This window comes from Poecilia reticulata, chromosome 13 (assembly GCF_904066995.2).
Source record: "Poecilia reticulata chromosome 13, P_reticulata-male-v2, whole genome shotgun sequence".
Taxonomy (NCBI): Eukaryota; Metazoa; Chordata; class Actinopteri; order Cyprinodontiformes; family Poeciliidae; genus Poecilia; species Poecilia reticulata.
In genome coordinates, this window is record NC_088842.1 from 416,797 (window position 1) to 488,885 (window position 72,089).

Below are 72,089 nucleotides of genomic sequence, written 5' to 3' on the forward strand. Positions count from 1 at the left end.
TTCATAAAATATGGATATTGAGTTTGAGCAATAAAAATAAATCAGAATTTGTGTTTTCGATATCTTCCATAACTGTAAATAAGCAATCATAAAATGTAGTAAAAGCTGGACAGATATATCCACACACTGCTCACCTGACCATCACGGAGCTGCGTTAGCATGCATCTGAGCACCAGGACTCACCGAGGCTTTCCATTCTCTCCGCTATGGATAAAAACAATTCACTCCTCCATCAAGCTGCTGCTGAATATCGAAGTCTGATGCACAGAAAAGTCAGGATCTCATTGTTCGCCACTTGCAGCTTCAGAGGACTCCATCAGTTCTGAGCTGTTGTGAGTTTGAAATATGTTTTTTTCTGTCTTTGCTCCTATGTCTGACCACGCCCACTCCCAATTAGTGAATGGTAGTATGTTTATGTCACATCGCAGTACCTGGTCGGCACTGACCTACCCTACCTACTCCACTGCAGGCACTGAAAAAGCAGATACCAGGATGGAAAAAATGCTAGTGGAAAAGCTCGCAAAGATGGGAGCTTGGTCCATTGGAACCAGTGGAAAAGGGACAATAGTGCATTTAATGTCTGTGTAATTACCTTAATGCCATAAAACTTTGGATTGTTTTGATATGCAATGAGAGCCTAACTGTGTCCAGACACCATTTAACGTCACCGTGTCACATATCAGCTGTCACTCTGTGTAAAAGCTGATGATGTTCCATGTTTCGTTTACTTGTTTTCCCATTTTAATCTCCTGTGTATTAGAACTCATTGAGTTCCCAGATATGCCTGTAGAAGTAGTTTTTCTGTTTTCACAGTTTTTACGTCTGCATGCGCCAACAGCCACTTCTCCTCAGACATATGCAGAATCTTTCCTGTCCCCCGTCACCAGCCCTCCTCTCTCCCCTTTGATAGGATCTCTAATGTTTTCAGATGTTAGGTTTGACAAACCTGTTGCGCTTCATCTCACCCATTCAGTTTCCCCTGGGGCAACCTGAAGAAAGGGAGGCCTTCACTGCCAAGAGAAAGTGGATAGACAGATAAACCGAGAGGCAGTTATGTTCCCTACACTTGTCAGTAATATATTGGGAAATAAAAGTTGACTTTTATTTCCCAAGTCTATTTTTACAACCATGTGTGGTGTGTTGATCCAGCAAAACATAAAATGAAACATTATGTTAGCATCAAATTATCTGTGACCTCAGATGACAGACTGTATTTGTAAATTAAAAGGTCAAAGTTGTAACTTGAGAAAAAGAAACAAACAGCACTGAGATTATCTTAATCTAGTCCCTTCACTATTAAATCTACGTTTCATCTCTTGCCTGGGTCCATGGCCTCTTTCCTCAACGCACCTCAACACCACATCATGACAATTATGACTTTCAAACTGAAGTCTAATGATTTTTTTCTGTCTCCACACAAGCAGTTTAAATCATCTGTTTACAAGTTACTGTATTCCATCCCGGTGGCATTTAAACTAGTCTGTGAAATGACGACAGCAAAAGTTGGGAGAAAATTATAATTATTTATTGTTCAAGGATAATAGAAAACACTTTTTGAAAGTGGTTTCTTCTGTTGAGTATTATTATCCATTCAATGTGTGCTCAATCACAATACAATACTTTGATCTTTTTGAATACTGCACCTAAAAATGAACCAAAATATGAACAAAACTAATTCAACCTAGAAAAATTCACATAGAGAGAATGAAAGTCTTTGGCGCGCTCAGAGCCCAGGAGGAAAACGTGGTGCTGGTAAACGCTGTCAGAATGTGTATGAAGATTAGGGACGTCTGGGGTCGGACACTGGTGGTGGAGAGGATGCCAGACTGAATGGATATGGAAGAAGTCACGAGCTGAAGGTGAAGGAGGGTTGAAGTTCGGCCAAGGAGCGAGAGAGACAGACAGCTGGACCTTATTGAGGGAGCGACGCTTCCTCCACACCAAACAAGATAGAATATTCAGAGCTTCTTGTTCCACATTCTCCAAGCTCACAAAGCATGTATGCATTTTATTTTTATAGATGACTGGGACCAAGCTGAAACCTAAGAAACAAAGAAAACTAGAGACGCAGAAGAGGGAGACTGAGCATGCCTGCTAAGGGGATGAATAAACTGCATGGTTAAAATGGAAGAGGAGAAATGGACTGCAAGAGTCTGTGAAGGCAAGTAAAAATTGCAAGATTGCAAGAAGAGAAGAAATGCCAGGATTAGAGAATGCCACAGAGCTGCTGAGGTAGGAAGGAGAATGCTTTCAAAGTTGTCGAGAGAGAGACTTGAGCCTGTCTGTCAAGGCTTTGGTAAAAACTGAGAATGCTTGCATGATGTAGCCATTATGTTGTGAAGGCCTGTGAGATTAAAATCTAAATTCTGAGATCAAAGTCAGAATTTTATGATTTTTTGTGGCCCAGTTCTCTTCTGTAAAACTATAACAAACCCAAAACTAGTTTAACTTTGGTTTGAGGTACATTTATAATATTTTCATAATGTTCTTGTGAGTAGATAATTTAGAATGTTATATCTAGTCATTCTCAGGCAACATAATTTAAAATAAAGCACCTTAAAAACAGCCATTAACTGCATCAAAGTGCTATACAAGGGAGGTCCAGTGTCAGGTCTTTTTAATAAACCATTAATTGCACACCTGGGGGGTTTTGTCTTTAAATTGCTTGGAAATGTATTGTTACATCCCCACCTGTATCCCTGGACTACCTTGGGAATGTAACAGCCTTTTACAGCTTCATAAAACAATAAAGGAGTTTCAAAACCAATCAGAGAAGAAACTGGCAGCCAATGCAGAGAAGCCAATACTGGGGTTATGTGCTCTGGTTTCCAGGTTCCAGTTAAGAGTCCAGCTGCAGCTTTACGAGTCATTTGGAGACGCTGTAAAAAAGATTGGTCCATAATGCGTTGTAGAAGTCGAAGCATGTAGTAATGAAGACATGGATAAGTTTCTCTAAGTCTGTGATAAGGAAGCTAGATTTTAACCTTTGCTAGAAAGCGCAGATGAAAAAAAACTGGTTTCACTACAGAGCTCACCTGCTTGTCCAATTTGAAGCAACTGTCAGAAATGACACAAAGATTCCCAACAGAAGATTAATAAAAAGAAGCAAGGGAATCAAGGGGATACAGGCAATCAACACCAAGAAAAATGAATTGGCTGCTTGTCAAGTAGCATTGCTGGAAGGTACCGTCATGCTGGGTTTTAATTTCTGAGCCCACATGCAGAAACACACAGAGAGGCAGGAAAAAGTTTAGATGTTTTATTGACAACGATCTAAAAATGGTCAAAACGTCCGCAGTCGGGAGGCTGCAGCAGGAAGACTGGCACGGCTGCACACAAAAGGAGAGTGGAGGTGAGTTAAATGTTCGTAGGAAACAGGCTGCTAGTATGGGTTCGGAGCTTACTTGTTGTAATGAGTTCTGGTGGGGGAAGGGTTTCGGTACCAGGTTGCAGTTGGGAACGGAGGCTGACTCGGAGAGGGATGAGGGACGGACAGGCTCGTGAGAGAGAGAGACCCCAAAAGTGAGTATAGATCCCAGCGTCGTGAATGTAATCCCCTCTGAGCTTGAAAACGGGAAGTCTCCGGGGAAACTTGAAGATGTCCTGGAAGGAGTCACAAAACAACAGGTAAGGTCTTGAAGGCAACTAGAAACGATCTCAATGAGACGAATAGTAGAGAGGCTGGAGGTACCACAATAGGTAAAACACTCTGGCGGTGAAGTGCAGGAGCCTGCCGCTTAAATACTCCTCTAGATGACGATTTGAGCCAGGTGCGTCCAGCAGGAACCTACTGACACACCCACCAAGGAAAAGCGGCCCCTGGCGCCCTCTGATGGTCAGCTGAAAAGGAAGAAAACCCAACCTGGTACCCAACAGTACCACCCCCTCAATGACCGCCACCAGGCGGTCCCAAAGAACTAGAGGACGAGGAATGAAAATCTGAGATAAGAGAGGGATCCAGAATGAACGATCTGGGAACCCACATACGGTCCTCAGGGCCGTAACCCTCCCAGTCTACCAAATACTGCCAGCCCCGTCCACGCCGGCGGGATCCACAATCCGACGGACGGTGTAGGCAGGGTGACCATCAATGTCACGGGGGGGCGGGGGGTTAACAGGGGGAAACAATGGGCTGGAGTGGACCGACTTGACCTGGGAGACATGGAAGGTAGGGTGAATGCGGAGGGAAGCAGGCAGACGTAGACGGACTGCAGACGGGCCCACCATCCTTTCCACCACATAAGGGCCAATGAAACGAGGGGCCAATTTTCTGGAAACAGACTTCAGTGGGATATCCTTCGTGGAGAGCCAGACCTCCTGGCCTGGCTTCTAAGTGGGTGCAACTCTCCTCTTGCGGTCTGCCCAGCGACGGTTCTGTTCAGCAGTGCGGTTAAGGACAGCAACCGTTTTACTCCAGATGGCTTTGCACTGACGGATGTGATGCTGGACCGAGGTCACTGCGATGTCCTTCTCATCCGCCAGAAAAAGAGGGGGTTGGTAGCCTAAGGAAACCTCAAAAGGGTACAACCCAGTGGCAGCAGAGATGTGAGCATTGGGAGTGTACTCCACCCAAGTACACTCACAAGGTAGGTAAGAGCTCCAGTCAGTCGGGTTGGATGAGGTGAGACATCTTAAAGTGGCCTCCAACTCCTGGTTCATGCGCTCCACTTGGCTGTTTGACTGTGGATGATAACCAGAGGTTAGAGACACCTTGGCCCCCAGGGCCGAACAAAAATGCTTCCAAACCTGGGCTGAAAACTGGGGACCCCGGTCAGAAGGAATATCTTGGGGAATCTCATGCAACCTGAACACATGTTTAACCAACAGTTGGGCAGTTTGGAAAGCGGAAGGCAATTTTCTTAACGGGATCAAATGGCAGGCTTTGGAAAACCGATCAATAACAGTGAAAATGGTGTTCATTCCTTTGGAAGTGGGGAGTCCAGTAACAAAGTCTATGGCTATGTGCGACCAGGGGCGTTTTGGTGTGGGAAATGGGTGTAGCAGACCAGATGGAGACTGATGGGAAGGCTTATTTCAGGCACAAATAGTACAGGCCAATACAAACTGGCCTGTTTGTATTGGCCTGTTTAAGGACGGCCACGGCTTTAAGGTGGCCGTCCTTAAAGATGGACGGCCACCAAAAATGACGGTTGACTAAGGCGGTCGTACGGGTGATGCCAGGATGGGCTGAAAACTTAGAGGAATGTAACCAGTCAATCACTCGAGCCCGCATGGTGGAGGGAACAAAAATCTTGTTGGGAGGTCGCGTGCCAGGATCTGGCTCATATTGTTGAGCCTGCCTCACCAAGTCCTCAATCTCCCAAGTAACCATGGCCACAGAACAGGTCGGAGGGAGGATGGGTGCAGGGATCTTCTCCGAGTCATCAGGGGAGAACAGCCGGGACAACGCATCTGGTACGCCAAGTCCTTATGATCCGTCCACACGATGACGGGTTGTTCAGCACCCTCAAGCCAGTGTCTCCACTCCTCCAAAGCTAATTTAATAGCTAGCAGTTCACGGTCTCCTACATCGTAATTTCTCTCCACCGGGGACAATCTGCAGAAAAAGAAAGCGCAGGGATGGGTCTTATGATCCTGGACGGAGTGTTGGGAGAGCACCACTCCAACTCCGGAGTCCGATGCGTCCACCTCTAAAATGAACTGTTTTGTAGGGCCTGGCTGGATAAAAACGGGAGCGTTGGCAAAAAGGGTCTTTAACCGATTGAAGGCAGCGTCAGCCTCAGGGGACCAAGTGTAAGGGATCTTAGTGGAGGTTAAGGCTGTTAGAATAGCGGTTTTCAACGTGGGCGGTACAGCCCCCCAGAGGGTGTTCAGAGGACGGCAGGGGGCACTGGCGGACATTTTTACAACAGGGGGGCGCTGGGATGCCTTTGGGGGGCATTTAGTCGAAGGTAAACTTTACACCTTAAATGAACAACAATGCCAGTTTAGACTTTGAGCAACTTGGTAAAACTGTATTGTGTAACATTAAACCATGCTTGGCTGCAACTGTATCGATGGCAGTTCTTCTTCTATTCAGTGTTTGTTAGCTTCTGTTAGCTTCTTGGCGCAGCTCCGTTCTCCTGCTACTGGTAGCTAAAATCATGATACCCTCACTGTGTATCCCTCTGAAAAATTAACCTATTTAAATAAAGAAATCATGAAATCCCTCCATGGGTGATACCACGATAGAGAACGTTCATTTTATAGTGTTAACACGGTGCTGTAAGTGGTCCGGTATGAAACGGGGGTGATGGAACAGCACAGCACTTTTAAATTTCAATAATCAGAATGCAGAAATTGTTTCCGTAGTTTTAAAAGGTTTATGTCAGTTTGCCTTTTCCCCATCGATACGCTTCCCGACCGCCCTGCAACTTAGGGGGTAAAAAAAAGACATTCACATTGCACAAAACTCTGAAACAGGAGAAGCGGGACATAAAACGGAGCGACGAACTAGATGTGAATTATGGCATAAAAACAGAGAATCCGACGCTGAGCAGTGAAAAAACTGTTGATTAGGCGGCGCAGCAGGTGATGAGTGAAGATTACTGATGGTCAATAAATGATAAAATAACTGTAGCAACAGGAAAGAAACTAAAGTGGACATAGCAATAAACCAAGAGAGGATAATACTAATCAAAGGAAATTAAATGGAAATGAATGAAGAACAAAATGCAAGAATAAGCTAAGAAACTAAAGTAAATACAGAGGAATAAACTGGTATGGCAAGACCTTTCAAGTAATAATTAATACAGAAACTGTATGGCAAGAATAAAAAGACACTATTTCCACATAAAAGGTAAATAATATTGTTGAAATGTCATGGGTTTTGTTGACACCACATCTAGTACTGAGAATAAATATATCTTACAGACCATAACAGTAAAGAACTGATCACTTATTTATGTTTTTAATTAGATTTGATATATTTATTTCTTCAATATTATTTTTCATGTCAGTGTTAATGTCATGAGGCTGATGACTCCATGACACTTTCAATTTGACTCATTAGGATTTGATTAAGAACCAGATTTGTAATTTCTGTCCAGTAAAACTATTAATCTATAATCAATAGACAGGTCTATATAAAGATATAATCCATGTTTCTGTCTCATATTTGTATGGCATTAAAAGGACCTGGAACTTTAGTTTTTCCACTGAAAGCTCTGGTTTGCACAATAAATGCCATGTGGGTGAAGTTTTATGGATGATGCTCTGATGTCCCATTCTCCTGAAGGCAGCACAGAGCTGCACTATCAGAAACTGATGAACACTGAAAAGAAGAAGAGCTATGATTAATGTAGTTACAGTTCTATCCATGTTTTAATGTTGCAGAGCTCAGTCGTTTTGCAAATAGTTCAAAGTTCAAACTGGCATGTTGAACATCTTTTATCTGGTCACTGTGTGCAAGATTTAACAACTAGAAAATGGCACAAAATAAGAATATTTTTTTCCACTCTGATTGGCTGCTGTTACCAAGTTTAACTTGAATGTTCATTGAATTTTTGGTAGACGCCTGTGAAAATAATTTCTATTCCCATGACTTTTTTGTTCTTTGGGAAATTATTTTTGATGATAAATACAGAAACAAGCATAAAAATCAAAACATCTACAATAGTGATAGTAATATCAATGATAAAATAATGGTCAGTGCAAAGTAGCCTGCAAATTCTTTGGTGGGGGGCGGTGAGGGACCTGGATAAAGGCTGGGGGGGAACTGGGCCGAAAAAGGTTGAGAAACACTGTGTTAGAGGCTAAGCGGTCTGGCTGTAATTACGGATAAACCTCCGGTAGAAGTTGGCAAAGCCCAGGAACCTCTGAAGCTGTCTTCTGGTTTCTGGGGTGGGCCACCCTAGGACTGCCTTAATCTTTTCTTCTGTAGGTCTAATCTGTCCGCCCTCGAGAATGTAGCCCAAGAATGAGACGGATGGTTGGTGAAACTCACACTTCTCGGCTTTCACGAACAGTTTGTTCTCTAGGAGACACTGGAGGACCTGACTGACATGTTTCTTATGCTCAGGTAGATTCTTGGAATAAATCAAAATGTCATCAAGGTAAACAAAGACCAATACATTTAGAAAATCCCTCAAAACGTCATTTACAAGGGCCTGAAAAAATGCTGGGGTGTTAGTCAAACCAAATTGACCCAATGGCGTCTTGAACGCCGTCTTCCATTCATCACCCTCTCTGATACGGAGCAGGTGGTAGGCGTTTCTCAAGTCGAGTTTAGTAAAGACTGTGGGCCCATGTACTGGTTCGAACGCAGAGGATAACAGAGGATACTTATTTTTGACTGTTATTTGGTTCAAACCTCTGTAATCGATACATGGTCTTAATGTGCCATCTTTCTTCCCGACAAAAAAAAACCCCGCACCCAAAGGGAAAGAAGAGGGTCTGATTATGCCAGCGGCCACAGATTCCTGCAAGTACTTTTCCATAGTCTCCCTCTGGGGTCTAGAGATGTTGTAAAGGCGACTATTTGGCAGGGGAGCGCCTGGTAACAGATCAATGGCGCAGTCGTATGGCCTGTGAGGAGGCCGGGTCAATGCCTTAGTCTTGCTAAAAACTTGAGCTAGATCATGGTAATCGCTGGGTACTTTGGAAAGGTCAGGGGGGGTCTGCCTCAGTGCAGCCTGCTGTCTGGGGAGATGGAAGGACGGCAGAGCGGAGGCAGGATGAATGGCAACTTTGGGACCAGGAGTCAATATGCCTGTCGGTCCAGTTAATTCTAGGGTTGTGGGATTGAAGCCATTCAAACCCGAGAAACAAAGAAGAATTAGCCAAGGGAAAAACATAAAATGAAATTGACTCAGTGTGGTTGCCAAAGACTGTCAGTTGCAATTCCTTGGCTCTGTGTGTTATCTGGGGCAGCGCCTTACCATCGAGAGCGGAGACACGAAGGGTTGAGAGTAGAGGTAAGGTCTCAATGCTCATTTGTTGACAAAATTCGGCATCCAACAAATTACGCTCGCAGCCAGAATCGACCAAGGCTGACAAGGTTAAACACCGATTCTTTATCAAAAGGGAGGCGGGAATTAACAGGCGAGGTGACTCAGTAACAAGTTGATGGTCCGCTAGCTCCCTCGCTCTCTCTAGCGGACCTTGGCTTTTAACAGCGTGGGGCATTGTGCGATTAGATGTCCTGCTTCGCCACAATAGAGACACAGCCTGGCTCACATCCTACGTTGTCTCTCTTCTGGGGTTAGCCTAGTTAGTCCAATCTGCATGGGTTATGGTTCAGACAGATTTGGCGGAGTTTCAACTGAAGTAACTGCTATGGACTTACAAAGTTCTGACTGACGGGTTCCTGCTGCCCCTCTCCTTAGCTCGGGCTCGAATTCTATTATCTAGCCGGATGGACAGTCTAATTAAGTCCTTCAAAGTCTTAGGCTTGTCTAAGGTTGCCAATTCATCTTTGATTTGGTCACTTAGCGCATTTCTGTATACACTCTTCAGGGCTGAACTATTCCAACCTGAAGCCACTGCCTGGATATGGAAATCGATGGTGAAATCTGCAACAGATCTTTGCCCTTGTCTCATCTTTAACATATCTTGGGAGCTCAGACTTCTGTCAATGTCTTGGTTAAATGCTAGTCTGAACTCTGATAAGAACTCTTCATATGTGCAGTTGAAGTCAGTGGAAGAAGAAAACCTCACTTCAGCTCAATCTAGGGCACGGTCAGACAAATGTGCAATTATATAAGAGATCTTGGTTCAATCAAGAGAAAATCTATGGGGTGAGTGGTTAAATTGGATGTTACACTGCATTAGAAATCCCCTAAATCTTTGGGGATCCCCATCAAACCTGGGAGGACTTTGCAGATGACAGTCGGAAAAAGTGGACTGGACCGGAGCCTCTGAAACGGATTTAGGAGCTGAAAGATTCTCCAGGGCTGGATCTGGAGTTGAAGTGGCTGCTGAGGTCTGTGGAAAACGAGATCGGAGGAAACTGGTTAGTTCGGCTAGCTGGCGGTTGGTCTCTGCCTGATGGTTACCCAGTTCTTGGAGAGCCGCTTCATGGTTCTGAATAGAGTCCTGCTGTTGTTGAAGAGCTCTGCGAAAGGTTTCTGCTGGGCTCTCAATCTGGCCAGAGTGTTCTGTCATGCTGGGTTTTAATTTCTGAGCCCACATGCAGAAACACACAGAGAGGCAGGAAAAAGTTTAGATGTTTTATTGACAACGATCTAAAAATGGTCAAAACGTCCGCAGTCGGGAGGCTGCAGCAGGAAGACTGGCACGGCTGCACACAAAAGGAGAGTGGAGGTGAGTTAAATGTTCGTAGGAAACAGGCTGCTAGTATGGGTTCGGAGCTTACTTGTTGTAATGAGTTCTGGTGGGGGAAGGGTTTCGGTACCAGGTTGCAGTTGGGAACGGAGGCTGACTCGGAGAGGGATGAGGGACGGACAGGCTCGTGAGAGAGAGAGACCCCAAGAGCATCGGGGTGGGCTCCAGTTGGAGACGCGTTGCGGGTTCTTAAACAGAGGGATGTGGGCGGACTCCGGTTACCGGTGAGTATAGATCCCAGCGTCGTGAATGTAATCCCCTCTGAGCTTGAAAACGGGAAGTCTCTGGGGAAACTTGAAGATGTCCTGGAAGGAGTCACAAAACAACAGGTAAGGTCTTGAAGGCAACTAGAAACGATCTCAATGAGACGAATAGTAGAGAGGCTGGAGGTACCACAATAGGTAAAACACTCTGGCGGTGAAGTGCAGGAGCCTGCCGCTTAAATACTCCTCTAGATGACGATTTGAGCCAGGTGCGTCCAGCAGGAACCTACTGACACACCCACCAAGGAAAAGCGGCCCCTGGCGCCCTCTGATGGTCAGCTGAAAAGGAAGAAAACCCAACCTGGTACCCAACAGGTACTGCAGCTTCCCAAACTACATTTAATTTCTTTAGATCTGTAAAAAAGAACAAGTTTCCACAAGTAATTTGATGATAAAAATCTGCAAATAAGTGAATCTACAAATACGTGCTCACGTCACAAATATAGCTTTTTTTTTTGCTTCTGCCTGAAGGTAATAACATGTTGGAGTGGTCCAGCTAAAGCCCTGACTTGAATCTAGTAGAAAATCTTTTGAGGAAGTTAAAAAAGGCTGTCTAACCTCAAACATGGAGGTTATCAAGAATAAATGGACAAAATACCACAGGACACAAGCAAAAGGTACCCAGCAATACTGACAATGCATTGTGTAATGCAAGGAAAAATTTATTCATTGATAACAAAGCATTGACAATTTTAAACTTTTCAAATAAAATATAAAAAACCTTTTTTATTATTGTTAAAATGATGTCGCCATTTACATTGTTTTATTGTTTTCAGCAATTGTTTCTCATTTCCTAACAGAAACTGAGTTTTTGGTCTGTTATTATAAATCTAAACCTGCAATACTCATAAACAGCTTCAACTTGCTTATGGAATGAAAAGCCACAGCCAGATTACTTGTTGACAACATTTTAATTGAATTAAGAGATGTCAACATGACATTAATTGGTATTATACTTATACATTATTGTTATAAGCAAACAAAAATATGTAAATTCATGTAAATGCTTGTTCTCTCTGTTGCCCACTAGGAAAAGGTTCAGCAGCTTCAAAAGCAGAACAACCAGATTCCGCAACAGCTTCATCCCTTATGCCATATGGATACTACATTACCATTAATTTAATCTTTTATTATATTTATTTACATTCATACTTTTTGTGATTGGAGCCTTGCAACAAAATTTCTTTCAATTTGTGCATTTTTACATGTAAAAATGTACATTTCCAGCTCTGTCTGGAGCGTGTCTGTCAAGGCATTGGTAAAAACAATGAACTAAGGCAAACTTTGCCTTAGTTCTTTGTCTATGAACTAAGGCAAGAATTGAGCTAAAGTTAATGAGTATGCCAAAAATTTCTGCAATCTTATGACCACTGAGTTACAAAAAAAAAAATCTGTTTCAATGGAATGAACTGTTGTGACTTCAGACATTAGGTAAGAATATGGAGCTGGAGTATGACTTCTTGTCTTCCTCGTCATCATGCCCCTTCTGATCTTCCAGAAGTGTATCCAGCAAATTAGGGGACACTGGCTCTTCTTCAGGATTTTCTTCCAAGGAGTGATCTTGTGGTTCTTGGTCCAGCTCATGCTCTGAGTGCTGTTGGATGTCCAGAACCTGAGGGTGAAGCTCCACCGCCTGGGTCTCTGGTTGAGGAATCATGGCGGTCAAAGACATGGGTAAAGGCATATGAACCAAAGGGGGTCCAGGCAGAGCTGCAGAACCTGAGGCAAACTGAACTCCTTGGTTGGGCATGGCAGATATGGTGGTAAGAGGCTGTGCCCAGAAGGGATAGGAGAGCCCGGAGTCAGGGCGCTCCATCTGAGCGAGGGAGCTTTGACCTGGAGCCACTGGGATGGTCTGAAAGAAGAAACACATTCCAAGTTGGAATTTCAAATGCACTGAAACAAAGTTAGGAATCTACAATCTGCTGCTGATACAGACTAAAACCAAACATTTAAAATTTTTGAAGTAATAGATGACAAACGAGACTGGCGATTTGTCCAGGGTGTACCCTGCCTCCCTCCTGACCCCACCAGGGACAAGGGTGTTAGAAAATGGATGGATGGATGACAAACACAGAGAGATTACCATTTGGTAAGAAAAGTTTACCAAATGGAAGAGTGGCTGTGGGTTGACCTGTTGATCTGTGATTTGGAGCAACCAGCTTGTGATCATATTTGAAAATCAGCACCAACTTTCAGTTTTAGCTTGTACTCTTTCTTAGTGATTCTAGTTTATTATCCATCCAACTTCTTCCACTTATCTGGAGTCGAGTTGCAGGGGTAGCAGCCTAAGTAGGGAGGCCCAGACTTCTCTCTCCACAGCCACTTGGGCCAATTCCTCAGGGGTATAATCTCAACCCCCTGAGGAAGTTGAGATTATACCCCTGATAATCTCAATTTATCAGGGGTATAAGTTGGCTGGCCTATGTTTCTCAGGCCAGCCGAGAAACATAGTTCCTCCAGTGTGTCCTGGGTCTTTATGGAGTGAAAATAGTCTAAAAATATCTGTGCGTGTGGAAAAAGATTTATGCGTGCGTGAAACTGGATTTGTAAACTTTAAAAATAAAATAAACCTCCTCCTACGCCTATACATGTTGAAAAAGTACACACAAATCACCTGGTACACACACACAAAACTGCATTTACACACAGATCTGGTTCCGAGGGCACAACTATTTTTGAGACTCATTTCACGCTTCGGGGACGCTCATAGATTTGTGTGTAGATGGTGCGTTTACATGCTAGTAAAAGCTGGGACATCTGAGTTTTGCTCTGAGTGTAGTGTTTTTATCCTCTGACATTTCGCACTGTGCCGAAGTGGCAAATACGTTAGTTCGGTGGAAAACGGTATATCTCAGCACTTCCTTATATATCCTAAAATTATTTAGGACATATTGTGCGTTTTTGAGCGGTACAGGAGACCAAGTGGTCTGAAAAAGGACCACTAGGTGGCAGAATGGTTCGCTGGCCGAAAAAATAGCCAGGCAAACCCAGAAGCAAGACGGAGCGTCCCGGTGGTCTGTCCTCTGAAGTCAGTAGGAGCTAAACCTGCAGGCTTTGCTCTCTGATTATAATGAGACATGGAATAATTATAAATGATTTCAGATTACATTTTATATGTCTGGTATTTTGATACTCTGCCCTCCTCATATGTTTCTGTTAGCGGGAGCTAATGTTTATGTCAGCTATGCTACGTTAGCTGTTGGGAGCTGAGTCCATGTATTTTTATTGTCTCACTCTGCATGTAGGAGAAGGTTTATTTTATTTTTAAGGTTTACAAATCCAGTATTACACATGCACATTTATTTTTACACATACACAAATCCTTTGACACGCGCACAGATATTTTGAGACTATTTTCACTCCATAGGTCTTTCCCTAGGCCACCTTTTGGTAGGAAGTGCCCAGAACACCTCAGCAGGGAGCCTTCCAGGAGGCATCCTAACCTGAGTCTGAGCCACCCCATCTGGCTTCTCTTGACGTAAAGGAGCAGCAGCTCTACTCTGAGTCCCTCCCGGATGACCAAGCTTCTTATCCCATCCCTACAGGACGGCGCAGAGACTCTAAGGAGAAAACTCATTTCGGCTGCTTGTATCCGCGACCTCATTCTTTCGGTCATGACCCCAAAGCTCATGAACATAGATCGTAGGAACATAGATCGACTGGTAAATCAAGAGCATCGCTGTTTGACTCAGCTTTCTCTTCACCACGACAGACCGGTACAGTGCAGACTCTACGCCAATCCGTCTGTCAATCTCCCGCTCTTTTTCCCTTATTTGTGAGGGAAAAAGAGACCCATTTCTCCAATAGACTTTACCAGGGAGGATTAAGAGTGTGACCCCTTCTGTAATTGGAGCACTCTCTGGCCCCCTTTTTGAATAAGGGGATCCATCAGCCCGGTCTCCCAATCCAGGGGAACTGTCCCCAATGTCCACGCAATATTACTGAGTTGCGTCAACCAACACAACCCTGCAACATAAAAAGCCTTAAGGAACTCTGGGCAAATCTCATTCACCTGTGGGTTCTTTAACCACCTCTTCGGCCTCATCCCCAGAGATTGGAGGTGCTTCTGGGGTCCCACAGGCCAAAAAGGCCCATTAGCACTCCTTCTTCAGACTGACAGCATCCCTCACCGATGGTGTCCACCAACGGGTTTGAGAGTTACCACCATGATGGGGACAGACAACCCTGCGGCCACATCTCTGATAAGCTTCCTTGACATTGGAGGTATGGAACATAGTTGACTCAGATTCAATGTTCCCCACCTCCCCAGGAACGTGTTCAATGTTCTCCTGGAGATGGGAGTTAAAGCTCTGTCTCTTGAGAGGCTCTGCCAGATGTTCCCAGATGGGAGCTGACAGGCCCATAACACATTTGGGCCTGCCAGCTCTGTCCGGCATCCTCACCCACCACTAGAGCCAACTCACCACCAGCTAGTGGTCAGTGGACAGTTCTGCACCTCTCTTCACCTGAGTGTCCAAAACAGGTGGTCATAGATCCAATGAAATGACAAAGTTGATCACTGAATCGTGGCCCAGGGTGTCCTGTTACCAAGAGCACATATGGACATCCTTATGCTTGAACATGGTGTTTGTCATGGACAATATGTGATAAGCACAGAAGTCCAACAGAACACCAATTGAGTTCAAATCAGGGGGGCTGTTCCTCCCAACTACACCTTTCCAGCTAATGTTATGTCGCTTTCAGATGCATCCTACAGTTCTTACATTTAGTCTAGTTTATGTCAGGGTCTGTGTTTTGGATAGGGATGTGCTGGCCCAAAAAAGGTTGTGAAACACTGTTAATGCAACTCCTGGTGCCAACATATATTCATGTCATTGTAGAACAGGAGCTGCATTTGAAAAATAAGTAATCAAGAACACTATAGCAATTGAGCCCAAGCGTTGAAATTGCTTTGCACCTTTCAGAGCAATCAATATTCACTGCTTGAACGGAACGCAACCAGACTTCCACTCAGGGCACAACTTAGATGACAAAGTCCAGGTTCTAGACAAAGGGAGCTGATAGAGCGGTGAAGGAACCAACACTGAGCCCAGAGGCAGGGTTGCTGTTTCAGCTTTCAAGCATCCACAAACCTTTGAAACTCATTCCAAAGAAATATAAGCAGTCCCATCTTGGTTCAACCAAAGACCAAAACGAATCAAGTATGGGACATTTATTTACGTCTGACTGGAAACACTCTAGAGTCGATTGGCCTTCTGCCTAAAAAAACAAACAAACAAAAAAACAGGAGCTCCCAGCTTCAAGCTGCTCAACTTTGAGACCCCAATAATTTTCACAGAAAATAAAGGATTCTGTACTTAAACTTCCCTGTATACAGTAGCTCCAGCTTACACCAGGTTTTGTTGATTGCAAAAGCTTTGAGACCTTTGGCTTCCCATATTTCTACCATTCATACTATAATTATGCATTCAAAAGGTTTTCTCAATTTTATCAGACTGTGGCCTTCAGATTTGCTTTTGTTTCTATTATTGCATAACAATGTTAAATATAGAGGTAAGTATGTATGCCTAACATTTTGTCTGATTGCATAAAGCATGCCATGTCTTTGGTTGCACCTCTGCATTAATAATGCACTGCCATTGCTTTGGTTGTCACATGACAAGTCCACCTGCAAAATAGAGCACCTTGTGTATATGAAATCAGTCCCATATTAGCAAAGCATTAACTGTTTTGCTTTGTTTTCAGAAGTAATTTTATGCATTAATAATAATAATAATAATAATGATAATCAATGTAATTTGTACCGCACTTTTCATTAGAAAAAAATCTCAAACTGCTACACAGTGCAACTAAAATCGTAGATAAAATCAACATCATTAAAATCATGTAGAGGCAGAATAGGCTTGCTTAAATAAAAAAGTCTTTAAGCCTCTTTTGAAGTCATCCAGTGGTTGTGGAGCTCTCAAATAATCCGGGAGAGAGTTCCAGAGACGGGGGGCAGCCACAGCGAATGCCCGATCTCCCATGTCCGTAATCTGGATCGAGGAAGTTGCAGTCTTGTGATTGTAGAGATCTGGTGGATGAATGTGGAATGAGAAGGTCCTTCAGATAATCTGGTAAAGTTCTGTTTAAACACTGATGGGTAACGAGAGCAATTTTGTACTGAATTCTGTAGGTGACAGGAAGCAAGTGAAGATCATGCAGAATCGGTGTAATATGGGCAGATTTCCGGACTCTCAATAGAATCCTGGCTGCGCTGTTTTGAATGTATTGAAGCTTCTGAAGGTGTTTTTTATGGATTCCAATGAACAGAGAATTGCAGTAGTCGAGCCTGGAGGAGACAAAGGCATGGACGAGAGTCTCGGCATCAGAGAAGGAGAGAGATGGACGAATTTTGGAGATATTACAAAGATGAAAGAAACAGGTTTTAAATAGATTCTTTATGTGATTTTCAAATGTAAGATGAGAATCCATTCTAACTCCAAGATTTGTAACTGTGGTGGAAAGGGGGATGTCTTGTCCAGAAAAGAAAATAGTCGTCAAAGTTGAAGATTGAACCTGTTGAGGTGTTCCGATCAACATGACCTCAGTTTTGGAGCAGTTTAACTGAAGAAAGTTCTGATTCATCCACGTCCTCATCTCTTCCAGGCAGGTGGTGAAGCCAGTGAGTGAAAATGATGATGATGCTCCAGTTCTAATGTAAAGTTGTATATCGTCGGCATAGCAGTGGAAGGAGATGTGCTGATTAATGATTTGACCCAAAGGCAGCATGTAGAGGGAAAATAGCAGGGGCCCCAGGACTGACCCTTGTGGGACACCACAGGAGACAGAGACAGCCTGGGACTTGGCCTTGCCAAGGCTAACACATTCCAGCCGATTGGAGAGGAAAGATTTAAACCAGTCCAGAACAGTGTCACATAGACCGACCTCCACATGAAGACGGTGTAGGAGGATATTATGGTCCACAGTGTCAAAGGCTGCAGTAAGATCTAGGAGGACAAGGAGAGAAGTAGAACCAGTATCAGCTGCCATGAGGACGTCGTTGGTAACTCTCAGCAAAGCGGTCTCAGTGCTGTGAGCAGAACGGAACCCAAACTGAAATTTCTCGTACAGAGAGTTTTGTTTTAGGTGGAGCTGCAGCTGAGCAGCAACAGCCTTTTCCAGCACTTTTGACAGGAAAGGGAGGTAAGAGATTGGACGGTCATTGGAAAGAACATCTGGATCCAAGGTAGATTTCTTTAGAAGAGGTTTAATGATAGCTGTTTTAAGAGGCAATGGAACATGACCAGATTTCAGGGATTTGTTTATTATTTGTGTAATTAGTGGGCTTATTGCAGCATGATTAGATTTTATGAGTGATGAGGGAAGGGATCCAGGGCACAAGATGATGGCTTCATTTTCTTGAGGATAGTCTCCACTTCACTCTGAGCAACATCGTCAAAGTAGCTCAGGGACCCATGATGTTCCAGGGTAGATACCGGTCGAAGATCAGGGAGGCTGTGGAGCTGAGATTAGTTAACTTTGTTTTGAAGAATGAGAGAAACAGGTTGCATATTTCAGTCGAATCCTCAGTTTGTTGAATGGGATTGAGGAGATGGTTTATTGTAGAGAAAAGCTGTTTAGAATTTCCCGGTCAGCTGTTGATGATGTTGGAATAATACTTAGATCGTGCTTCCTTAAGAGAAAAGGCATAAGCTTTCTGATGTTCCTTATATGCCTGCTTGTGTATAGAGAGACCTGATTTTTTTTTACACGTCTCTCGATAGCACGACCAACAGCTTTCATGTTCCACAGCTTATCAGTGTACCAAGGGGCTGAGTGGGAGAATGACACCAACCTCGACTTCAAGGGAGCATGGAGCTCCAAAAGCTCCTGGAGAGATTGATTAGTAATTCACAGTCGTTTGCAGATGAATGATTGACAGCAGTCAAGGAGTGAAGAGCAGAAGACAAAGCCTCAGGGGAAATATTTTTCAAGTCGCGGAACTAAATGAGACGTTTAGGATTTGGAGCAGACAAAGTTGAAGGCACTTCTAGAGAGATAACACTGTGGTCCGAGACACCCAGGTCATATACAGATAAGTTGTTGATAGTTACAGTGTCTGTGATCACCAGGTCCAGAGTATGGCCCCCTGTTGTGTGTAGGGGCGTCAACAAGCTGAGTGAGATTAAGCGAGTCCAGAAGAGACTTAAAATCTGCTGCCAGAGGGGAGGAAGGATGATCAATATGGATATTTAAATCTCCAAGTACGATGTTTTTTACAGAACGGGCACAGAAAGAGGTGAGGAGTTCATGCATCTCTGAGTTAAATGAAACATGAGGTTTTGGAGGCCGATAAAGCAATAAAATATTCATCTGGAGAGGGGCTTTGAGATTGAAGGCCAAACATTCAAAAGAAGAAAAGTCCTGAAGAGCCAGATGGGACAATTTTAAATTACTGCGGTAAATGACGGCCAGACCACCACCGCGGCCCGTGCGGCGAGCTCTCTGCAGATAGCTATATCCAGAGGGACAGGCCGCATTCAGGGAACTGTATACATCCGGTTGGTACCATGTTTCAGGAAGGCACATGAGGTCCAAATTCCTTTCCAGAATATGGTCATGAATAAGACAGGATTTGTTGGACAATGATTGAACATTGAAAAGTTCTATTTTAACACTGGCTGGAGCAGAAACCTTTTGAAGACGTTTCAACAGACTGAAATCCACTCCACGTTTTCCTTCCCCCTTCATGCATTGTGTTCTTCCAGCCATATCAGGGACCACAGACGCTGCATTCTGATGATGTAATCGATGCGCTGCACGTCCGGTAGACCAGAAGGAAACCATGGGGCCAGACCCAGCCTGCCGATAATAAACAGTTCTCCTCCGAGAGCCTCTATGTACATAACGAGGTCTACGCAGAAGACCCAGTCGTTTTAAGATGGAAACACAAGGTGGGATGGAGCAGTTGTTAAGTCCAATCAGCTGGGAAGCAGAATAGGTCAACATCGACGAGCCTGCCAAGCCGAGAGAAGCTAGCATAGAGCTAACCGCTAACAGCAGACCCACGGCTCCAACACAGATATTCAGGAAGCAGAGCGATGTAATCCACAGCATAACTTGAAGAATAGCACAGGAGAAAATCCAGTAAGGGATGACGGCAGATGGCCACGACAGAACGGCTTGTTTTTCGCGGATAAGCGGCGAACATTCAACGCCAGCGTCCTCTCGTCGGGAGAGGACGACCCGACATGCATTGTAGTTCAGTTGCATCAAGCCAACGTTCACTGAACCTTGTGAACTATGCTGCTGGATTCTAAAAACAACCAAACTGGCATTCTTTCCAGACTACCTCAGAGTGTTTGAGATCACAGATTTCCCAGGTAAATGTGAGTTTAATGTTAAAAAGATTGTTGGATCTTCTAGTTTTATGTGTTTTATGCAAACTAGCACTACGTCTGTCAGGCCACCAATCCAGTTGTGTTTCCATCGCCTTCATTTCTTAATACATACTCAAGAGTTCAGCACCTTGGCTAATATTCTGAAGCTGGTTTGAAGTTTGCACTGTGATTTCTTACTCACGCCAAAGTTAGTTAGCAGCGGTGTGTGTGTATAGGTCAGCATGGTGTAGCTGGGACACAGAGTCTGCATGTATACATCAGCAGTGAGGGCAGAGGCAGCTGAGTAGGCCAGAGACTGAGCTGCGGAGTCCTGCTGGTTGTAGTCAGATGAAGACCACGGCATCACAGCAGGCTGCAGCCCAGAGGTGGTGATGGGGGGAGCAGGTTTCCACCCGGCACCCTGTAGCCCTCGGTCTGCTGCCCCAAGAGACTGCTCAGCAGGGGAAGCACTGGCAACATCTGAACAAAAACCACCTAGATATCAAAGATCAGTCCAAGATTGAACACTTTCTTCGTTCTTTTTTTTTTAATATAAAGTGTTCTTTGTTTTGGTTAATGTGTAATGGAGTCTCATGCAGGTGAAGCACGTACCTTGTGCAAACGATGACTGATTGCTGTAACCCACCACATCCTGGAAAAAAAGCAGACAATATCACAAAATAATTTTTTTTATCTGGAATTGTCACAGCAGCAGAACAGCAACCATCCATGTCATGTTGATATGTAAACATAAAATCCAGGTGGGAGCTGCAGCTGGGACGAGGTATTAATTACACTGCAGGAGTTTCTGTGCAACACATGGTTAAGTGAAAGCATGCAGAAACAGTAACAGAGGGATTTACCACATCTGTTGTTTTTATTCATTTATGCACTATTAACTATATTTGAGTTTTCTAATCTATACATAAAACCCCATCTAAATTCAAAACAGGCTAACAAGTACAACACAATTCTATCCTGTTCCAAAATTGACCTTTATTATAAACTATTAGTCTTGGCTTCATCATGCAGTCCTGAAGAAAATCTTAAGAACAGAGAGAAACTACTTAGAAAATATTGCCGTAACCTTATTGCAAGGCTTCAAAATGTTAAAAGAACACAACAAGAACAGAACAAATAGAATATGCAAATGAGTTTGAACAGTGTGTTCAAACTCAAACAGGCTACTTATCAGCTGGTTAAAAGATTAAACTCACTAACCTATAAAATGTCTAAATCTTGACTTTTAATCTCATATTATGGTTCCCTTTTGGAAAGGGCTGAAAAGCTGTTTGTCTTTGAATGAACCAAGATTGCTGGTTGCATAAGCAGGGTTTCTCGCAATACACAACTGAAGCAGAGGTCGGATGCTGTGAAGGGCTGCGCATGGTCAGGTGCAAGTGCCAAAATCGATTCTCATTATTGTATGATGAAAATCGCATCATTTTGTTTCTAGCCTCTTGTCGTCTGGCCCTTCTTTTCACAGCCCCCCAATGACCTTTACTCCCCCTCTGAAAGCAAAACTATATTGTGTGATTGGTCTGAATTTCATGTGGCTTCCACTTCTCAAAGGCAGAAACTACAATCAAGGCAGACTGCAATTCAAAAACAGCAGAAATTTGACGTCATTGTTCATAACTCCTTCTGTTCACTGATTGGACAAGATGAAATTTATCCTCAGTAATTGAGCTCAATGAGAGGAATTGAGCAGATTTGCATAGAAAGGCACGGGTCAGGCTAGCAAACCGGTCATGTCAAGGAAAAAGTAACGTTCCCAGTCATTACACAGCAGAACACTAAAATCAAAGGAATGGATCCTTTTATAGGCAATGTATATAAAAGCAGAGCACATCAGTTCCACATCCTCAGTGATTTGTTGTGTTCGCATTAATACATGTGGATTTATTTGTATTTTATGCCCACATTGGCTGACAGGGAAGGAGAAATTGGTTTGGTCTCAGGAATGATTAAAAATGTATTTATGAGGCAGACTTTTCCAAAGAATTGGACATCGTAAACAGAGGATAGTCTCAGCTGATGTACCTGAAAAACTGTGTGCTTGAGCTATATAGTGGGTTACCACCTCTTGGGAACATCGCAAAAATATATTTCTGGAAATATCTGCTATTTGCAAGTGATCAACTCAGTGCTAGAGAAGGTTTGCCAACTTGGGTTGTCCGAACCAACTTAGCAAACCTAAGGCAGCAAGTTGACATCAAGCCCTGCCAAAGCACTTAGAGGCTGTGGTGCTGTTCGGACATGTGGAGAAGCCAAAGTTGATCTCCAGCTCTGGTCATGACAATTCCTAGATCCACCACAACTAATGAGTGGGCATTCTGCTGTCAAGAGAATAAAGCCAGGGATACAACAGGCGAGGATGACATATTTTGATTATGAAGAAATAATCAGCAACTGTGTATTTTATTTTCACAGTTATAGCTCTCCTGTAAAAATCAACCGTTTAATCCCACTGGCAACAATTGTTGCTAGACATTTATTCTAACTTCTGGAAGCTCTAAAATAATTGTTTTCACTGTTGGCAACTAATTTAAGTTTTAAAATAGAGTAATAGTGTGCCTACTCTAAGCAATATCAATTTCATGTCTCTAGTATGAAGGGTAACTTGAACAGACCTCTTTACCTCCAGCCTGTAACACTGGAGGTAAATGTCAGTCACAAACCTGCACAAGAGGATATTTAAAATATTTAAATAAACTCATATATATAAAATATTTTGAGCATATGTTCTTTCAAGTGTCTTCTACTGATATTGCTGGGTTTCAGACATGTGACCCGGATGACAAGTGAAATTCAGATTGAGTGCCGGAAGGGGATTTCTCCGGTTTAAAACAAAGCAAAATTGATCACTACGAGTAGCTAATGCCCTAAATAGGCTGAAACAGATAAAACATCTCTAAAAAAAAAACGCATATATTTAGGATATGATCCATATTGTCTCGGTAAAAAAAGGCTTCTGTTATAATATGAGGATTAACCCGCTGTTACAGTCACTGACTTAGCAAAGAGCTCTCTCTTCCGGAGAGAGCTCTTTGTCTCTGTCTTTGTGTTTCAGCTCCACCTGGCTGCCGCAGGTGAAATGTACTTTCACCTGCGCAGGGGCGGATCTAGAAAAATATTTATGGGGTGGCAAGAGGGTGGCAGGGACTTTTTCAGGGGTGGCAGCATATATATGTATAATATTGTTTTTAATATTTTGTATTAAGAACAATACAAAATATTGTTTTTAACTTGCATTGTTTCAAAATGAGCTTCATGTAGCACCGAGGCTTAAATACAATTTCTTAATATAGTTAGTTATTTTCACATCTTTCATACTCCTGCTAATTGATATGCATTACTGATATGCATATCAATTGACATGCATTGTGTCCAGAAAACCATTTTATCCCAATACAGGACAAGGAGAAATCTGTCACAAAAATAGAGCGCCATCATTTGTTATTCGATATATCTATTTAATACGACTTAAAATAAAGATTAGAAAACTGATGTTTGATAAATTCTCCATGATATAAATCTATAAACAGTTTAGTTTCTGTTAGTTCTGTCAAGATACAAGAAGGGGTGAATATCTACTTATATTGGTCAATCGTTGTATTTTAAATATGCTGTAGGAGCCGTAGTTTGATGACTGTTATAAATATCACCATGTTTTTAGAACACAGGGGATTAGCTCAGTTTTTGTCTCTTGTTTTATTAATTGCAGCAGCTGCAGTGGCGCCACAATAAAGGTACAATAAAGCTGATAAACAGGTGAAGAACCAAACAGAACCACTTCTGACTGTTCGCAAAGCCAAACATCCAGTAAAAGTTCCACCAAGTCACTACGAAGGCACTGGGGTCAAGATTCTAGACACACGCAAAACAAGGTTCAATGTCTAAACTTATTGATTGTTCTTGGTGATTTATTTTCCTCTTTCACCAAACAATTACAGACATCAAACTTTCATTTGTTCTCATGCTACCACTCTTAAAAACCATCGGCCCCAAACCCAAATGCCTGCTGGTCCTTCTCCAGGCCCCTGGACTGATCTATGTGGACTGACCCACATTACTTCCTGTCTGAATTTAGAAAATAAATAAGAAAATAATAAAACAAAAAAATAAAATCAACAATTATCAACCTACAAATAAACTCTGTAAATAATACAAAAAATAGAAATTTAAGAATAAAGTAACACAATTCAAATGGATAAAGAAATAAAGAAAAAATATTTATAAGCTCCAACAACTTTTATTCTGCCTTTTCTCGCTGTGTGTCGCTTTACGCGGACCCGTTGCCATGGCAACCGACAGACAACAGCTCAACGGGCACATAGAGCAGAGATTACCGATCAGGGGAATCAACACCAAAAAACAAACATTTCCCACACAAAAAAGTAGCAAAAATACTAAAACAGAACATCCAGTCTGTTACATTATGCTGTCAGGCTTAATGTCTATATTTGGATTATTAATAAGTTTTCACCTGAGCACAGCGGCGGTTGATTAGCTGATTTAAACAGCTGCTCTACTGATGACGTGGTGGGCGGGTTGTTTAGTGCTAACGGAACCAAAACACACCGAACTGCGCAGCACATGCTAAGGCTATCAAAGTCAGTAGCAGGCTAACAGTTAGGCTAACAACAGTTAGGCTAGTATAACTGACCCACTGCTCACTTGTTCATTCTTTTCTTTAAATTAAAAGTTTTCCTCACCTGTGAAATCTGAAGCCCTTATTACCATTATCTATGGTTGAATTAACTACTAAACATCGCGTCCGTTGTTCTGATTCTTTGCGTGATTGTAGTAGTTTCCTGACCACCAATATTCCTGACTCAATGGACAGCAATGACGCATCATGTGTGACTTACGATAAATCACATAATGTCCAGTCCAGTAACATATACATCATATACATCTATCAATGCTGCTGCCTCGCGCTCTGTCCTTCTCTCGCACTTCCCGCTGTTTAGCAGTGGGTAATGGTTACATTGTGTTGCATTCAATGTTGTCGGGGGAAAAAGAGTTTCATGCGCTTAATGTCCGATTTGCCATAACTAGTTATTGAATTCATTGTCGCCAGCTGGGGTGGCAACAGGGGTGGCGAGGCTCTCGTTTGGGGTGGCAACTGCCACCCCGCTAGATCCGCCCCTGCACCTGCGGCATTAGTCTTGGCTTCATGCAGCCAAGACTAATGGCTGCAGCTTAGCACCACCCCATAAAGTGGGGTGCTTAGCAGCCACCCCACTTAATGGGGTGGCTGCTAAGCACCATCCCATAAAGAGCTTCATGCTGGAAATGCCAGATCCCTTTCGACCCTGGGCCTTGATCTGATGTGATCTTGTCTGGCTGTTTGTGGGAACTTAAGTGACTATGCTGTGAGCATATTGTGAGGGATCTAGTGTTTAACTAAAGTTGTGTTTTTCTGTTCACAGTGGAAGCAGGTAGGGGTTCTCTGCTAGTGAACAGTGATGGGTAGATGAGGCGTCATGTATCGTTTCCACACATAGCAAAACTGTGTCAATTCTGTGTTGATACTGTGTCACTGAATACTGACACCTGCTGGACATTAAAAATTCCTACAGGCAATAGTCGTGATTTTATGACCTAGTCTATACAATAAGATTTAAGTCTTTGTTGTTACGAAGAACATAAGGTAGCCGTTGATGTTATAACTGTTCTTTTATTGCCGAGTGCTTTACGCGGACATGCCGGTTAAACTGTAAATAACGTAACAAAAAAAGAAAAACAAAACGTCAATACTTAATATTGCAATATTCAAAGGACACAAACTTAAACATAGCCTTACAGCATTAATATATAACTCACCACATTGGGCAACACTCATGAACATTGATAAGATTGGTAAGATGTAAATTTATGGCAGGTTCGGCTTGTTAGTGTGGTTGCTAGGCAACGTAAGTACACAACTGGTCCTCCGTTCGTTTCCTTCTTCTACACATTAATCCATGTACCAATACAAAGCAACTATAGAGCCCCCTAGTGGAATGGGAGGAGTGAATCCAACATTCCGGCCCCGATGAACTCTACAGATGTTCATCTCAGGAAAAATTGGTGAACGTAACAACCTTAGATAACTGTTTAATTCTAACCTTGTCATGAAAAACAAAAAATCGTTTCAAATGAGATCTCTACCTTTTCGTCAATTGAACTTAAAGTGGTGACTCCCAGTTTACAGTAATCGTGATAAGATTGAGTGAAAGTCATCTGTAACGTATAGAAAAACCCACACAAGCTGAAAAATAAGTAAATCTATTCATCCATATTTCCTTCTAGCAAACACAGCTTGTGTATAGGACGGGTGTATGTGCCTCTATGAGTCTTTACTTGCACTGATCGCACCAGACCATCAGCTCCGATGTTGACATCAGTGACCAAACCAAGAGGCCACTGACTGCGAGGCGTGCATTCATGCAGGATCAGTACAAGATCTCCGACCTGATAGTTTCTGGAACGGTGATTCCACTTCTGCCTCTGCTGCAGGTTGGGTAGGTACTCCTTCACCCACCGAGTCCAGAAAATTTCTGCTAAATACTGGACTTTGCTCCAACGTCGACGGTACAGGTCCTGTTTGACAAAGTGACCAGGAGGCAGAGTGCACTCTGATCTCAGCAGTAGCAAGTCATTGGGAGACAAAGGTTGACCATCCCTAGGGTCATCTGACAACTTTGTTAGTGGTCTCCCATTGATGATGTTTTCAATGATACAGAAAAGTGTCATTAATCCTTCATCATCCAAAGTCTGTTGTCCTGCAACGCTCATGAGAATTGAGCGCACAGAACGAATCTGTCTCTCCCATACACCCCCCATATGTGAGGCGGCAGGAGGATTAAACTTCCACTGCGTTTCTCGCTGGAGTAGATGATCCTCAATCCTCTGCTGGTTCCATCCTTCCAGAGCTTTCCGTAATTCATGACGGGCACCAACAAAGTTTGTCCCGTTGTCTGAGCGTATCAGTTGAGGCGTCCCACAACCAGCCATAAATCGTTGAAGAGCATTTATGAATGATTCTGTGTCCAAGCTGTGCGCCACCTCCAAGTGGATGGCCCTGGTAGTTAGGCAAGTGAATAGACAGCCATATCTCTTCACCTCACTCCGTCCTCTTTTGATGGTAATGGGCCCAAAATAATCAATTGCGACGTGAGTGAAAGGCGGCTTACATGGAGTTACACGATCAATTGGCAAGTCAGCCATGCACTGAGTACTGAGTGGAGCCTTTTTTGTCTTTTGCAAGGTACACACTGTGCTAGGACTTGCTTCACTGCTATGCGGCCTCTAACAATCCAAAAGAATTGTCTAATCTCAGCAAGTACTCTTTCAACTCCAGAATGACGTGAGTTTGTGAAAATGCCATATGATAAGTTTGCTAATCTGGTGGTTTCGAGGCAAAATTGCTGGATGTTTGGCAGCTTCGGCTATTGGAGCATTGGTGAGCCTTCCTCCAACGCGGAGTAATCCATCACTGAGTCGTACTGGAGTTAACTTCCTGACGCCTTCTCCTTTCATTGGACAAGTAAAGTGAGTGCGTTGAACGTAGTGAATGATAGCAATCTCTGCCAGTTTCATTTTGGTTAGTGTTATTGGAGCATATAGTCTGAGTTCAGACTTCTTCAGAAGGATATTCTTAGCTCGTAGAATCAACACAATAGCTCGTTTGAGTTTGTGCCAGGAGGAATACCTCTGAATGAAACAGTTGATTGCTGATTGAATGATGAGCTTAGAAGACATTGCATATGTCTGACTTGACTTCTTTACCTCTGCTTCAGGAGGTAAGCTTCCTTGTTCAGGTTGGCAAGGCCATAACTCTTCTTCCTGCCACAGGAAGGCAGGGCCTTTGAGCCATCGCTCACTGTTTGCGAGTTCTTCAGCAGATAGTCCTCTTGAAACATCATCCGCAGGGTTTAGTTCTGTGCAGACATGTTTCCATTGTGAGGCTTGCAGGGTTTAGTTCTGTGCAGACATGTTTCCATTGTGAGGCTTGTGAGACTTCTCGGATCTGTGAAACTCTATTGGCAACAAAGGTCTGGTACCTTTTCTCTTAGTTTCTGATGTAATGCAGAACAATAGTGCTGTCTGTCCAGAAGACAGAATCCAGGAGGGGTAGCTCGAAGCTTTGACGGATCTTCTGATCAAGCTGTACAGCTACTACAGCTGCTGCCAGTTCTAGTCTTGGAATAGTGCTTGGTTTGACAGGAGCTAGCCTATTCCTAGAGAGAACGATATTACAGTACATGTCATTGTTGCTTACAACCCTAAGGTAGCTAACAGCACCATAACCCAATTCAGAAGCATCACAGAAGTGATGAAGTTGCATGGTGACTGAATCTGCAGTAAAACCTTCAGGTCTGAGACACCGAGGCACCTTTAGTCTGCAGAGTTTTGGTAGGTCATTTAACCATCGACCCCATTGCTCAGCAATGTCACTTGGGATGGTTTCATCCCAACCTAGCTTCAAGCGACATAGTGCCTGAAACAGTGCCTTTCCCCTTAAAATAAATGGGCCGACTAACCCCAGGGGGTCATAAACTGAGCTGATTGTACTTAGCATGCCTCTTTCCTCTTTTAGTGTTGGATTTGTTCTTGACCTTGATGATGAAGGTGATACAGTCATTTGTTATGTCCCAGAACAACCCCAGAGCTCTTTCCAAAGATGGATCTCCATCCAAGTCCAACAATGGTACTTGATTAGCATGTTCCTCCTCTGGGATAGACTGTAGAACCTCAGTTGAATTGCTTGTCCATTTAGTCAAGCGAAACCCTCCTTGCATGAGTAGGTCAATCAGCTGTGCTGCTAGACGGATGGCTTGTTGGGGTGTGTCTGAGGATTTCAGGCAATCATCCACATAGAAGTTTCTTTCTACAGTGGAGATAGTATCTGCATCATATAGATGTGCATGATCTGATGCACACCTCCTCAATGCAAAGCTTGCTGCGCTTGGAGACCACACTCCGCCAAATAGGTGGGATGTCATCCGGTAAGTAACTACCTCATTATTAGGATCGTGGTCCTTCCACCACAGGAACCGTAGCACATCTCTGTGTTCTGAGGTTACATATATCTGATTGAACATGCCCTCGATGTCCGCCATTATGGCAACAGGACTTTGTCGGAAGCGGATCAGCACATTTATTAATTTGTTTGTTAGATCTGGGCCCTGGTGCATGACGTCATTGAGAGATATTCCATCATATTTTGCTGCGCAGTCAAAGTCGACTCGCACCTTTCCAGGCTTGCGAGGATGAGTTACTGGATGATGTGGGAGATACCACACTTTGTCATCATTGTGGTTGAGCGACAAGGCTGGAACTTCTTCTGCATATCCTTTATCAATGGTTGACTTCATCGCCTTAACATACTTGTCTTTCAGATCTGGGTCCTTTGTTAATCTACGTTCCAGTAGTTGTAGTCTCCGTGTTGCTAAGTTGATATTGTTAGGCAGTGTCACTACTTCATTCTTAAAAGGTATGCCTAAGGTATAGTGTGAGCCTTCTTTGGTAACGGAGTTTTCCCACAGCTCAATCACTTTGTGATCATTGATTGACAGATTGTTCTCTTGAGCGGGGTCGTCAAGTTTCCAAAATCTTTCCACCTGTGTATGCAGACTTTGATCTGACTTGAGGAAGTAGGCTTTAGCTTTCCTAACTTCTTTGTAATCAATGGGTCCATTTATGGCCCAGCCGAGTACGGTTCTGGTAGCATAAGGGTCATTATCACCTCCTACGCGGTACTCTTCAGCTCTGAGAAGACGGGGAGCATCTTGTCCAATGACCAAGGTGCACGTCATTGGACTTGATGCTAGGAATAGGGATATCTGCTAGGTGATCCCATCTGGCTGCCTCGTCAGGTGTTGCGAACAGCTAAGTCCTATGTTTAATTTCTTAAGTGTTCTCACACCATTAAGTGTGTAGATGCTGCCATCGTGCAGAGAGTCAATCTCAAGATCCACACTTCGAGTAAATAAGCCTTCTTGACTTCCTCCTACAGTATCAAGGTCTAACCTTGTAGGCTTGCCTTTGACCTTTAGCTTCTTGGTCAGTTCTTCTGACACTAAACTGGTGTTGGCTCCAGGATCAAGTAACGCATGTGTAACAAAACTGATGTTTGTAGCTTTTCCCCTAACAACCACAGGAACAATAGGTAGACAGACTTTACCATTTGCAGCTCCAGCGAATCCACATGTGACATTAGGTGACCTGATAGGTTGTGTTTGTTGGGTAGTTTTATTGTCATCGGTGGTGTCCTGGTCTGCTGTATTCTGTCTGTTAGTGTGGTTAGTATGCAGCCATTTGTTGTGTTTCTGTCCACAGCCGGGCACGTTGCACACCCAGTTGCGCGTGCAAATCTCGGCACTGTGCCCAATCATGAAACAGTTTTGGCACAGGTTTTTTTCTTGAACAAACACCAGGCGCTCTGGCACTGTTAGTGATCGAAAGCCTGGGCACTGGTTTAAGAAATGGTGCTCTGAGCATTTAAGACATTTTAAATAAGTTGGCTGCTTGGTACGTGCGGTCTTATTCTCATGGACTGCAGCCGCTTTGACAGTGGTGGGGTAGTTTTAACGATGTTTCTTTGAGACTTTGGTAGGTGATGTAAAACTGTTTGCCTTCTCATGTTTCTTGCAGCCAATTAACCCACCAAAGACTGGATCAGATCTCTTTTCAGCTTCTATCTCCACAAAGCTGACAACGTCGTTGAGATTCGGTAGATGTCCTTCCTTCGTGATGTCGTAGTTTTTATTTAGCCACTTGGCCCTGAGATCTGAAAGTAGCTTGCTGATTATCTCAAATAATGTGCGGCGGCCACTGAGCTCCTCCTCACATTTCATGGCAGCAAGTGTGTCCTTACAGCCTCTCAGCTGATCTGCGAAGTCTCCGAGTTGCATATTGTCTCTTATCTCTTTAAAGTTCAAAACCTTTTCAACCCAAGCTTGGGAGATGGAATGAGGATTTCCAAATCTTGACTTTAGTCGGTCAAGTGCTTCCTTGAAACCTTCGCTGGGATTGGAGTTGTATAGACAGTGACTAATAGCATCTTGAGCCTTTCCTTCTGTGTACTGGTGCAGACGGGTTAACTTTTCTTCAGCAGGAACAGACTCTTTGTCCACCATTGCAGTGAAAAGCCTCATGAACTTCCAATACTGGAGGGGGTCACCATCGAACTTGATCAGGTCTGTTGGTGGGAGCCTGAGAGTGTCTACTTGGGCTTGATACTGCTGCCTTGAGAACTCTAGCAGTTGTGAGATTGAATCATCTGCTATCTGGAAAGGCGAGGGTCGTGGTGTAGTAGGAATTTGGCCAGTTTTAGGTGTAGAATGGAGATCTGCTGTTAGGGCTTGCATGCTGATTATGTAGCATCTGTGCATCCAGCTCAGCCTTGTGATGTAGTCGCTGAAGTTCCAGTTCAAATTCCTCCTTGTTGAGTCTAAGCATCAGCTCAAAGTCTTCTTTCTCTTTCTTTCTTAGGGCTTGGATTTTTTCTAGTTCTGATGATGTGGAATCTTCATTTATATCAGCTGGAGATTCACTGAACAGATTAACTTGTGCAGTTACATCCAACTCCTCATCAACATCTGGATTAAGACTAGCTTCATTTTCCTCATCTTGCAGCCAGGCTAGAGCTTCATGACGCACGTCATGAACGTTCCTTAAGATAAGCTTCTCATAAGCATCAGACTCTTCTCTGTCGATATCATCAGTGAGCCGAGAATGATAACATTTATGTGCCTCCTGAAGTTGTGCAAGGGCTAAGTCGAGGCTCTGCAGCACTGACTTTAATTCTTCCGGCTTATTTTCTCTGATTTTTTCGTTTGCCGATGTTATCGCCTTAGTTACAGCTGCTTTAGCTTGTCCTCTCTTCCTCCTTAGTGTAGCAAGGTCTATTTCTCCCGCAGAATCTCCGGTTATAGACATAATTGCCGTTGTGTTTAACTTTATGTTACGAAGAACATATGGTAGCCGTTGATGTTTTAACTGTTCTTTTATTGCCGAGTGCTTTACGCGGACAGGCCGGTTAAACTGTAAATAACGTAACAAAAAAAAGAAAAACAAAACGTCAATACTTAAAATTGCAATATTCAAAGGACACAAACTTAAACATAGCCTTACAGCATTAATATATAACTCACCACATTGGGCAACACTCATGAACATTGATAAGATTGGTAAGATGTAAATATATGGCAGGTTCGGCTTGTTAGTGTGGTTGCTAGGCAACGTAAGTACACAACTGGTCCGCCGTTCGTTTCCTTCTTCTACACATTAATCCATGTACCAATACAAAGCAACTATAGAGCCCCCTAGTGGAATGGGAGGAGTGAATCCAACATCTGTATTTTATTGAATATTATGTTGTGTCATATCTTCAGTTAAATTTAAAATAGATTTAAATTGCAAGTGATCAACTCAATTGATCACACATTTTTTTGTGCAGAATTTTTTATTGTGTATATGTTCACAATAAAAAATATGAACATGTATCATAAAGTGAAAATTTAAGTGAATGTATTTGGAATGAGGATCCTTGTGGACTGTTTTTTTCCACAGATTTTGATTAAAAATAAAAAATAAAAATATTTACAACATTTTGAAATTAAGTCTGTTTCGCTTTTTTGACAAAACTTCTCCTGCTGTAGAAAAAAATTAAGTAAACTCTACATTTACAGCGAACCCTTGTTTTTCTTAGGGGTTGCCTTCAGAAAATAACCTGTGAGGCGAAATCTGTGAAGTAGTTACCTTTATTTTTTTACAGTTATTACACAGCATAAATAAATAATCTACATTGAAACCAAAGAACAAAACCTGTTTTCAGGTCAGCGGATGTGCATGTGCATCAATCAGGCCTCAATGTGATCCAGAGTCATGTCATTAAAGCGTCTCCTCCAACCCGCCCCGCCAGATTCACAGCTGGATCTACGGCAGAGCGACGGATTTCGTCAAGCCTCCAGTGGTTCTGCTGCCTCTGGCCACAGATTTTTTCCAGCAGGCATTCAAAGTTTCAGTTTCCATCTCCTGAGTGGCTAATCTGTATTAAACACTGTAACATTATTGGCACTCAGGTAGAGAAGAAGCACGGAGACTGTTTTTACCAATCATATGGTCAATCAGGACGAAGAACACTGTGGGAAAAAAAACCTGCACAAAAAAATCTACGAAGCAGCGAAACCGTGAAAAGTGAACCGTGTTATAGCGAGTGTGGTATGTTGGTGCAGATTCACCTTTAAGGTGAGTGGTGGGCGGCACCAATGTAGCCTTTAAAGCCAGGTGTGTGGGGTACACGCTCACATACAACTGTTTTGAGCTGTGGAGATGGCGTGGTGTGAGCTCCTGTGATCCTGTCCTTCCTCAAGCATCAAGTAATGGTATTCAGGTTAGTTTTGTGATTTTCTTTCTGTTGGATTTTAGATTAGTTTGTGGTGATTGTGCTTCCTTCGGGTTTAGGATTGTGGTTGTGTTGATGGTCCCGTTTTTCTCTCTGGGAGTGCGTGTGGTCAGGCACGCGTCGTGGGCGTGGAGTTCTTAACGAGACAGATAATCTCTAAAGAAAATAATCGATCTCCTCCCTGTTCTGCATAATTACTCCGCTCAGTCAGAAACAGCCAATCAGAACTAGCAGTAATCAGCTAGCCACCATGCTATCAGGAAGTTTTCATTCAGTAACTCAGGATTGTTTAATGTAATGGAACCTGTATTTGCTTTTGAATGTTAAGTTTTATACTTGAATTTTTTGGCAATGTTGAGAGGTTTTATTTTGGCTCTTTGCATTATTTAGCCTCTTCAGAGCCTCCATATGTTATCAGTCTGTTAAAGATAGTATTACTGATAACAGTACAATTTGCACAATGCCTGTTTAGTTTAGTTTTCTTGGAAAAGGTTATTAAAAACAAGTTTTTGTCTCAATTAAAATTAATTCATGGTTCCTTTTTCCACATAATGTAACCGGTAGTGTTTATGATTAAAAAAATAATTATGTGATCGGTGATCGGCCCTCGTGGGTGATCGGAATCGGTATCGGCAGGACAAAAACCTGATCGGCACATCTCTAAGTAATATGTAGTTAGTCATATAATATAATAATATAATATACTGAATAAGGTTTGATGATATGACTTGCAATATTTTTTTTCATACCAGATTTGATTTTAATCGATTCCTCTCATCCTCAATTTCTATAATAAAATTACAGAAAATACTTTCAAAAAGTGCCTTTATTTCAATCATCTTTTCTGTGAGTTGTATAAGGGAGCATTATGGCCAGGCTACAATCATTTTTAATAGCAAGAATGCAGTCATCGTCACAGCAGAATAAAGAAACTATTTTATAACTTACCCAACACTGTTTAATTTCAACTACTGTGAGTGTTGATTCAACTATATCACAAATAACACTTTCAAAAGTGTAATGTCTACCTACACCAGTGGTCCCCAACCTTTTTATTACCGCAGACCGGTCAAGACTTGGAAATTTTGCTGCGGCCCAGGTGGGGGGGAGGGTGAACCATCAGATAAGGCTTCTGCATGTTGGTGTTCCCGCTAAATCCTGAATATACCCAATTTGGGTTGTCTTAGCCTTTTTATCGCAGCCTGAGGGGTTTTTCCTGACTGGGAATGAGAATACGACCTGCTGAATGTGACAGGTAGCCAATCAGAAAGCGCGGTGACGTAAGAACAGAGGGGAATCCCAAACAGCTGACATATCGCGCAACTGAGTCCGGTGGATATTGGAGATGATATGTGGCAATATTTATTATTATATGTAAAGGTCATTATTATATGTTTATGTTTATTCAGTTAAAAATGTTAAAAAACATAGTCACCTCCAAATCATAGTGCAGCAAATAGAGCGGCTGCTCCCGTCGTCTTTTATCCACCGCATTTTCTTTTTGTTACGTCTTTTATCTCTTAAAATGACTCCACAAACTATCACTATTGTTTCTACATCATCATCCGTGTTTGGTTATTCTAAATTCCCGCTATGTTGGGAGTTTTGTGGATTATCCTCTGGAATCGGGATGTTCGTGACTGGAATCGGTTCGTGTTGCTCCTGCCTTGGACACATGAACCGATCGAACCTGTTGGACTTTTATCAGCTCTGTGGTCACAGAGGTTTGGAGAATCGGCCGACAATTCTTAAATCTTTCCGTCTAAACCAGACTTAAGACTCACAAGCTCTACTCATCTCCTCTCGACCACTGCCCAAACGCTCTCTGACTCTGGTCGCTATGGTAACGTTTACATATCCCTTCAAAATAAGATACAAATGCGCCACAAAAACGAACATTTTAACTCACGATAATGACTAACGGAGCCCTGAGCTTGTATCTCTGCAACGAGACGTCCCATCTGGGAGTGATGAGAGACAATAACACCCGAAGTGTTGCTTATATCCACAGCCTGCTTGGTCTCTACGTGGTGAAACAGTTTGAAGCTTCATTGCCTCATTAGCAGCCGGTCGCCGCATGTTACGCAGAGCGGCTTGTAATGTGGGACTCACCTACCGGTCCGGGATAAATCCATTCTCCTGTCTCTTCTCTGGGCCTTTTCTTCTTTGCAAAGAAACTTTCCACAGACATCTGATCTGTTTCTTACTCATTTTGCTGCTTGTGGGCTCAGTGTTGGTGCGCAAGTAACCGAGACTTCCAATGATTCACTTCCTGCTAAAGAGCCCCCTGGTGGCTGAAGAAAAATCCACATATTAACGGCTTGTAGTCCGGAAAATACGATATATGAAAAAAAATCTAAATGCTCTCTGGTATTATTCAGGGGGCTGGACCAAATGTGGAAGCGGCCTGAATCCGGCCCACGGGCCGTAGTTTGGGGACCACTGCACTAGAGTCTCATTCATCCAGCCATGCTTTAATGTCATGCCTTTATACTGCAGCACACTAACATATAGGCAACCAATGCCTGAAAGGGCACATCAAATGTGATCTGAGAAGCTGGAATTGAACTCACAACTTTCCTATTGCAAGACAACTCATTTTCCATGTTAGATGGAAATTGATGAAGTGTGGCGCAGTGCAATTTGTAACACATGCCAAAGATCCTCATTTTGATTTAGGTTTGGACTTTGACTGAGTCATTCTAACACATGAATAGTCTGTTCTTTAGTCTAAACCCTTATAAAAAATACCTGGAATGATGTTTTGATTCTTTAATGCATGCTGAAAGCAGCGTGTCAGACAGAGCAAGAGCTTCTAAAAGTGACAGAGACCCAGTTTCAAGGCATCAAATTGCAAAGTCAAAAATTTTAAAGCTATTTTGATATATACTGCATTTTTATAACAACTGAAGGTAATAGTTGCTTGATTACACCATTAAATGGAACTATGTGCTTGGAAAATACATAATACTGCCCCTTTAAGAAATTTCGCAAGTAGGGTTTGACTGTTTTTATTTTTATATGACTGCCACATCGTCTGAGCTTTTTATAGAGATCTTCTTCCAACAATGCTACAAAAACGTATGTCTAGTGCACCAAGTTTTTCCTACAAACCCAACCCTTTGCAAGGTTCACAAAACAACCGCAGCATACTCAATTTTCTCTTGGGAGGAGCACATAGAAACGGAAAATAAGGTTGCAGAGGAGTTGAAACCTGGCAGCAAAAAATATGTTGCCACTCCCCCACTTTGATCCAGAGTACAAAAATGAAGAAATTAGCAAATGCATACGTGTTTATGCTTGCTTTGTATTAATTAAGAGCACAGAATAAATGTTTTGTAAGTTATTAATTGCAGTGAGTCTCTTTCTGCATGCATAGGGAATATAAGCATTTATAAGTCACAACATACTTTTTTTATAAAAGTATTTTTGCTTGATTTCTCATGTATTCTGAGAAACTGGATTTGTACAGAAATAGTCAGGATCTGGGTTTATGAAAGTGTCTCCCCATTGGCCCCCTGCTTGGAGCAGAGCTGCGCACCTGCAGCTCGTTGGGATCACCAGCCCACCAGTTCGTTCCTGATCAACATGTCAGGAACGAACAAGTAGAATTCATGAATATATTGGCAAAAACAGCTTGGTAAAACAATTACATTGGCTCTACTCAATACTCCCGTCACTCATTTCCAACATCAGTCATGGCGCATCGAGTGATTAAGTGATGCTGTTTCTTTGATTAGATCAGTCATCTTTCTGTTTAACTTTAGTTCAGTTCTTCCTTAGTGATTCTAGTGTATCATGTTTATTTCTTGTTAGGCCTGTTGCGATAAACGATAAATCAATTAATCGCACGATAAATTAAACCTATCGACCTCATTTTAATTATCGGCTTTATCGTCTCTTCCTGCCTTATTTTTTTTTTTCTCTTGATGACACGGAATGAAAAAAGGCTCAACTTCGGTGTTCTCCACTGACCCTCCCTTCCTCATTTCCTTAGTGCAATGTCCAGCGCACACAAGTTCCCAGGTGAAAAAAACGTATACTTTAGTATACTAAATTTTAACATACTTTTATCAATGTATTTAAACTACTATTTTGGAACAACTAATTTTGTGCTTAGTATACTTTAGTAGTATTTAAATAGTATTAAATGACAACTAATAGTATATTTTAGTATACTATACGTACGTTTTTGGAACAACTTCAAATATACTTTAAGTATACTTTTTAAATATCATATTTCAGAGCTTTATTATTATATTTTGATAATTCTGTCATAGAATTATATTAAAATATATATTTCATATACTTCTAATATATTAGTAATGTATTTAAGTTTCACTTAATTTTTATTTTTAATTTCCTGCTATTGATAATAAACTACTCGTGAAAGTCTTTATTCCTACGTACCTATTTTGTATATGACATGCATAACTAAACTACAGTACTTACATGGTTTTAGGCTAAAATTACATGGAAAGATTAATTACACAAGATGCCCAAGGTAATTCAAATATTCTGTTTTATTACCGACATTTTAAAATTGTCCAATTTTACTCACAACTTTATGAACTTTACATAAATTATAAGTTTTCAGGTCAAAAGTGAACACATGAACATGAAAATTTAAGTGTGACAATAAAACATGAAAGTGAGGATCAACGACAGAACGACTGCACCTTACAGGAACCTACAAAAAAGAACAATAGAGCAATTAAACAGAGACAGCATTTGTATTTAAAGAGAACAGAAAAATGACAAATAAAAAATAATACAATTTTAAGAAGTTTTGTACTCGCCATGTGTGTGACATCATAAGAACTGATGATGATTGGGACCAGATGCCTGGGGTGGAAAAACATTTCTGGGTGTCTTCTTTGCCCGTTTATGTTAGAAGTAGAAAAAAAAATAGTCAGCAATGTCATAGAGTCAGTTGATGTTGGCATTAACTATGAAGCTGTTTTAAGTGTGGACTTAAGGAGACAAACTACCTTAAAATCTTTCCATCCATGATCTGAACACACTGATCCTTGCAGGATGGTGAGGGGGGCTGGTGGTGCCCATCTCCAGCAGCCATCAGGTGAGAGGCAGGGTTCACCATGGACAGGTCACCAGTCCATAACAGGGCCCTGAAAGCCAACAACAAATAAAATGCATGAAAGAGAAATGTTAGATTAACAAGAGGAATAAATTCTGTCAAGTTTATTAAGCACTTGGTAACACAGCAGTTTTTGTTGTTGAAAATGTAGCTAGCTCCTCATTGAAAAAACAAACTTATATCATGAAGACAATGTGAAGGTTCATCCTCAGAGCTGGTTGGTGACCTGGTGGAGTCAGAGCTTCTTCTGAGACAGAAAGTCTTTAGGTTTTCTAACACCTGATTTCTCTGGCTTCCTCTTTCATCTTCATTTGCTTAGACTGCAAACATATGTTGAAGATAAAATCATTGATGAACGAGTTAGAACAACAACCTCACAATATCAAAGTCTCTCTGTCTTATGGAGCTTAATTAAAACCAGGTTAGTTCATGAATTAAAGTATAAGTCGCAACAAACAACCTCCATGCAGTTATAACATGAAGCTGAATGATTGCTATAGTAATAATCATACAAGTCACAATAAAATTGATAAAATAATTATTTATGAAACCAACGTAAGTTATATATCTTTACTGCACTGTTTATAATTAAATGAAGATAATTAATAAGCAAACTTACCACCAGCTAGCAACACTTAGCAGCCTTCGTCCCTCCGGGCTCCTTTTGTGACACACATTTCATTTCCATCCGTTGTTGTCCCGTTGTGTTGTCGTCTAACTTGGACTAGGACGTCACCAGCTTGAATTTACAAAATTAGTAACTATTGTCAAGGCCCTCTCTACCTTTAAGGCATTATGCGAGTAAATATAATGAATTTGAACAGCGTCTGTTATCTTCGATGTGTTCAAGTTTTTTCTTTTCTTTGTGGCGTTTTTTAAATAAATGAAAGTGTGCAATACCGCCACCATCTGGTCTGGAGTATGAACTGGAGCTAATGCTGTTGATTATAAGGTTTTACATCACACATCTGAAAATGGATTGGATACTTTCTTAAAAATGACATGATTATAATTTTTTTATTGTATGCAATTTTAATAAATAGTAAAAGATTATTAAGGCACTTAAAATTTATACATATTCATTCATATTTTGTTCACTTAAAGTATACTTTTATTTAATATATTAAAAGGGTATTTTGGTACAATTATGTTTAAGTGTGTTTAAAGTACTAATTTCGAAATTGGTACAAGTGTATTTTTAGTATACTTCAGATATACTAATAGGTAGTACACTTAATATTTAGTATACTTAAAGTCTACTTTCACACATTTAATTATGTTTTAAGTATACTAAAGTATACTTTTTTTCACCTGGGTTGTTGGCCGTTTGTCGGCCCATTTTCAAAACCTGAGAGACACATTAGCTGACAGAAATCCTAGGTATAACGGTGCGATCGTGCTGTGTGGTGTCCAGCAACACAGCCATTATTTTGGACTTGTAGCCCAAAATAATGTCTATAAGTCCAGTTAACTAATTTTAAAACCAGGCATTAATCAATGCTTCACTAGAATCTACCTGTGATGCAGCGTAAAGTCCTGACTGAATGAAAATCATTATAATCTATTTATGTCACGTTAACGAACAGCTGAAAACTTACTGGGTTTATCAACTGCAGTAGCAATTTGGCTCCAACTCCTCTCCTTGTCGTTTCTATATTATTTGCACGAGATGTTAAATATTAATGTTGTTTCCACAAATTATCTCTAATGTCCGCTGGACTTCGGGTTGCGCCGTGTCAGTTGTTTGGGATTCCCCTCCATAATTTCCCCCCAGAAAGCGCGGAGGAGAATCTGCGCCTTCTGATTGGCTACCTGTCACATTCAGCTTTAAGCTCCCAGTCGGGGAAAACCCCTGATTTAGATCGGAGCGGCCACGACAATATAAATCACTACAGGATGATCGGTTACGAAATCACCAGCGACAATCTTAGAACGGCCAATGATCTAAGATTGTCGTAAGGAGAAAATAGGGGCAACAAATGGTGTAGTGTGAACTATTGCATTAGGTAGTGGGATAATCTTCTCCATTTAAATCTAGTGATTACTGAAGGACAATATAGTATACAGACTTCATAATCTGCACTCTTTTGGTTGAATGCAATATTTATTTCCACTTTGGCTTTATGTTGTTTAGTTTTTATTCAAGTACATTTTTTTTGTTAATGGAGAATGAGAATCCATTTTATTTTGTTTTGGGTTGTTTTGTTTATTTAGTTTATCAGTTCCAGTGTTATGTGTTCTTTTGAAAATAAAGTGTATCTATGGATGGCAGGAAATAGCAGGCATTATTAGTCATTTCCATTAAATCAGTGTCAAAAGGTCTTGAAACAATATTATCGTTTATCGCAATAATTTTTTAGACAATTGCTCAGCAAAATTTGTTATTGTGACAGGCTTTTTTCTTGTGTCTAGTTATTCTTTGTTAGTCTTGTTTCATAGGTCTAGTTTCTTTTTAGTATTAGTTTCATTTTCCTAGCTAACCTGCTATGTACTCTTCCTCGCCCTCTTTGCCATTTTCTCTCTCTCTCCCCTCACACCTGCAACCTGTCAGACAATAAGCCCGCTCTATAGGTCCAGCATTCACAATCCCAGTATTGAATCTCCTCTCTCAATCCTCCTTTGGCTCTTCCTATTAAATCTTGTTAAATCATGTTTTCAATATTTTTTTCATTAAAAACTTCAATATTAACAGGCCTTAGTCAGAATTGTACCACACCTAATCAGTAGTGAACCGGTATCTTTCTGACAACTCTTTCTGTGTGTGTGTTGCTGTGTGTTTGTAAGTGTGATAAGTGTTAAAAAAAAGCTAAGTAGGAGGGCTCTTTGGCAATTGTCTGAGTTATTTTGCATAGGGCTGCATGCCCAGCCCTGGAGCCATACAGAGAATGGCTGTAACTGTCATGGAAAAACACCTGGAACATATAAGGACAAAATCCCCCTCCGTACTCACAACCACATCAGCCCACAGGGGTTCCTTCTTTCACATTTCAAGTGCCACACATAATTTGTCAAAAGACAGCTACACACCTCCCACACAGAACCATATATGTTTGGCAAATTGCTCTGTTCTGCTTAGAGTCTGTTTTTACAAACTAACAGGAGACTTTAATATCTTTGTTGGCCTTCCTCATGCAGAGATCGTGAAAATAATTGGTGCAATCCATCATGACATTCCTGAGATAAGAGTGCTGTCACAAGTGTGTGATTAAAAAGCAACATTAAGAAAAATATATCTTCCAAACCAGTGTTTCCCAACCCTGGTCCTCAAGGCATACTGGCCTGCATGTTTTAGATGTTTCCCTTCTTTAACACACCCCATTTAAATGATTGCAGTTCAGAAAAAGCTTGTTAATCAGCCATCAATTGAAATCATGTGTGTGAAGCAGGGCAATACCTAAAACATGCAGGGCAGTGTCCCTTGAGGACCAGTGTTGAAAAACACTGTCCTAAATAATATGCCGGTGGATATGTTGGTGTGAATTTAAATAATAAATGATATGTTATTTTAAGTGTTCTACTGAGTCCATGCAGAAAATCTCCCAGGATTAGAGCTGTTTGAGTTGTGTAACAGCACCAAATTGAGGGATGGTTCTATGTTTTTTGTTACTGCAATAAATGTCATACTTCAAATTTAAGTGAAAGCTGAAATCATGGGATGCTGCTTCTTTTACTGTAGGAGTAAAACCTTCTAGGAAACCTTTATAATGAATGATATGTATAACTCAACAAATGTCACCAAAACAAAGGCGGAGGAATGCAGAATGTGTGACATTATTAGTGTACAGCACTAGTTCTTAACCCTTGTATGTGCGAGAACTGAGGAAAACATAGAGGACTATGGAAAATGATACAAGTTTTACGTGTGTGGGGTCGGTTGGACCCCATTTCTACAGACAAGGATTAAGGCCCAGTGTTCTGCAGGTTTCAGCTGTAGACCTGCTCCAACATAGTTCCTGTCGTCTCTTCTTCAATTACTGGCAGTGTGAAGCTGGTTTTCCAGCGACTTTAAAACTGCGCGATTGGAATTATAAAAATAAACTTTTAATGTCAGCATGCCAATTTCGGAACAAAACTTGTTTTTCGATAAAAGGTTTTTGTGCTAGGATGACATGTTTTTCTTTGACCATATCGATCTTAATGTGTTTTGCAAAACTGCAATGGAAACAGTTTAGTGTCAACATCCAGGTGACCAACATCCGGATGTTGCCACTGGTGGAAAAGACACAGCAGTCGACAGGAAGTAGTAGGACGATGATGGAACTGCATGTTTTTTAATTACTTATGTCACGAACAAACTTATTCATGTGTGATTTTAATTGCATTTCTTATTTAATGGAAACACAGCAAATGAGAAATTGTGTTTTAGATGTTAAAGAAATGAGTTTTTCACACATTTGATATGTGTGAAAAACTTTGTCATCAATCTGATTCATGTGTTCTGAACCAGGAAGATGTCTGAAATATTCAGAACACCATTGCAGTTTGCGACTGTCAGTTTCATGTGTGATGGTGTCCTCACAGCTGTGAAATGCGTCGTCTTGGTGCTGTGATGCTCCAGGCTCCTCTTCCTCCTCAGCAGCTCCTTAACTGGATCCCGGACACGAACTCCCTGGTATGGCCGGGACCTTCCCTGGGTGGATGACTGTGCTGGAAAACCAGAATCACACCACAAACATCAAGGTGCTTTCCCCTCTAACTGCCTCTAAACTTGTTTGGATGACTTGAACAAATTCCCAAGTGGAAGTAATGGACCTTACCACAGGGGCTGTGTTTCATTGGCTAATGCCCATTTCACGTCACAGCGCAGCTACCACGTGCGTGACCGTCTCACAAACAAGCTACAGTAGTAAACACATGCTAATGTACATTGTGGACTAGCAGAACGGCAGAAAGTTTTTGCATGGACCTTTGTATTTTTTGTGGATTCATCATTAAAATCATCATTTTCTTCACTTACCCGAGTCTCAGCGTCTACCTGACCACCGCCTCTCAACCGCACCTCATGACATTATCAAGTATAAAAACAGTTTGACTAAATAGTTAGTAAAAAATACAAATTTATTAAAATGTTGACAAAAATGTGTACAAAATTGTTGAATGTTCTACTTTGAACTGTTATCTCTTACAATAGGGCTGCACAGTGGCGCAGTTGGTAGAGCTGTTGCCTTGCAGCAAGAATGTTCTGGGTTCGATTCCCAGCCCCGGTCTTTCTGCATAGAGTTTGCATGTTCTCCCTGTGCATGCGTGGGTTTTTTCTCCAGGTACTCCGGTTTCCTCCCACGGTCCAAAAACGTGACTGTCAGGTTAATTGGCCTCTCCAGATTGCCCCTAGGTGTGAGTGTGTGTGTGCATGGTTGTGTGTCCTGTGTTGCACTGCGACAGACTGGCGACCTGTCCAGGGTGACCCCGCCCCTCACCTGGAATATTAGCTGGAGAGGCACCAGCAACCCTCCTGACCCCATTAGGGGACAAGGGTGCAAAAAAATGGATGAAATGGATCTCTTACAATAAATGCTGAACTGTTATTTGTTACAATATCAAAATATGAAGTTTTTATTTCCTTACAAAACAGCCATGTGCCACTTGTCAGATGAAAAGAAACAAACTTATATTTTGAGAAGAAACAGCACAAAATAGTGTTACACATTCATTTCCAGAAGCATTACTGGGTCAAGTATGCACATAGAGCATCTCTAATTTCCCAACCATAGTTTGCTTGATGGCCAATTTCTGTATCCACAAACTCCTCCACGCACTCTGCATGCTCTTCATCACTCCTCATTGACTGTTTCACAGTAATTGTGCAGAAAACAACAGGCTGATATTATGTGGCTAGCAAAGGAAATGTGGGCATCACACCTCTTGAGAAGGCACCTCCAGCGTCCTTTCAGTCGTCGAAAGGCCCTTTCAACAGTCATTCTTGCTTGACTAAGTTTGTAGTTGAAGTTTACCTGTGGTTGTGTTAAACCTCTCCCCTCTGGAAATGGTTTTAACAACCAGGGCAGCAGGGGGTATGCAGCAATGCAGAGAATGTGAAGAGGTACATCCACATTGTTCAGGGAACAGCGTACCGTTTTGACCCCTACTGTACAAAGGCGAGTTTGCCAAAATCCTTGCATCATGAACTCTGCCTGGCCAGCCCACATTTATATCCCAAAATTCATTTTGTGATCTACTGCAGAATAACAGAGTGGAAGTTTTTCCTATTATAGTAGTCAGTAGGATTCTCAGATGGTGCAATAATACCGATATGGGTACCATAAATTGCACCTGCGACCTGGGGTATTTTTCATTGATGCCTGACAATTACCATAAGCTCTGTATCAGAAGGTGATTTTATCTACAGAGGTTTCATTAGTTTGGATGTATTTTTGTTTATTTCCTACTTACTGAAAGTTTCTGTTTATATCATGAGTTTGTGGTGCATTAACTAAAGAAAAAGATATAAAACTTCAGATAATTCACAAGTAGATATTAACATTCATGGAAAAACCTTACATAACTTTCTATTAAGGCAGAAAGTACGGCGGCCCCGTAAGAAAGGCTAACAGTATCAATTATGCCACATGAACTGATCAGTAGATTATTGTAAGAAAACGCAAAAATTTTGCGGGGGAATGCAAAAGACAAAAAATTCCCCATGTCCCCTGGAGCTCCGTACAATTTGACTCCTTCAAAACTGAAAAAAAACACAAAATAAACTCAAGAATAAACTTAAGAGTGTCTAAACTATACGATATGGAGTACTATGTACCATGGAAAATACTTTATCCATCACCAAAACTGAGTTAATTCTAGCTTTAAAGAGTTTATATTTGACACGTGCACTATAGTACTATAGCTCTAAACGCTCTCTTACAAAGATACATTAGAAATATTAAGTCTTACATTAAAAATAATTACCGTATTTTCGGCACTATAAGGCGCACCGGTAAGGTGCACCGCATTATAAGGTGCATAGAATAGACGCTACAGTAGAGGCTGGAGTTACGTTATGCATCCACTAGATATAGCTGCACTAAAGGGAATGTCAACAAAAGAGTCCGACTTGGGTCGGCGAGGACAGCCTTCCGCGACTGGGCCGGGGCGTGGCCGGACGGTGGTCACCCTTCTCCGTTCGCGCACAGCATGTTGGTGGAGAATGTGGTGCTAAATGACCTGCAGACGACCTGATTCTAGATCAGTGTTTCTCAACCTTTTTCGGGCCAGCGCCCCCCTAGCCTTTATCCAGGTCCCTCACCGCCCCCCACCAAAGAATTTGTAGGCTACTTTGCACTGACAATTATTTTATTATTAATGTTACTATCATTATTGTAGATGTTTTGAATCGACGCACCGATTATGTTTTCCCGTACACTTCAGCGCGCCTTACGCTCCTTCACCTCGCGCACATAATGGGGTAAATGTAGCTAGTTTTGCCCTAAATGTATAGGCGTCTGGAGAAGGGGGGGGAGGGGTAGGCGAGCGTATGTTTCTACGCTCTTTCGTGGGGGGGGCGCGGATTTATGTTTTCGCATCCACCTGAATAATGTGTAGTTGCGCCCCTGCCATGGCACTTCAACATTATTATTTTACCTTTTATCTGGAAATAGTGTCTGTTTATTCTTGCCATACAGTCTCTGTATTAATTATTGCTCGAAAGGTCTTGCCATACCAGTTTATTCCTCTGTATTTCCATTTAGTTTCCTTTGAATAGTTTTATCCTTTCTTGGTTTATTGCTATGTCCACTTTAGTTTCTTTCCTGTTGCTACATTTATTTGATCATTTATTGACCATCAGTAATCTTCACTCATCACCTGCTGCGCTTCCTAATCATCATGTGTTTCACATCATGTGTTGATTTTTCACTGTTCAGCGTCGGATTCTCTGTTTTTATGCCATAATTCATATCTAGTTCTTCGCTCCGTTTTGCCCGCTTCTCATGTTTCAGAGTTATGCGCAAAGTGCGCAGCGGGTTTTTTTTTTACCCCCTAAAGTGCAGGGCGGTCGGGAAACATTGATGGGGGAAAGGCAGACTGACATAAACCTTTTAAAACAATGAAAACAATTTCGGTATTCTGATTATTGAAATTTAAAAGTGCTGTGTTGTTCTATCACCCCATTTCATACCGGACCACTTACAGCACCGGTGTTAACGCTATACAATGAACGCTCTCTATCGAGGTATCACCCATGGAGGGATTTCTTTATTTAAATGGGTTCATTTTTCAGAGGGAAACAAAGTCGTGATTTTAGTAATTACATGTTTGTAAGAGCGATTTTCTGTTGTCCTTCCATGGAAGCGGGCAGCTTTCAAACGGAAATAAAACACTTTTTAATATAAATTGCTGCTTAACATGATCACAGAACTGCCTAAACGTAGCCTACATAAATACCAGACAAAGTGAATCACAGCAACGTCATCAGCCGGTGTAACGCTGAACTGATGCGGAGCAGAGCTGCGCCATGAAGCTACAAACACTGAATAGAAGAAGAGCTGCCATCAATACAGTTGCAGCCAAGCATGATTTAATGTTACACAATACAGTTTTACCAAGTTGCTGAAAGTCTAAACTGGTATTGTTGTGGATTTAAGGTGTAAAGTTTACCTTCGACCAAACGCCCCCCAAAGGCATCCCAGCGCCCCCCTTTTGTAAAAATGTCCGCCAGCGCCCCCTGCCGTCCTCTGAACGCCCCCCGGGGGGCGGTACCGCCCACGTTGAGAACCGCTAGTTTAGTAGAATAATTCCACAGATTTTGAGTTCATGGGGCACACGATTTGGAAGCTATTGAAGATAACATTTAATATTTAAAATATTGAATATGACAAACATTTTATAGAGGATAGTGTACCTCATGTAATAGCATTAATTACCACTTTTTGTATCAGTTGGTCACAAGACTAAGCATTTATTTACAGGAGTGTTAGGAAATTGACGGTCCCTATGTCAACCTCCAAGTGCTTTAGGAGGCATCGGTAGAGAACAGCTGGCCGAAATTAGCATTCATAATTCGGATCAACCTTGAGCTGAACGTCCCTTACTCCGCGGGCGGAGGGCGAATATCCAGTAACCAATTTGCAAAACAACTTCGCTGCGGTCGGTAATACAATGACAACACCGGTGTTCTGACTAGCTTGTTTTGATCTGTGGGCTGCAAACATGGCGCCGAGCGACGTAAACGTCATATGCTGTGACGTCAGCTCCAAAGCTCTATAGGCCGTTTCTCAATATGCGTTCTTGTCTGTACTTGTGTTCTCGCGTCCTCGTGAAACGTCATCGACAGCGGCCCAAGTACTGCTCCAATAGACCCTTTTCACATGACGTCACACAACTTCTGTTATGGTTCGAAGCGGTGTATCTTTATTTCCGGTGTGTGGAGTTAACGCTGTTTCTGGACTATAAAGCTGCTGCCACAAATATGATTTGAAGATATTTCACTATTTGCAAACAATTTTTCTTCATCAACATAATCTAAACTGGACGTCATCTAAACTCAGTTTGACTACGAAGGTACGTGTGTTGGTTTTTTCTAGCTGTTGGTTGACATGCTAGGATAGCAATAGTAATTTGTTAGCTGGCTAACATTACGTAGCCTTTCTGTTTTGGAAATAGAACGTATTTAGGCTCTAATCTTAGTCAGATGTTTATAGTATAGACTCGTGTGGCCACTCGTCATGTAAAATGCTTGATCGTATTAAACCCTCCTCACTAACTCTAGTTTCACCTCCCGCTAAGTAGCGACATTACCTGAAGCCACAAGTCCAAAACTTAACAGTTATGCCAAACACCCGCTACTCCATCACGTCCTGAGAAGTTAAACTCCTGCTACGATGGAGACATGAGGAGGAAGACCCTGTCTTGGATATAAATATTAACGTTTCATTGGAGAAATGTGATCTATCTATCTATCTATCTATCTATCTATATTAGCTCATTAACTTCACATTTCTCCAATGACTATCAAATGTTATGATTAGAAGGTTAAGTTTCTTATACTTTGTTTTCCTGTGGTTGTTGACTTGGCAGTAGAAAATTGGTAACAGGAATAATAACTTTATATCCCTTTTAACAGGTCACACTTGATTCTGCTGTGGAAACAAAGTGCATGAAGTTTGTGCTCAGGTGGGAAAACCCTGTGGATCACATGGTGGGACTTCTGCTTCAAACTGCTCACTACAGTATAGCATCGTCTCTGACTGGCACCAGTTCACTGCAGACTGGCACCAGTTCACTGCAGACTGGCACCAGTTCACTGCAGACTGGCACCAGTTCACTGCAGACTGGCACCAGTTCACTGCAGACTGGCATCAGTTCACTGCAGACTGGCACCAGTTCACTGCAGACTGGCATCCGCCAAGGACCCAACATGGACGTCTTCTAAGTTGTAAACCCTGAGTACATAATGTTGAAATAAAATTGATATGCCTTTTGTAAATACATTTTCTCTATCAATGACTTAAATTGTTAACTGTGGTAATTATGTTTGTGTAATGTAGTAACCATGTACAGTGTTTAATATAATTATTAAATAGATGTTTTAAAGAAACAGCCACAAACCTTATGTCTTTGTTCCACAATGGCAGCTTTAATTTTAGCATTTCCTCTCCTCCACATTGCCAGATGTGTAAAATTTACAAAAAGAAGCAATTTAATGTAAAAGTTGCACATATGTAGATTACTCAAGAGAAGCTATTTACACTAGTTTTTACAGAACTCTACACAACATCAATTCATTTATTAATAGATACATATAGATACACAAAGATTTCATTTCTAACAGCTGCTAGCAGTAGTGAGTGTTCATCCAAGAAGTGTGACTTGCAGGAGCAGGGAGGCTCTGAACTGGTTTGTCTTTTAAATCAAGAGGCCCATGATACTTTGACTAGGCAGCAGATGTCCCTCAGCTGATTGACTGAATCTGCCATGGACAGAGGAACAAGACCATCTCAGATATGGTAGGTTGTTAGGTCGGCTACTGTTGAGAAAGATGGACAACAAAACAAATGTAGAAATTATGAATCACATCAGAATATGGAAATTATTTGGCAAATAGCGCTTAAATCAATATTTAAAATGCTTTTCTAAACAACAGTGTTGGAAGATGTCAGTGATTTTAGTGAAACTTTTAACAACACAGCACTGAAAGGCAGCGGTGTTTGTGTTTCCTAACTGTGGCTAAAGCTGCTGCTAGCTGGTTTACTCTCTGATCGGAGGCTGTTTATTTTATACACAGTCAGAGAATGGTGGATTGACAATGACAATGAGTAATAATTGTTATCTAACACTTAAATGCTGTTTTATTAAAATTGAGAAATAAAGTGAATCTCTAAACGTTACAGCACTGACAGAGCGGTGTATATTTTTCTTAACTGTGGCTAAACCTGCTGCTAGCTGGTTTTCTCTCCGATCGGAGGCTGTTTATTTTACACATAGAGAATGATAAATTGACAATGAGTAATAACAGCTATCTAACTGTTATTATTAACCTTACCTTTTATTATATCCTTAAGATAATGAGTATCCGTGATTCTTTTCAGTCAGGTTTCCAGAGGCAAAATCACACTGGAAGTAAAGATACACCTTTTCGAGCCATAATGGAAGTTGTGTGACGTCGCTGTGAAAAGGGTCTATTCAAAGTACACATCCAGGCAAGAATGCCCGGATGTGTTATCGCTCCGCCCATTTTATCGAGGATGCATCAATGCATCCTTCTGCGGACTTGAGGCAGCAAGATATCCCACAATGCAATGCGCCACCAGCAGCGGTAAATAGAGAAGGTCAGTACAGAAATGTATTGCATTTTTACCACCATTAATTGCCACAAAAACTCAGTTAAATTTGTTTTTAGGCGAGAAAGTAGACCTTCTAGCTTCATCTATCCACTCAGTTGATCCAGAATATTCATACTTTAGTATTTGCTCCGGAGTTTTTCGGAGTAGCGTAGCTCCGCTAACAGACCGGAGGAGCTGCCGGTTTAACAGGCGGTTGGAACGAGTTTTCCCCGCTAACCGCAGCCTGATTTCAGCAAGTCACTGTCGTTTCCGCTGCTTGTTATCTGTTCTTTTTTTTAATATTTATTTAGTTAATATTGGTATTTTATAAATTGTGTTCTTTCAAAACCAATTACTTTCATTCGCTAATTAACTGTTTTTGGGCATTTAAATTCGTAGTAAGAAAAATATTTTAATACAATGTCCCTTCATGATCAGAGAATCATACTTTAATTTGTAAATTAAAAAAAAACATTTCCCTAGGATTGGCATTTCATGTATGAGAGTGAACTCTTTATTTTTCATTGTTTTATGCAGGCAGCTCTTCAGGTTTACTTCCAGCTTCCCAAAAACTCCTGGAGATCCTCTTCATCCCGTGTCCTGCCAATGTTCTCTTCACTGTCTCCTCATCTTCTTAGAAAAAAAACTATTAAATTATGGTAATATTTGCTTTTGACAGTCTCAGTATGAATTTCCTGGAGTTATTGACTGATTATCTGCTTGTTTTTGTTTATTTATTTTTATTGACTGATTATCTGCTTGTTTTTGTTTATTTATTTTTTGTTATTCTAATAAAGACATTCCTACAAAAATAATGTTTCTCTTTCTATGCTGGTATCTTACTAGAGTTTACTTAAGTATGATAACAAAGAAAACATAAGTTTGTTAATAAGTGTTTAGTAGTTATTATAAAATAACCATCCAGTTGTTTGACAGGAACTCTGGCCAGAAGCAGGTTGGTAAAACATTAAATATGAAATAATTGTTTTAAATGTTCCTGTTTATGAATCCCCGGCGAACCTGGGGAATAAGGAAGAAATCAGTTAACTGCATGACAGGCTGGCCGTCATCTATTATGATTTGTCATTTGAGATAAATATTTTATAAGCAAATAATCTGATGAAGGTGGCAAACAAGACTCGAGCTTCACTGGTAACAAGTCTGGAAAAGTAATTTGAGGAGATAAATTGTTTTTTATTAAGCTTTTTTCAATCAGTAATAAAAAACTTAATCCCGTTAATTTGAAGTTGTTTCTACTTAGAAATTACTTTTCCTTAATTATGTATATTTGATATCTGTTAATATTTGTCCCAATTATAAAATTATGCAGTCCCAATTGTTAAATTGTTCAGTTTAACACAGGAATTATCCTGTGTTAAACTGAATTGATTGAAATTTACGGAAATTGAGTGACGTCATCAAGAACGCCCTGTTCCAATTGGCGAACTAGCGTACTGCGTCCTTGTGAACTCGGTAAGAACGGACTTTCAACTGTTTTTGCGGGTACGTACTTGCCAAGAACTCAAGAACGTACTTGCGTTCTTGAGTATTGAGAAACGGCCTATGACTGGCACTCTGTCCGTGTCGTAAGTTACGCTACAATACGAAGCAGTAATGGTGGAACTGTTAGCAGCTAGTGCTTGATTTCAACAGCAACCAGAGAGAGCAGGACAGAAGGGCAAAGAGCGAACTCATGGAGGGAACTGAAAGAGCAGTTTTTGATTAAAAATAGTGATAATATTGACAGTGTCTAACTGCCTTAGTAAAAAAAAACAGATACTAGAACCCATAAATTTGTATATCTTCCTTAAGTTTACATTTAGCATCTCTAGTGGTACATTTATTAAACTGGCGCAAGAATTTGGTCAAAATTATACGTACAAACAAAACTGCCTACCTGTGTTTTTTGTTGTCCGAAAAGACGAGTCTTAAACCGCTGTCCACCAACTGCTTAATCCCGCCGAAAAATAACCGCTGTCTGCTTGTTTGAAGCATGCGCATTCATAGTACGTCACAACAGACATGCGTCCGACGTGCATATACTCACGCTGCGTAAAATGCGAACCGTTGTGACTCAATCACAAGTACACACCGTGAGAGTTGGTTTAACTTTTCATCAATACTGCAAAACTAACTGACATCAATAGGTGATGCTGTCCCAACACTGGAAGCATTTCTAATTACTAATGAACTCCACAGTGTAAAAGAACAACTCTGCATATTCAAACTCTGAAAAAGTAACACTTTTGAATTTGCTGTGTAAGAAAATTTTTTGCATAATACTCCTTTAAAATCTTGTCACGTGAACCAGACAGGAAAAAGGCCAAGACTGTATATCAGCGCAATTTTCTATCCAGTCAGTGCACAACGATTTTACATCTGCTTACATGGAAATATAATTACTATGGATCTTATTATTACAGTCTTCGATGATATGGTGCATTGTGTTGCTGTCAGAATCTTACTTTAATTGCACTGGTGTAGTGGGGTTTTCCTCAATATGCTGAAATGAAAGAATGTGTACATGTACACAAATCTTGTATTTTTCAATTGGCAGGTGAACCATATGTAGAGTTGCAATGAGATTTTTATAGCTATTGCAATACCAAAAACATTTGTTCACCCCACTGTGTAATTTCAAATCATTTCCATGCCCTCAGCTATGAAAAGTCCAACATAAGTCCATTCAGACTGTTACCATTTGTAAAGGAATAAGTCAGTTAATTCCAGCATGGTACCGTAATAGGAGGATGCCAGCAGTGCATTAGATCCGGTCCTCAAAATTCCTCATTAAAGGAGCATCATTGCTCTTCTAGAAACTCTGCCTTCAGAAAGTCATCACAACATGGTTCCTCTATTAACCCTTTAACAACATTTTTACCAGCATTGCTCTGAGAAGTAGCAGATTGCTGGCGTAGAGTCTGCAGTGAAGTGGGCACTGGACTGGTCTGTTGTGGTGAACAGAGAACTGAGCCTAAAAGCGAAGCTCTTGATTTACCGGTAAATATAAGTTCCTTCCCTCATGGTCATGAGCTTAGTTCAGCTTAGTTTCCTCGTTCTTTTCATTGACTGAAAGAACGAGTTCGTGGATACAAATAGCCAAAAAGAGTCTGGGTTCTCCTTTAGAGTCAGGGTGAGAAGCCCAGTCATCCGGGAGGGACTTGGAGTAGAGCCGCACTCCTTTACTCATTTGGCTCCTGGCTCGGTCCTCTAGTAAGGATCCCTCCTTGGTGCTTTTCCACTAGCCTACTTGAACCAGTAAGGTCTTGGTCCGTCTCGGCCAGAGTCATTTTCCATTAGCAAATCCGGAGCAGCTCAGCCTGGCTGATCTCAGACTTCAGTACCTGCTTCAGGGTTAGAACTAGCAGGACCAATCGAGGTACAGCACCAAAGCAATTTGATTGACAGTTGACTTCTTTTGCTGATTGACTCGTAATTTATGTCACTGACAACTCCAAAACAACACTAAAGGTTAGCTGTGGACCGTGGACATGCCGTCTGCTATCAGAAAGCTGCTCAGGATGGAGGAGCAGTTATGAAAGAAATCACAATCAGCACCTGGAACACATGCGGTAAGTTTTGCAGTGGAATGACCTTGATTTAGTTCTGCTAACAGCTCGTTGCTCTTAAGAAGAACAGTAATAAGAGAAACGGACCAGCTGGTCAGCTTTCTGACGGGCTGCACTTTTCTGCTGACAACATGAAAAACCAGAACTACATAACATTAGCTTGTGATGTGAATTTTATTTATTTTTTGGATTAAAAAAAAGTAAAGTGTGGCTATTGGTTTACATCTTTTGGCTGCCTTACATATCCAAAAGTTTGGGCATTTAAGAAAATAACGTACCAGAATGTAATTATATTAAAATGTACACCAAAAATAATCAACTCATCTGAGTCTTTGTCATTATGTTTGGGCCAGTAATGACTTTCTATAAGATAAAATATCTGGGTTCATTTGAGTCCAGAACTGCAACCTTAAGTTTCTCTTTTGCAGTAGACATCAACAGAGAATTGAATACAATAGTTGCTACTCACGACCCGCCCACAACAACAAGGAACAGACCATATAACTCAGTGGTGCTCAAGGTGGGTCCTGGAGGGCCGGCATCCTCAAGGTGGGTCCTGGAGGGCCGGCATCCTCAAGGTGGGTCCTGGAGGGCCGGCATCCCCAAGGTGGGTCCTGGAGGGCCGGCATCCTGCATGTTTTATTCTCTCCCTGGTGGCAGTAACAACCTTTTCATCTTGTCAATGTTCCTCTTAGGCCTCTAATGAGCCATCATTTGATCCAGGTGGGTTAAACCAGGGAGAGAACTAATGCCGGGCCTCCAGGACCCACTTTGGGCTCCACTGAGTTACATGGAAATGCTCACTACATGAACCACATTAAGCTGCAACCGTACCGGTTAGAGGCAGTCTAGTGGAAAAGCCCCTTATGGGGGTTTAGATGCCTTCTATGAAGTGACCAGTCATTAGGGTAAATATGACAAGAAAACTGAATAGCATGATGTTGTAACAGATAGATTTCATTAAGTATAATTTAGCAGGTGATTAAGTAAAAGTATTGCCTGTAAATTATACTTAATGGAATCTATCTGTTACAACATCATTTTTCTTGTCATATTTACAGGGAGTGTTTTAACTAACACCACCACTAATTTAGTGGGACTTTGTTCTGATACTTGCTAACTTAGTTACTTCAGTAACTAAGTTACTTATTCAATAAAAATTAAAGTTAAAGTCTGTTCAGCAAGTGAACAATAAGAATTTTTTGAAAAAAAAAACAACAAAAAATGCTTAACTCATGCTCATTCATTTAAATGTAAAATGGATGAGCAGTACTTTGTTCCACTTTTTGAAGGAAAAAATGAAATTAAATCTAAACAGTTACAATATGCAGATATACAACAATGCACCCAGCACTTTGGAGTAAATTGGAGTAAATTTTTGCCAAAAACCTCAGAAATTCTGAGTTCAATCTCAAAAATTTTTCAAGAAAAGAACTTTAAAATCTCTAAGTTTGAAAAGTTTCAGATTTCCTAGTAAAAACAGATGTTTTGAGATTAATCTGAGAAATGTTCTAGACAAGTCGGGAAATTTCTTAGTTACAAAAGTTGATCATTTTTGACTTGAAACTCAGAAATTTCCTAGTTTTTTAAAGAGAATTTCTGATATTTTTTGGCAGAATTTTTCTGTTTACAATTGCCTTATTATGCCATCATACAAATGACTCTATACATTCCCCTGCTGACAGAGGACGGAGTCTTGTGGTCCACCCCACTGATCTGTGTGCCCTCTACTTGACCTCTGTCATGACAGCTTGAGGGTCTTCTGACAGATTTCATCTGCAAGTTGCCTCCATGGACCGAAGCTTTTTTCTTTAAATAAACATGGCATGTGATACTGTGCCATGTGTAGACAAGTCTGGTACCTCGCTGTAACATTATGGATATACTACCAACCAATAGATGTGCCCCACCATCTTTAGTTGCTGTCAGACTTGTAGAAATATGGTTACAGTTTTATTTAGATGATTATAAGTTTATTTTGAAAGTCAGAGTTATATTTTTTTCTGCTATACAAAAAAAACATCCAATTGTATTTTTTGTGTCCCATTCCTGTTAGTTTTTGTCTGAGGCAGTCTTTATCATGGAACAACCCGGGACTAAGTGGGTTCTGATTGACTACAGACAGATAATGGTACAAATACACTTTTACATAACCATAATTTCACCTTAATTAATTTATTATCTTTATGAAAGGCATTGGAAACAGGTGGTGTCACACCTGATTTCTTCAGGTACAAACCATCTGTCATTTTGTACATTTCAGACATTTTGGTACCTGCCCTGATAACTAATCAATGTCAATCAATTTTCTCTGCTCTAATAACTGTTAAGAAATACATTAATGCCACATTTCAGAAAAATCAAACAGAATAAACAGAAATCTGAACTACAATAAATGAAAACCTGCTCTATTGTAGAGCTTTTTTAAAAACTGTACAATTAAATTAAATTATATGTGACATGTGGTATTGGTAGTAGAGGAATACCTCTACTACATGTACTACTAAGTGTGTGGGTTGAAACACGCACATTTCTTTAAGTATCGGAAGTTAAATCAGACCAAACTTTTTTTGATTCAGCTTAGTTAGAATTATCAACATTATTTGTATTCGTTATATGCCAAAATATTTGGCAAGAACATTATTTAGATTTTTTTTAACATTAACATACATTTGGTCAGTGTTTTAATCTGTATGACTTGAGCTAAATGTTTTGGGATTCCAGAACCAAAGCCAAAGACCAGGCACATGCAGAAGGTGGAGCTGGGGGTGCTTGAGCACCTGCCCTCTTTGCTCCTTGTCCCAAAGTGCCCTTTTGGTCAATTTTTATTTTTTTTTATGTATTATTATTTCCTAAGCACTCTTCTGACACATAAAAACATGTGCTAAAATTATTTGCTTTTTTGTTTTTTTTTTGTACAACATAATAAGCCCTCTGGTCACCTTGTTACCTTTGACCTTTTGCCCGTGACTCATGAAGCAGTTGCCTCTTGCACAGTGAGATGAGGCGGCTAACTGGAGCTCAACGTAGTGAACGTTTCAGATTACAGAACAGTTTTTGGTAAATTAAAAAACATTTTTGGTGAATAAAGTGTAGTAGACTTGCTACTTGTCAGATGACAGAAAACGTTGAAGTATCGTTTCTGCTTCAGCTCGGAGTCGCGGTTTAAGGAGAGAGGTAATGAAATACAACAGACACTGACAGGCCTCTGCGTCTGTCTTTCTCTGAAGAACTACTGAGGGGAGGAGACAGCCAGGTGAGGAGAAACTGTTCTTATCTATCGATTCACTATTTTCATTATACAGACATTAGGCTGTTGTTGTTGTGCTATTAGCTAGCTGCTAGCTAACGACTTTGCTAGCAAAGCTAGATAACTAAAAAGCTTCTTCCCTGTATCTTTAATGATATCAGTCATTCTATAGTATCGCTTATGCATAAAGGGCACATCGCCCGTCCAAAACCTGTCATCTCTATATGGATATATGTCCAATCTTCTAATTTCCTTTGCTGACTTTGCTGATATTCTGCTAATGTCAAAAATATAAAATTTTTCAATTGTGGTGTTTCTATTATATAAGAAACTCAATTAAAATCACATGTGAATATGTGTGTTCTAGCGATAATTAACTTAAAACATTCTGCACCATCATCCTCCCACTACTTCCAGGTCTTTTATTGTTTTAATACTGATGATTTTGGCAAACAGCTCATGAAAACCCAAAATCCCTGTCTCAAAAAATTTGCATATTTCATCCAACCAATAAAAGAAATGTGTTTTAATACCAAAAAAGTCAACCTTCAAATAATTATGTTCAGTTATGCATTCAATACTTGGTCAGAAATCCTTCTGCAGCCTTCAATGCAGCATGGAGGCCATCAGCCTGTGGCTCTGCTGAGGTGTCATGGAGCCCAGGATGCTTCGATGGCCTTTAGCTCATCCAGAGTTTTGGGTCTTGGTCTCTCAACTTTCTCTTCACAATATCCCACAGATTCTCTATGGGGTTCAGGTCAGGAGAGTTGGCAGGTCAGTTGAGCTCAGTAATACCATGGTCAGTAATACCAGTTTACCAGGTTTTGGCACTGAGCAGGTTCCAGGTCGTGTTGAAAAATGAAATCTTCATCTCCATAAAGCTTTTCAGCAGATGGAAGCATGAAGTGCTCCAAAACCTCCTGATAGCTGCTGCATTGACCTGCCCTTGATAAAACCCAGTGGACCAACACCAGCAGCTCCCCAGACCATCACTGACTGTGGGTACTGGACACTGGACTTCTGGCCTTTTGGCATTTCCTTCTCTCCAGTCTTCCTCCAGATTCTGGCACCTTGATTTCTGAATGACATGCAAAATTTGCTTTCATCCGAAAAAAGTACTTTGGACCACTGAGCAACAGTCCAGTGCTGCTTCTCTGTAGCCCAGGTCAGACGCTTCTGCTGCTGTTTCTGGTTCAACGGTGGCTTGACCTTTGACCTGGGGAATGCAGCACCTGTAGCCCATTTCCTGCACATGCCTGTGCACAGTGGCTCTGGATGTTTCTACTCCAGACTCAGTCCACAGCTTCCTCAGGTCCCCCAAGGTCTGGAATCGGTCCTTCTCCACCATCTTCCTCAGGGTCCGGTCACCTCTTCTCGTTGTGCAGCATTTTCTGACACACTTTTTCCTTCGCACTGAGGTGCCTTGATGCAGCACTCTGGGAACAGCCTGTTCGTTCAGAAATGTCTGTGTCTTATCCTCTTGCTTTAGGGAGTCAATGATGGCCTTCTGGACAGCAGTCAGGTCAGCAGTCTGACCCATGATTGCGGTTTTGAGTAATGAACCAGGCTGGGAGTTTTTAAAAGCCTCATGAATCTTTTGCAGGTGTTTAGAGTTACTTTGTTGATTCAGATGATGAGGTTAATGGCTCGTTCAGAGAACCTTTTCATGATATGCTCATTTTTTGAGACAGGGATTTTGGGTTTTCATGAGCTGTATGCAAAAATCATCAGTATTAAAACAATTAAAGACCTGAAATATTTCAGTTGGTGTGCAATGAATCTAAAATATATAACAGTTTAATTTTATCATTACATTATGGAAAATAATGAACTTAATCACAATATGCTAATTCTTTGAGAAGGACCTGTATTTACCATAATTTATCACTTTTAAACCGCCATTTCTGTCAGTTTTATTTAGTTAAGCTAAAAAAAACAATTATTCATACGCAAAGCAAATTTAAGTTCAAGATAAGTGTTTTAAATTAACTATAATGGTCATTCAGACTTGAAGCACTGTTAATGTTTTAGAGGGGTTCAACCAAATTCCTGTCTGAGAAACTGTGGAGGGAGCTAAAGATTAGGATGACAACAAAGGAGGTTGACAATCTCAAAAACTTGGAGCTCTTCACCAAAGACAAATCGTTAGAATACCTGTATAAACATTATAAAAGGCATTTATTTGCTGAATTACCACGTATTTCCATTAATTATTCAAGAAGGCCTTCATAAGAAGGTCTCCATTTTCTAATCAAATGTTATTGAAAACAGATTTTATGTATGTACATAAACACTTTTTTCCTGCAAATGAGCTCAGTTTTATTATATCTGATTTAAATCTTGACTTCAGGATTAAAACAGCTTTTAAACTTATTCCAAATCACCAAATGTTTATTTTTATCTCTTTTGATGAAACACTTCTCTGGTTTCTGCTGGCATGTAATTATCCCCAAACACAAAATGAATTTCTGCAGAACTCTGAGGTTGTCCAGCAGCCAACATACACAAAGAAACTGTAAGGATTCCTGGCAAAGCACTACAGGAGTGGGCTCCAAACAAGGGTGTGGTGCTTACTGAGCTAAATGTTTCACAACACCAGTAAAACCACTATTAATACAAAGATATGTTAAAAGTCAAGAAATCTAGAAATCAAAAAATCTAGCACTTTTGATTCACATATTTAAAAAAGTGACTGAAATATCCAAGAAGCTCCAAGTCAAGAAATCTCCCAGTAGGTTATAAGAGGTTTGAGCAGACAGTGTTGTCTGTTTCAGACAATTACACTTGAGCACACACCAGCAAACAATCATCGCTGTACGTGCACACCGAGTCAATCAACACAAAAGAGGAAGCTCTCCAGATGTGCAGCCTTTTACTGCGGTGGGGGCCTCGCACTGCATTTTGCATATCAAGATTACAGCCCAATGGTAACACACAGCCAGCTTTAAAAAGATACCCTTCCTCTTTCCAGAAGGGTGGCACGCAACAGCTTAGGCACTGGTTCCAACACAGTTCCACAACAGGAAAAGATGTCTTTCTTTTTTCCCCCATCACAATCACTAGCATTGTGCATATATATGTTTGTGTGTGAGTGTGAATGTGGTACAAGACTTTGGATGGAATCCACCTGCAGGACGGCTTGGAGATGCCTTTTAAATTCAATCATTTGTAATGATAAGAAAACATGGGTCATAATCATAACATTTCTCTGATCCAAGCACAAAAATTCTGAATCATGGTTTGACACTAACGTCAATGTCCAACAGATAAACCCAGTCAGAAAAATATGGGTTAGAAATATCAAAACCATGTACAAAAAAAATGCTTCTGCATTTCTTAGCAAGGTACCTTATAACAATGTCTCAAAAATGACCAAAAGATGCAAAACTTTGGATGAATGATATTAAAAGATTTACACTTTCTAAGACACTCATTCTCTCGTTGTCCAAGTACACAAAGTTAAACATTTTTAAAGAAGTACAACAAAAAGATTCTACTCTGCTCAGCTATCAATGAACAAGTGGTTATGACAAATTAGTGTACATTACAAAGGCGAAGCAGAAACAGATTGGTTTACTTACATTTTTCCCAGTGCATACTGATATCTGGCCAAAATATCAAACAGTTAAACTGAAGAAAATCAAAGTGGCGGGATGACTGACGTGCTTTATAACAGCCTGTTTCTGGCTAACAACCCCCAGGGACTTTGCAGTTTCTCTAACCACAGGTCTCCCCCTTGTACCAAGTTTCAGTCTTCATGCAGTTCAAGCTGACAAAAAACAACTACAGATCAGAAATGTTCATAAAGAAACAGATGCATGGCTTAAAAATGTAAAAAAATAATGTAACAGTGAATGAATAATTGAATGAAACAGATATATACAAAAAACCTTTTACATACATCATTCCACTTGTTGTCTAACGTTGGCAAGTTGGCAGAATTTCAGTTTCCCCAAGAAGGGCTTTTGAAAAATAGCAACAAAAATAGAAATCAAAAACTAAAGATGTTAATGAATGCAAACAGGACACAGTTCCAGACCGAGTGTTATGAGTAACGTCAGCAGAGAAAAAAGCGTCACCAGTGCCTAATGACCATAAAATGCTCAATAGTAAAATGGTAAAAGGACTGTACTTGTATAGTGCATTATCAAGTCCATAGGACTCCAAAGAGCTTCACACTATATTCAGTTATTTGCCCATTCACACACACACACACACACACACACACACACACACACACACACACTCATATGCTGATATACTGGATAGCAGCCACAGTCTGACAAAGGAGACGCTGCCTTTCATAGGCACCACCGGGTCCCCTGACCACCACCAGCAGTCTTGTGTCTTGCCCAAGGACAGAGACTGACAGACATAATAAATGCACAAATTGTAATTACAAAAATGAAATTGTTTAATGGAAACATGGCAATTTAAAAAAAAAAGAAAAGTTTTTTGATAAAAGAAAAAGTTTTTTGTGCTGGGATGAAAATGTTTTCTGGCTGTACTTAAAATACTTTATTTCTCAAAACTGCAATGGAAACACTTTTTCACATCACATGAGCTGTGATCAGCAACCGGATGTTACTACTGGTGGAAAATACAAAGAAGAAGAAGACAGGAAGTAGTGGGAGGATAATGGTGCAGAATGTTTTAAGATAATTATCGCTAGAACACACATATTCACATGTGATTTTAATTGAGTTTCTTATATAATAGAAACACCACAATTGAAAAATTGTATATTTTTGACATTAGCAGAATATCAGCAAAGTCTTGCTGGTGTAACCCAGGTTGAAATAGCCTCTTCATAAAAATAATAGTAAATTAGATAAATAGGAAGTAAATAAATAGGAAAATAAATAGGGAATTAATCGATCTTAAAACTGTTAAAAATATTAAAAATAAAAAAGAGCAACAATTAGAGACATTATAATTGCTGTATTTGATTTTTGATATTTTAATTGATTAGAGAAGCTGTATAAACCAGTTTTACTTTGTCAGAGAACTCTCTTATTCTGAAGGGTCACATTTATGTATAACCCATGTGACTAGTTTCAGCCAATCGGGTTGCTGGATTCTCTGACGTGAGGGAGAGGAGAGGCAGAGAGCGTAAAGCAAGCAGAGAGCGCAGACGAAAACGGGATTATGCTGAAAAGAAAAAAGGCAGATAAGAGAAACTGACCACTCGTAGCTGACTTTCTGTCTAAGACAAGTTTTTTTTTTGAGAAGGAGCTTTTCGCATTATTTTTTTTTCTCACCCTGACTGCCTCGGGATCATCTTTTGTGTGTTGTGGAAATGGACTTGGTGAGTTGAAAGTGTATTTTGTTTCTTCCGGTTTTTTTGATAATGTACTTGTTAAACATTTATTTAATTTAAATGGAAAGCTGTAGCGGAGGCTGTTGCTCTTGGTGCTAACAGCTGATCCGCTGAAGCTAACAGCCGCTCTTGTCAACAGAAATTCAACGGCTAATCAACTGAGGAGCTAACTGTTGCTAACTGTCGCTCTTTGTTGGCAACAGGCCCTTTTGTTTTTTTTCTTATGTTCGGCTGGGATTTGGACTAAAGAGCCTCGGATCATCACTGAGATGGATCTTCCTAAGGAGAACGAGATGGCGAGCCAACCCGGAGCTTAATGACCATCCAGTAGGAGCTACGCCCCCTGCTGGACACTGCCAACCCCCAACTTGGTACGACCTGCCTGTGTTGCAGCGAATCACTGAAACAGAATGAACTGTTGGACCATCGGAGGAAACGAGACATCAATCTGAAGCACAGTTTGACCGTCTCTGCTGAATTGTTCTGCTGTGTTTTATTCTTTCCTAACCTCTTAAGGGAAACACCAAAGACCTAAAATAGATTAAACAGATTGAAACAAACTGTAAATTAAAATAGATAAATAGTACTAACTAGAACTTAAATAGAACTATAACCTAGGTAAAATAAATAGTATCCTTAATTTAGATTTATAAAATATTCTGAAAGAAACTGGAAACTATTTTTGGAATTTGTGTCATTGTGTAACATTGTTGTTGTTTTTTTATTGTTCTTTCAACAAATAATAAGCTGGTTGTTTTACCTTAATTTTCTTTGGCCTGTGGTCATTAATTCAAAATACACTTCTCACTACTCCAGTAGCCGAACCTAGCTCTGGTCTTATTACTGTAAACACAAAGCGAGTGTTACACTTGCTTTTGTAATGGACACGCAGCTATTGTCTGTCTTTGAGTAGTGTTAAACGCTTTATCTAAGAGATGTGTAGTCAACATTAAGGCTAGGGTGCGGGTTTTGATGTCCTCCATTTTTTTATAAAGGTTAGAGTCCTTGTTAAACAGAGATTTAACTAAAGGCTAAAGGTAAGGCTCTTACAGACCCCTTACTTTGAGGAGACCCCTTAAGGGTAACTCCTCGTGTGGATAGGAAGAACATTTTTTATTTCTTTTTATTTCTTTTCTACGTTTTAATGATGTAAAGCCCCCTCTGAAAACGTCTCAGTTAAACGACGTTTGGGGTTTAGAGTCCCAGTTGACGGCGTTCAACTAAAAACCTAGAGGTTGGAGTCCTTGCCAAACAGTGTTTTTGACTAAAGTCCCAGAGGGTTAGAGTCCCAGTTAAACGACGTTTAACTGAAGTCCTAAAGGGGTGCGGGTTTTAATGTTTTTGTCTTTTTTAAAAAAAAAAAACTCTCTCTCACTGTTTATTCAATGTCACATGCTGTTTTATTTTAATTATGTAAAGCACTTTGAAATGCCTTGCTGCTGAAATGTGCTATACAAATAAAATTTGATTGATCGATTGATTGAACATTGGGTGGTTTAAGAGGTATGCGCTGAAACTACACACAAAAGACTAAATCTGATAAATCTGCTTAATATGTTAACATATGATTAGCATTCTGTTCACCAAAGGGGTGAGGAACCTCATGACTCTCTATGCCTTTCCTACCAAAGTTTGCAGTATTCTTGTCAGAAAAACTACTGTTGCAGTCCCAAGATGTGAAGTATGAGCCAGGATGCTCTCATTAGTGCTCAGAGAAAAGCTGGTGGGAAATGATGGAGTTCTTCATACAAGCTTCCCCTCAAAATGTGACTCTAATGACAGATAGTGAGCTCAGAACTTTGAGGACTGGCACTAACAACACTGGTAGATCCAAAGAGCTAGTGGTGGATGCACATGACACCTGTGAACATCTTGGGAGTGGACATCAAAAAAGTGGCCTCTTCTAAAAATTGGGTGTAGTCTGCTGTCACTCCAAAAATAAACACGCAACACTTTCCTAAAGTAGCTTTATGAATATTCAGTACAACTCCACACCACCTTGAAGCACTTTGAATTGCCTTGTTGCTTAAAATGTGCTATATAAATAAAATGACCTTACCTTACCCAACATACAGACCAGGGGTCAAAAAAGGGAAAACCTTTTGTCACGTGCACCAAAATTGTACCATCAAAAATATTCACATGCCTGGGTTGTGCTTTGGTGGTGCAGGGGTTAAGCACAACGCACATATAGAAGCCTTAGTCCTCGACGTGGCCGTTGCAGGTTCGATTCCTGGCGACCTTTGCTGTATGTCTTCCCCTTCTCTCATTACCCTCTTTCTTGTCAATTAAGTATCAAATAAAAGCCACAAGAGCCAATTAACAAAAAGTATTCACATGCCAAGAAAAACAAGATCAAGAAATATAGTAGAAGAGGGATGTTTTAATTGTAGTTCAACATTGGTACAATGGCTGTATTAAAGGAAAGGCGTTTATTTTTCTAATTCTTTAAGGATGTTTGAACAAATTTATTTTCAGTTATAAAAGCAGGATTGGGTCACTTTCTTTCAAAACAGTTGGTATATCTAGCCTGGTGAAGCAGTGTTATCTTTTCAGTAGTTGTCTGAAAATATGTGTTTCCACTTGTTATAAAAGTTTGGTTGTAAAAAGTGTTGCAATTATCAACTATTGTAAGAAAATTATGTCAATAAAAATTTGACCCTACTTAAAAAAAAGGTTTAATAAACCAAATAGTAATAAACCAAATAGAATGATTGAACCAATCATTCCAGAGCTGCAGTTAGGGGCCACAAATGGCCCCCGGACCACACTTTGGACACCCCTGACACAGACGCTCCATCACTCATACTGACAAGTTAAGTAAACATTCTGCTGAAAACCTCACAAGGAAACTCAAAAGAGCATCAGAGTGAACATTTTTGGTGAATCGGGATATACTTTAGAAAACTCTAGATCATTCCTCTCCTCACTCCATTTTTACTTCATCTATTTTACTCAACGTTTCAGCAAGCATAACATAATAATCTCTGCTTAACCCTTGTGTGTGTGAGGACTTTGGCAAATGATACAAGTTTTACGTGTGTGGGGTCGCTTGGACCCCATTTCTACATACAAGGGTTGAGGAGGTGAGATGTTTGATTTTGGCTTCATTGAGAATCATGTTTGGAGATGTTCTGTAGTATTTGTGTTTCACAACCATGTAGAGTTTCACATGCCTAAAGAAGAAACCGGCACTCCTGATACTAAAGCAAAGAGAAACAACCTGCTTATATATGTCAGGGCTTGTCGAGGAATCACTTTCAGAATAATTTTGAAATGAATCCTTCATCCCCGTTTTCACTTTCAGGGAGGAGCAAACCAAAAAAAAGTGATGGTAAGTTGTAAAAGCCGGATCTTTCTGGCTGCAACATCAGGCTCAGGCATCTCTAGCAGAATGGTTTTCCAGCACTGACCTGTTTAGACATGACACCAGTAAATTGGCCCAGCTTGCAGTGTTTGTGTAGTATGTCAGAGGTTCCTGATAAGAAATAATAACCTTTAATGACCCTTTCTAGAAATGCAGTGCTGAGTAAACGTTAACCTGGTGTTTACGGAGCATAAGCTGATTAGAAGACAGATGTGTCTCAGGATAACACTGTCCTTAAGATACAAACCTAAGAGGCTTTATTGAGCCCTCATCAATGTCTCACTGATTATTCCAATAATATTTGAAAGCTTTACACCAGATTAAAAGCTATGTGAGTCAGAGACAAATGTAGCTTACTCCTTATATGTTCTCTGCGATTAAATGTAATGATTCATCAAAGGAGAATTGGAGTAGGTGTGGGTGAGATTTATTTTCTCTCTTCTTCCACCACATTTTTCATTAGATCTGCCTTTCACAGTCACTCCTGATCATAAGACTTGTTCACAGTGTTTTATTTAGATTTAATGTGTCAGACCACCAAAAGGTAGGGCAGAGAAAGAACAGAGAACCTTCGGAAATCTTCGTCAACAAAAGAAAAGGCTTCGGCTTCATCAGACTGGAGTTGAAAACGCAGAGATGGAAATATTTTTTATGAATGGACCTCTAAAAAAATGTGCTGTGCATTTGCATCAAGCCTCTTCTACACCACTTCCCTTTCATCAAATCACAGTTAGCTTCCACACTCCTCATGGTGAACAGAATTCAGCTATGTGCAGTTATACACTCCAATATCAATTTCAATAAAAAAATAAATCCCATTTCATCTCACAGAGCTCTGTTCAGTCTGCCTTATAAAGATAGAAAGATGGTGAAATAAGTGTAAACCTACCAATACATGGGCATTAAGATCAACTGAAAGAGCAGGAATCACAGAAGTAGTCAAGATGATTATTTCCACCACCTCCCCGATATCGGCATCATTCTCTTCTTTCGACATGGACTTTGTTGAGGTTATAAATTTTACCCAATTGTTAACATTTTGCTTTGACATGTGATGCACCAGTTCGACGCCAAGAAGCTTCCCAGAGATTGCCTGTGCTGTGAAGAGAGAAGTGCCAATCCAAACGAGGCGACTGTTAATGTTAATTCAATATGTGGAAGCACGACCAACACAGACTGAACAACTTTGTTCACGTCCTCCGCTGCCATTGTTAAAACAACAGGCAGAAAATCTAAGTCATTATTCACTACTTCTACTTCCGTTTTCTGATTGGCTTGATAGAAAAATTACCTAGAACAATCTAAGTCAAGGGGAGCCCAGATTGTGCTGGAAGCAAGATTTTTTTTCCAAGTTGTATTGCACAATAAGGAAATGGCCAGCAGTGTTTCTCCTCCCTGGTTCTCAACGCCCCCCTTCCCTGCATGTGTTAGGTGTTTCCCTTCTGCCAAACCTGAATTGTATCTCTGGGTGATTAACAGGCTTCTGCAGCACCTGATGGTCATGCAATCATTTGAATCAGCTGTTCTTGAATAGAGGCACATCTAAAACATGCAGAGCAGGAGGGCAGTGAGGACTGGAGTTGAGAAACACTGGTGTACAGTAAGAATGACCTTTTAGCAATTCATTCTCGCCTGTCTGCTTCTGCTCTCCAAAGCTTTTTGTTTCCCCACTGCTGAATCACAAGAACCTCCTGAGCACATCTCATCTCGTCATTTTAATACAAATTTCTGAATATTGCTTTTGTCTCCTAAGAGCGTTTGCTTTTGTGTCAAACATTGAATTATGACACCGGAGCCAAAGAAGCCTATGAGAAGTGGGCAAAAGTTTGCCAGGGGGCTTGTGAAGAGAAGAGCAAAATTATACAATTTTCATCATACAAGGGCTCACAGCTGCGACAATGAGTACCGATTTCGACAGTTCTGGTTGCCCATACAGAACTTTTGAGTGACAAAAATAGCTTCATCTTGTTCTCAGCCTCTCGTCGTTCACCCCTGTCTAGTCTGATGAATGTTTGCACGTCCATTTCATGTGAAACTATTGTTAGGTTAGAATTTTGTGGGTGTGTTTGTTCATACATCCAGTCTCTCCCGTGAACAGGACTCTTCTCCTTTTACAGCAAATAACTGAACTTTCCTCAACATTTCCTCAACTTACAAATTGTGTCATCATCTTAGAGTTACGACTTGGCTTTCTGTCATCCTTGCATGTCACATTAAGAATTTGCTCAAACACAAATCCCACCTGCCAGGGTGCAGGGGGGATGAGAGAAGGAGATAATTCAAGCTTTCCTTGGAAGACACCGTTTGATAAATGATTCAGAAAAACAATCTTTCTTGTCACTCCTTTTTCCTTCTCCAAGGCATAAATTAGAGAGTAAGCCTTGAATGCTGCAAGGCGTCTTGCCACATGACTCATTAACTTGAACCAATTTTGATCAATTAATTGGCTCCAGAACAACAGTCTAAAGAGTACTGATAGATGTTAGTTCCTGTTTTTACTCAATCTTGGCTTTCCCTTTTTGTCAGGTGCAAGCTGCCACAGCAAGTTCAGGTATGAAGGAAGTGCTCTGGGGGAATTTCCCCAAAACAATTTTTCCCAGCTAGTGCAGATTATTAAAACAGATATAGCTGGAGATGCTTGATCGTTTCTGAGTCAAAAAAAGAAACAGCTAAACAGTGTAATAAGAGACAGCATTTATAAAGTGTGAATAGAGATTAAATTGTAGGATGTACATATTACAGAACTTATACAAAAAGCAGCTGTTTTTCTCTGTCATGTTCAGCAGCTTCTGGTGAATTTCCTCTTTCCATCTCAAACCACACACTGTTCAGATAAACTAGAAACAAATCTTCTGTCCACACACATAGTGTCTTGCAAGAATATCCAGTCCTTAAAAGTATCACATTTTTGAGCATAGAGACTGTAAAGATTGATATATTTGAAATTTTATGTAAGACACCAACAAACAGTAATGCATATTCTTGAAGTGAAAGCATAATAATAATAATAATAATAATAATAATAATAATAATAATAATAATACTTTATTTATCCCCTAAGGGAGGGGAAATTTAGTTTGTCCTAGCATTGCATACAATAACAACAACAATAAATAACAATGAGCATATAATGATGGTCCTAAGGACACTCAGTACATTAAATATATAATCAACATTTAAAATGCACAGCTCTAGAGACTAAATGTATGTAAAGTCTGATAGCCTGGGGCAGAAAGGACTTGCTGTAGCGTTCTTTAGCACATCTGGGCTGCAAGTAATCTTTGGCTATGTCTGCCTTTTAGACTGTCCACCATGCTGTAGAGGGGATGGAAGGGGCTATTCTTGATAGCCCCTTCCATCTGATCTTCTTCAGCATTCTGTCTCTCATCACCTCTTCCAATAGAGCCAGTTTGATCCCTACAACTGACTCAGCCTTTCTGATCAGTTTAAGTGTGTTTGAGTCTTTCACCTTCATTGCAACACACCACTGCATTGAAGATGGAACTAGCCACTGATGACTGATAAAACATGAAGAGCATCCTACTGCAGATGTTAAAAGACCTGAGCTTCCATAGAGTCTGCTCATGGCCTTTTTGTAGAGCACATCATTGTTCATAGTCTACTGTAGCTTCCTGTCTAATGTAACACCGAGGTACTTGTAGGATTGATCCTGCTCCACATCTACTCTGAGATGGAGATTGGGAGCCAAAGTATTTTCTTGTTGCAGAAACTAACAATAATTTCCTTGGTCTTGTTTACATTAAGTAGGAGTTGGTTCTCTCTGCACCAAGTCACAAAATTATCCACCAATGTCCTGCATCCACCTCCTGTCCCCCTTCCACACACCTCATGATAGCCGTGTCATCTGAGTACTTTTGCAGATGGCACAGTTTGGAACAGTACTTAAAGTCTGCAGTGTATTGAAGATGGAAGGGTCTTGGTGAATAGAAAGGGAGACAGCACAGTTCCATGCTCGATGTTACATATTAGACGGTGTGATTTACAGCTCTGTAATCTCACATACTGAGGTCTGGCTGTCAGATAGTCGATGATCCAGGTGATGAGTGATGCATCTATGTCCATTTTAGCCAGCTTCTCCCATAGTAATCCTGGCTGGATAGTGTTGAAGACTGATGAAAAGTCAAAGAAAAGGATGCGGACAGTGGTGTCAGGTCTGTCAAGGGAGGAATACGCCCTCTGCAGCAGGTGTATAATTGCATCATCCACTCCTAAGTGGGGCTGGTATGCAAACTGGAGAGGGTCTTGGTCTGCATCCACCTGTGACCACAGATGTACCAGAACCAGCCTCTCCATAACCTTCATAATGTGAGAGTTCAGAGCAATGGCTGTATAGTCGTTCAGTGTTTTTGGAAAAATCTTCTTTGGTACTGGAACCAAGCACCATGTTTCCATAGTTCTGATTCTCTATGGAGCTTCAGGCTCACGTTAAACGGGTACTGTAGGACTCCACATAACTGACCTGAACATGTCTTTAGGAACTTAGGGCTGATTTTGTCTGGACCAGGAGATTTCGCAGGGTGAAGTTTATCCAGCTGTCTTTTCACCTGGTCAGCAGTAATCGTAAAACTACGATGTGTGGGAAGAGGGAATTTAACTAGGGACTCGGGAGTCAAACCGGTTAAAGAACTGGTTCAACTCGTTTGCCCATTTGAGATCCCCCCAGCAGGGCAGTTAGCTTTCCTCTTCAGTCCTGTGATCTCTCTCATCCCAGTTCAAACCTCTAGCATTGTTATATTTAATTTTCTCCCATACACAGGTCCGTCTTCACACAGTTTATGTTTCAGCTGTTTTTGTATGCTTATGACTGATTACCAGACTTAAAGACACTCTTTTTGTTATTAAGTAGAGTTTTAATGCATGGCCCAAGTAGTTTTTTGTCTGTTTTTTAATAAAGGTAAAAAAAATATGGCATAACATATTCAGCTACATACAGTCAAATTTTCAATTTTCCTGTCTCCCCTGATGAAAAGCTTCCCCACATGTTAATGCTGCCATTGCCATTATTCGCCGTTGGGATGGCTCTTAGGGGCCATGTGGTTTCTGTCACACAGTTTTCTGAAGGTAGGCCAAATAATGAAATTGTGATCTCATCTGACTAAAGCACATTTTTCCACATGTTTGCTGCGCGCACTACGTGGCTTGTGGCAAACTTTAAATGAGACTTTTCTTTTTCTTGTACCATTCATCTAAGAAAGGCCAGATTTCAAGACAAAAATATTTTTCCCACATCCAATTTAAGTTTTAAGTCTTTGAATACCGAGTCAGAGTCAAGCTTCAAGTTTTTCACAACTGAAAAAAGATTTTTCTCATCTGGACCAACTCTAACTCTGCATTGATGTGGGTTAGGTTTCAAACCCATAGAAAAAATCCAGCAGCTTCTTTTGCATAACTGGAGACTTTTCACCTGGCCGTGCAGAAACCTTTAAAAAGGGGTACATTGAACAAAATCCTAAAACATTGGTTTTAGGCCAAATATTGAGGCACTGAATAAACTTACACAAAAATGTCACAATTTGCAAATGCAGCACCCATAAAGGCGCAGTGTCTAACTTTTATTTTTAAAAAAAATACACTTCTTACATATTTGTTCAAACTGTTGCATGTCGTAAAAATATATTATGAGACAGATAATCTGTTAAAAGGTCGATTTCCAACACCTGAGCTACTATTGCTGTTTGAAGAAATGCACTGCTTCCAACTAAAAACAACCAATCAGAGCCAGGAGGAGGGTCTTAGTGCTGTTAACCAAACTCATGTACTCACTGCTAAATGTGCTAATGGTGGAGAAGCAACTCACAATTGGAGACAACCCGTTTATCCACTGTCATCGGTGGCCATGCTAACATGCTAAGAGGTGGCAGTGTAGAAGAGAGCAAGGTGAGAGGGGGAGGTGGGATGAGCAGCTCGCACATTAGGGTGACTGACAGCCCTATCACCGTCCTCATGACTCAGATTGGTTGTTTCTAGTTGGCACTGACACGGGCCCCTGCAGGATATTATCAGAAGGTACGCACAAAACTATCATTGCACCTGATCCACATGAACACAGTCACCTTCCCAACAAGCATGAACCGCACAAATCTAACCCACATTGATATGCCACACGAACACCATGCGCCTGGCACAGAAACCGCAGACCTGATCCACACTATGCCCAACTGTCGTACTCTGTCGTATTATTTATACTAAATAATAAAGACAGGAAAGCAAAGCCTACCCGTATGAGGAGCAAGATACTGAATCTCAGGTTTAGGTGGTTTTATCAGAGACTTCCAGAGGAGGACATGAAGCAACAATGATTGCTTCATTTCTACTCTTTGTGACAAATGTTTTGACTAGATTTAACTGTTTAACTCTCCCAGTCTAGTGTGATGCTGAGGAAGAGCGCGGAAGATGGCACGGTCTGTCAATGGAGAATCGATGGAGTGTCTTGCTT

The 72,089-nt window shown here is 40.9% G+C and overlaps 1 protein-coding gene and 3 long non-coding RNA genes across 4 annotated transcripts; 1 reads left to right on the plus strand and 3 right to left on the minus strand.

Moving 5' to 3' along the window:
* Positions 1–3,244: 3,244 nt before the first annotated feature.
* LOC145554540 (uncharacterized) lies at positions 3,245–7,019 on the minus strand. The gene is made up of 3 exons (XR_014090513.1): positions 3,692–7,019; positions 3,405–3,603; positions 3,245–3,329 (listed from the first exon to the last, which is right to left on the minus strand). It is a non-coding gene; the product is annotated as an uncharacterized LOC145554540 (long non-coding RNA).
* Positions 7,020–11,439: 4,420 nt separating this feature from the next.
* On the minus strand, positions 11,440–44,155 carry LOC103474371 (POU class 2 homeobox associating factor 1). The gene is made up of 5 exons (XM_081614779.1): positions 44,080–44,155; positions 42,893–43,020; positions 20,486–20,525; positions 20,076–20,368; positions 11,440–12,402 (listed from the first exon to the last, which is right to left on the minus strand). The coding sequence occupies exons 1-5, from the start codon at positions 44,153–44,155 to the stop codon at positions 11,968–11,970; spliced, it is 972 nt and encodes a 323-aa protein (XP_081470905.1). The 3' UTR covers positions 11,440–11,967.
* LOC145554541 (uncharacterized) lies at positions 37,780–39,632 on the minus strand. Its single transcript, XR_014090514.1, has 2 exons — positions 38,993–39,632; positions 37,780–38,693 (listed from the first exon to the last, which is right to left on the minus strand). It is a non-coding gene; the product is annotated as an uncharacterized LOC145554541 (long non-coding RNA).
* Positions 44,156–61,439: 17,284 nt separating the features above from the next.
* On the plus strand, positions 61,440–63,746 carry LOC145554642 (uncharacterized). The gene is made up of 2 exons (XR_014090623.1): positions 61,440–62,253; positions 62,469–63,746. It is a non-coding gene; the product is annotated as an uncharacterized LOC145554642 (long non-coding RNA).
* The last annotated feature ends 8,343 nt before the right edge of the window (positions 63,747–72,089 follow it).

What these genes read in the sequence shown, in the direction of transcription:
- LOC103474371 (XM_081614779.1), bottom strand. Translation starts at nt 44,155, where the DNA reads ATGAGGAGTGATGAAGAGCATGCAGAGTGCGTGGAGGAGTTTGTGGAT. An exon ending in AGACGACGCATTTCACAGCT is followed by an intron (nt 20,526 to 42,892) that starts GTGAGGACACCA and finishes CTTTTTTTCCAG; the next exon opens with GATGTGGTGGGTTACAGCAA. An exon ending in CGCTGCTAACTAACTTTGGC is followed by an intron (nt 12,403 to 20,075) that starts GTGAGTAAGAAA and finishes TTCTTCTTTCAG; the next exon opens with ACCATCCCAGTGGCTCCAGG.